Here is a 72089-nt window from a genome sequence, read left to right as displayed (position 1 = left end):
GAGCAATAGTCCCACAAACCTCCCCACCAATTGGAAAACGTTTTGTGCACTCTTTACCATGAGTGTGCGGCCACACACTCCCCTGGCCGCACACCCATCAATATGGCCGTACACTCCCATTTAGTGAATCACATGTGATTCCAACACTTGGGCAAAGTGTTTCCTAGTCCCATAAGGTGTTTCCTTGCATTTGGTTGCTTATAAACACTATATTTATGTCAATATATGCCAATATATGTCATTTAGGACTTATTGTGTCTCGGGACTTCATTCGTGGAACTTCTCATCCTTACGCGCGTATTCGTTTGAATCACCCACATCAGGTGAGTTCATACCCCGTAATGAATGTTTTAACAATTTTAAATGTTTTAAGGAGGGGAATACAAGTTGAACACAATGATAATTGTGTAAATGTTTGTTATAAACATCTTTCAAAATGTTACTTATGTCATTTATAAGTTGTCAAAACATTTCAAAAACTCTTTTAAAGTTATGTTACTTTTATAGTTATACAAAACTCTGTTTTTAAAGTACAAGCATAACTTAGTAGATAAACGAGTCTTTTCAATAACAGTCCAAGTAGAACATTAGTAAACTATAATAGGTATAGTTTAGGAGAATGCTATTCATTACTTCTAGTACAATGAAGCACACAAAGAGTCAGTTCATACATGAGTCAAACACACAGTGAAGAGAAACAAACAATACCATACATAACATATAGTGAAGAGAAACAAACAATACCATACAGAGAGAACACACAATTATGAGAAACAAACAGAACGTACAATATACAGTACAAAACAAACAAGTTAGGTTGCTATAGCATGAGAACACACACAGGATCTAATTATACCAATTGATCACTAACTCATTGTTTTAAACAAAAGGTGATAGTTATATTGTGTACACATGATCACATAACAAATGTGAATTACACGGCTTGCAAGAATTTGCAGAGGTCGCGTTTGGTTCCCTTAATCTCTAGACATGGAGAACGTATAGTATGGGTTCTAGCCTTCACATTATGACCATAATAAAACAAACATGTTTTTAGGTCATTAGTACATCCGCATGTCATTATAAACGACAACTGTGTACTTACATTTCCCATTTCTTTCATAAAGTGACAGTACCACTTGGAAGTCAAACTCAAACTATTTTCGAGTTAAGATAGTTATAAACTAGGGAAAACATACATTTTTACAAACGACAAACAGAACAGTCGAGTCTAGCACATATCGGTAGATGCCTTGGTAGAAGGCTACGTTTAACAGAAGATGCCTTGGTAGAAGGCTACGTTTAAAAGTAAGGACCATAATGCTAGTCTTATGATTCCTTAATGTATACATCACAGAATATATATATACCAATAGGGTCCGACAGGTAATAGGATGTGTGCTCTCCGCTTCATTTCCTGTTCCTTGTTTGGTTGTGGGCTTGGAACGAATTCACCCAATCTATTTTCTATTCGATTCTATATATATATATATATATATATATATATATATATATATATATATATATATATGCTAAGTATACATTAAGTCATCATTTGGGTACCAGGTATGGGTCAGGTTATAGGACACAGAGTCAAAGCACAGTTTTTCTAGTACAAAACATACTTTCCAAAATCAGTACTTTTGGTATACAAAACTAGAAACTTCCCAGTAAAGGGTTTAATCCATTTTATTAAACCAGTACAATTTAAAGGACCTTAGGTAAGTAACTCTATAATACCTTAGTTTATACACCATGTTTATATATAAAACTAATACCCAATAGGTAGTTGGATGTGTGCTTTCCGCCTTACTCCCTGTTCCTCATTTGGTTGTGGGCTTAGGGCAGATTCACTCAATTAACTTTCTCTCCGATATTAGATTATATATAGCAGTATAAACTAAGCTATTATAAAAGTAGTCACTGTGGTCACCATTTTACTATAAGAAATATAGGTTTTCTTAAAGAACTTTTCATTAGATATAAAGGAACCATTACAATTAACTCCATGAGTAACAAGTGACTACACCAGGGTTATATATGACGATGATCTAACAACCAATGAGATGTGTGCTATCCGCCTTAATTTTGTTCCTCGTTTGGTTGTGAGCTTGGGGCAGATGCGCACAATCGATTGTTTGTTTACTCTGAGTCTTATATAACTTGTACCCACTTAGTACCCATAGAAAGGGTTGTAGTGACATTTTACTTAAACTTCCATCAAAGTAGGAAATATAGGATTTTCTAGAGGAACAGGCGAACTTTTCAAAATAGAACTTACAACTTACAACATTTTACAACTACATGTTTCAACTACACTTTCAACACCATTTTACATCTACATGTTCAACAACACTTTACAACTTACTCACATCACTAAAATCTTATGAACTCACCAGCGTAATTGCTGATCAACTCTTTCAAATAACTTGTATTCTCAGGAGACTATTAGACAGGTGCTCGTTCTGGGAATTCAGAAGATGGAGCATTATAGCTTCAAGTCTTGTTTTGTTATTTGCTTATGAATTCTATGTTTTGTGAACACACACATTGTAAACACTTTCTTTCTAAATGAAATGGTTGTTCATTACTTGCTTACTATATACATATCTTGTGATACTAAACATGACGTCCTCCACCCCCGAACGTTTCCGTCGTTCCGGTTTTGGGGTGTGACAGATTGGTATCAGAGCATTGTTTATAGTGAACTAAGTATATCAACCGATAAAAGATATACAACTATAAATACAATGGGGCTTAAGTGCTTTGGATAATGATATATTTTTAGAGTATAACTACAAGTTATAAAAATATACTTACTTGCTTATTCATGTACATAATAGAACTAGTGTCACGAGGAGAACAGAACTAAAGTATTTAAAGGTTGGGAACTTTCGTCAACCCGAACAGTTGTGTAATCATAGCTAGGATCAATATAGCCTGGTCAACTATATTCATTCGAGATGTGACCGACATGTGTTTGGGAAGGATGTGGTGTTGCAACAGTGTTAAAACTTACCTGAACACCAGTCAAGAGAACGCCAGAACAAGTACATTTAGAGTTAGAATACTATAGGAGTATTCTATGATACGATAGCGCGATAACGAGTTTAGAACATACCAAGTAGATTACAATGAAATACTATAGGAGTATTTTAGTCCATATAAATAACTTATGTGAAACTTAAAAGACCCTTACGGATAGGTCTATAATCTTGCAATGTATATTCCTAAAGTTTTATGTATAATTAAGATCTTATGGACTTAGAATCTGTGGTCTACGCTTCGCTATCCATTCCTCTTAAGGGTATAGTTTTGGAGTAGGACCACTTATTCGAAGGTCTATTTAATCTTCAACTATATACAAACTTGTATACATTGTACAATTATAGGAGGACTCCGTAAGGATCACCCCATAAAGTTACCTTAAAGCTCATAGATTCTTTAGTCACTTTCATTCTCGCACGACAAACCCAGGTAAATGTAACCACTTCCTCATAGTAGACAACAGAAGAGTCCAGGAGGAACAAGAACAAGTTCATGAGAAGTTTTCAAAGAGGGATCAGCCGAAGTAACCAAAACGTCTTACACGTCACACTATTAAATAATAATCTTGTCAAATGAGCGAGTGGAAACACTGCTCACATTATATGTTAAGATTATTTTCTTACATGCAGCTGGTAACAGTTATTCAGGAAACATATATTCATTCGAGGATAGTTATTTCAAATTCATAGAGTTTATTAGGTATAGACTCTTTTATGAATTGTTTCTAGAACCCTGTGGAAGTCAGGACCCGATACATCCAGAACTAGGATAACCTTGTCTTGTTAGCTTTCGGCTTGTGTCCATTGCTTTAGACTTATTCCGTCTCATCTTTGTATTCTTTTAGCAAAGATGCCTCCTCACAGACCTATCAGACGCACTACTCCGATAACTTCAACGCCGCCTCCTACGCAAATCGATATGGCAGCTATAAACACTGCAGTGGTTGCGGCTGTGGCAACAGCCATGGCTCAATATCACTCCATCAATACCAGCAGAGGTGGAACGCCTACTGATTCTACTCAGGGTGAGGTCCCCGTGCGCTCGAGAGAGTTCTCCTACAAGGACTTCACCAAATGCCAGCCAGTGTCCTTTAATGGGACTGGCGGAGTCATCGCTCTGATGCGATGGTTCGAGAAAACAGAGTCGATCTTCGAAATCTGTTGTTAGGGTCGAAATGTTGTAATAGTCGAAGTTTGTATTTAGGGTCTTCGAACATTTTTGTAATGTATTTTACTAGGGCATAATATTCGAAGCTTCATGTTTAGTCCTTAGTATATTTTTTGTACACTTTTCTCTTCTATAAATAGGAGTGGTTACTAGTGTCTTAGTAACGAAGTCTTTACAGAATATTCATTGTACTCTGTAAAATTTGCAAAAGCGTAATAGAGCCAAACAGATCATATTTACATCGGTGTTCAAATCTTTCCATTATACTTTGAATTTACACTCTAATTCCTTCAATACTTGATTCATTGTCTCATCAATTGGTATCAGAGCAGGAATCATATCTCTGATCTGATTTTCACTTTGTTCAAAAGGTTTTTGAGTCAACTTTTTGATTCAAAAGTTTCCGCACTTTTTGAAAGTGAAAAATTGTTTAGATCTAAGTATGTGATTCGATTCTGCACTTAATTAATTGAATCGAGTGGTCTAAGAGTGATTGTGATTTGAATCATACAGTTTGTTGTCAAATTCTCAAAGTTTCTTCAAAAAATCTCAAGGATCTATTCCGTACAACAATGGCGTCATTCAATCTGAATTCCATGACTTCATTTTCTCATCTTCTAGGATCATCCACCAAAATTCCTATGCTCATCCCTGAGTATTACGATCAGTGGGCTGATCGTATGCAGGATTATCTCAATGGATTGGATGAAGAACTGTGGAATTGCATTTCTGGCAATCTCAATCCACCATCGAATGTTCAACCAATTGGTTCTTCCTCTGGAAACTCTGAAGTTGAAAATCAATTTGATCGTCTGAAAAAGCTGGAGAAAAGGTGTGTAAGAGAGCTAAGCGGAGCTTTGCCTCCAGTTGTTTACAACTACGTGAGGAGTTGTACAACTGCAAAGGAAATCTGGAACAATCTCAAGGAAAAATTTCAGGGAAGTGAGAAGACGAAAGTTAATTCTGTGAAGCAATGTTTAGTGGAGCTGAAGGACTTCAGACAGAAAGATGGTGAAACAATTGAAGTTTATTACGATCGTCTTAATGAATTGATATATCGATGCAATCGATATGGAATCACCAGATCAGCCATGGAATTTAATCTGATATTTGTTATGGGACTTCGAAAGGAATGGCATAGTGTGAGCATGATGGTGAAGAATCAACAGAGCTTTGATACGTCAACATTGAATGACTTGTACAACCAACTTAAGACTCATGAAAGCGAAGTGAACGAAATAGCTGAAGAATCGAAGGCTATGTTGGGAGGTCCACTAGCTTTGGTTTCGAAGATCTCTGAAAAAGATACTGAGAAAGATGCTTCGGATGAAGATGAAGGGTTCATCATGAACTCAGATGATGAGGCAGTTGCCTTTTATTCAAACAATCGTGTGAAAAGTTCTTCAAAAAGCCTTTCAATCCGAAGGCAAAGTCGTCTGAGACAAAAGGGAACTTTCTGAGTAAAAGTGCTGGGGAAGAGAAAAAGAAAGATGAGATGAAAGATTCGAAGGCTGTTGAGGGAAAGTCTGAGAAGAAGCTAAAGGGAGATGCTGGGATTGATTGTCATTATTGCAATGGTGCTAATCACCTTGCTAATGACTGTATGCTTCGAAAGAAGGATGAGAGAAAGAATAAGGTCAAGGATGAGGCGTACTATGCTGAAAAGTTGGAGAAGGTTCGTGCGAAAGCCAAGAATTTGTCTCTGGTTGCAAAGGGTGCGAATGAGGATGAAGATGGTACTTATCAAATCTGGTCATCTGGATCAGATGATGAGGAAATGCGAAATCCAACCCATGGAGCTATGTTTGCAAAAATGGAGGAAGAATCAGAGGAGGAAACATACGAAGTGCATGGAAGATGCTTCGTATCAAAAGCTGCTGAGAAATCACCAATGACCACAAAGGTACGAAACATTCTTGAATCTTTTAATATTCCAGTACATGCTTATAATTCTGAATTAGTATCTTTTGATGAAACTGTTACTTATTTTGATTCAATTGTGGTATCTGCTAGCAATGAGGCTAAGAACCTGTCAATGCAATTGCTAGAGACACAGAAGAAATTAGATTCGAAAATCACTAAGATAGATTGTCTAGAACTTCAAATAACGAATATCATGGTTGATAGGGACAATTTATCTAGTGATAATAAACTGTTGTTAGCACAAAGAAACATTTACTATAATGCCGCAAAAAGATTATATGGGAAAATAACTGAACTTCATCATTCATGCGAAATCAGTAAAGAACAACATAGAAAATTGCTGCCATTTTTAGCTTATGAAAGAGCTAAGGTAGATAACATTTCGTATGACTGTGAAAAAGAAATAGCTGATTTTGACAAAGTTCCGAATGATAAGTATAGATATGGAATTGTCAAAGTTGATGAATGTCTTGATTTGAATGATTTAGTTAACATTGTAAATGATACTTTGACTAAATCTGAACAAATTCACATTTTGAAAAAGACTGAGAATTCATCATCTGATTCTCAATCTAATTTTGCTGATATTGAAGATAATTCTGACAATATTAGTGAAATTAGTGAGCTTGAAGATGTTGATTGTTCTCAGTTGTCTATTGTTAATGTTGCTTCGAATTCTAAAGGGAAAGAAAAAGTTAAGGATTTGATAGTTGAGAAAGAAACTGATATTCCCTCAACTTCGAAAGTTAGTGAAATGAACTTTGGGGATCTCAAAGATTACCAAACTGATGATAGTGATGATGAAGATGTAGAGAAAGTTTCGAAAGAAAAGAAATCTTCAAAGAAAGAAGTAATTCCACGAATAGTTGTTGACCAAGTGTATGGTGATACACAAAAGTTCGAAAAAGTGATGAATGAAAAAGGTGAACATTATCTTGAAACAAACACGGTGGTTTTTCCAAATTTCAAATGCACAGATGATGTCATTTTCCCAAATCAAGTTTTCATAACTACCGGAAATGTTGAGAATATCAAACCAGAGTTCAAGAAGATGGTTGAGGAGGATAATTCAAAAACAACTGAGGAAGGTTTTTTCGCAAATCAAAACACAGTTGAAAACAACTTAACAAAGAATTCATATATTTTTCAACGACAAAAACCACAAAAACAATGGGTTGAAAAATCAAAAGTTGAAAAAGAGAAAGTAATTTGTGTTGAAAAGGAAAATGAAAAAGTTGTCAAATTAAACTCTAAGGAATTTAAAGATCAAATTGAAAAATTTTCGAAGGAAAACAACATTTCAAAAAGACAAGCACGAAAGAAAATATTTTGGCAAAATATTGAGTCTCAAAAGATGTCTGAATCACAATCCATCAAAAAGGTTTTCAACATTAAAAATGATTCTTTTTCAAAAACTCAACAATCATCTCAATCAAATCAAACAAGGTCTGAAGTACATAAGCAAACAAAGTTTTCGAAAGTTTCTGAAACTAACAAAACAAGAGATTTTTCAGAAAGATCCAATTCAAATCAAAAAGTTTTTCAACGTCAACATTTTAAATCAAAAATTGATACATCCTATGCTTACTCTTATGTTACCAAACCCAAAGTTGATTTTGTACCTCAAAAGCCAAATTTTCCTAATTACACAAAGAAAGAAACTATGAGGACGTCACGGGAAAAAGGAATGACTTCAAGGAAGAACATTGATCATTGGCTTGACGGAAGAGGAAAAATGTATCAGTCAAATAAATATTCAAAAGAGCAAATTCATGAAGCATACGAAAAGTATGTCAATACTTCTTCGAATGGCAGCTCATCATCTAAGGATTCGAATATCTCAGTCAAAACATGGAGACCTGTCACAAAAGCGAAGACTGTTCAATCACAAACTCAAGATGCAAAGGGAAAAGTCAGTGAACATTCGAAACTATCAAACACTTATGTTTCAGTTCCTTTAGATGATGAAGTGAACTTAATTGATAGTCTCAAAACCAAAGTTTGTGATTGGGTTAAAAGTTCTTCATTTCATTCGAAATTGAAATCTAATTTCCAAGGACCCAAAAAGCCTTGAGTACCTAAAATTTTTCATTGATTGCGGGTATTGTGTGACGAGCAATATGATAACAAATGGTACATTGATAGTGGTTGCTCTCGTCACATGACTGGAAAGAAGGAGAATTTAAGAGATTTTCGAAGTCTCAAAAATGCTGGAGTAGTAAAGTTTGGGAACAATCAAAAGTGTCAAGTCATGGGATATGGAAAAATCACAAATGTACAATTCACAGTGAATCGTGTTGCATATGTTGAAGGTCTTCAACATAACTTGATTAGTGTTTCTCAACTTGTTGTGGGCACTGGCAATCAAGTTCTTTTCAACGAAGAAGGAAGTGTTATTTCGAATGTTAACACAAACGAAATATTACTGAAATCTAAAAGGAAAGGTGACATGTTCACTTTGGACATCAATCCAATTGTAGGCAAACCAGCAGTATGTCTTCTTTCGAAAGCTACATCTGATTTAAGCTGGTTATGGCATCGAAGACTTTCACATCTCAACTTTCGAAACATAAATAAACTTGTGGTACAAGATCTGGTAAGAGGTTTACCTGTACTTAAATTTGACAATGATTCTTTATGTGCAGCTTGTGAAGTTGGCAAGCAACATAAACAAGGTCATCCAATCACAATTGATTCGAAAATTGTTGCACCTCTTGAGTTGATACATATTGATTTGTGTGGTCCTTCGACTGTTTCAACTCTCAACAATAAACGGTACATTTTAGTTATTGTTGACGATTTTTCCAGATTTACGTGGGTTTATTTTCTCAGGCTCAAATCCGAAGTTACACAAATTATGATTGACTTTATCAAAAAGATGGAAACCACGTTGAAGAAGACTGTTAGAAAAATCAAGAGTGATCATGGAACTGAATTTAAGAACAAAGTTCTTGATTCATTTTTGGTGGACAAAGGAATTTCGCATAATTTTTCATCTCCATATACACCACAACAAAATGGTGTTGTAGAACGAAGGAATCGCTCATTATGCGAAGCAGCAAGAACCATGTTGGCATATGCAAATTTACCTCAATATCTATGGGCTGAAGCTGTTTCAACTGCATGTTTTACTCAAAACAGATCGTTCATTCATCGTCGATTCAATATTACACCATACGAAATTCTGAATAATCGTAAACCTAATGTGAAGTTTTTTCATGTTTTCGGATGTAGGTGTTTTATTATGAATCTCAAGGATCATCTTTCGAAGTTTCAAGCAAAAGCTGATGAAGGAATTTTTCTTGGATATTCGCACAATTCAGTGGCATATCGAGTGTTAAATAAGCGAACACGAAAAGTGGAAGAAACGTTCAATATCACATTTGATGATTATTATGTTAAATCAAATGAGCATAGATTTACGAATCATCCAATTTTACAAGAAACACAAGTTGAAACTGAAACTATACAAATGGATGATACTGATTATGATTTGATTTTTGGAATTTCAGATCATGCAGTTGATGCTGAAGTTCATGCTCCTGATAATCACATACCAGAATTTTCAAAACTTACTGATGATTCACCATCGACTCCTCAAGAAGGCGAAACTATGAGTGATAGTCCACTGGAGGGGGAGCAATTGGATTCGAATACTTTAGATGATGAAGAGCATTCTTTCGAGGGGGAGAAAGAACAATTGAATGCTGAAATTGAGGGGGAGCATGTTGTTGAGGGGGAGCATAATGTTGATGATGCTTGTTCGAATGCAGGCTCAGAAAATGATGAAATATACGAAGATGCCCCTTTGGAATTTGATCCAGCATATCCACCCATGGAAAAATGGACAAGAGACCATCCGAAGGATCAAGTTATTGGAAATCCACAAGAGGGAGTTCTGACAAGAGCTCAAATTCGTGCAAAGAATGAGGTATTGAATACTCATCAAGAATTTTGCATGTTTAATGTTTTCATCTCTAAAATTGAACCAAAAACAATTAAGAATGCAATGGAACACTCAGATTGGGTTGTTGCAATGCAATCAGAGTTGTCTGAATTTGAACGAAACAAGGTTTGGAGATTAATTCCTAAACCTGAAAATGTTTCGATTGTCGGGTTAAAATGGATTTTTAAAAATAAAACCGACAAAGATGGAAACATTATTCGAAATAAAGCCAGACTTGTTGTAAAAGGATATTCACAACAAGAAGGAATCGACTATGAAGAAACTTTTACCCCTGTCGCAAGACTCGAGGCGGTTCGAATATTTTTGGCTTATGCAGCTCACAAAGATTTTGATGTTTATCAAATGGACGTGAAATGTGCATTTCTCAATGGAGAGCTTGAAGAAACAGTTTATGTGGAACAACCCCCAGGTTTTATTAACGAAGAATATCCTAATCATGTTTATATTTTAGATAAGGTAGTTTATGGTCTGAAACAAGCACCAAGAGCATGGTATGCAACACTTACATCATTTTTGAAACAATCTAAATTTAAACAAGGATCAGTTGATCCCACATTATTTCGAAAGAAAGTGGGGAATCATCTAATGCTTGTTCAAATTTATGTTGATGATATTATTTTTGGCTCGACTGACCCTGCTTTGTCTAGAGAATTCGAAGAATTGATGAAAAGCAAATTTGAAATGAGCATGATGGGAAAAATCAATAATTTCCTTGGATTGAATATTCGTCAAAACAGAGAAGGGATTTTCATTAATCAGGAAAAATATACGAAAAATCTGTTAGAAAAGTTTGGATTGACGAATAGCACAAAGCTTCGTGTACCAATGGCAACAGGCATAAAGCTAACACCATCATTGGACAAACCTGCTGTTGATATAACGTTGTATAGGAGCATGATTGGTTCATTACTTTATCTAACAGCAAGTAGACCTGATATCATGTTTTCTGTGTGTAATTGTGCTAGGTATCAGTCTAATCCACGCGAACCACATCTTACTGCAGTGAAGAATATTTTTCGTTACCTTAAAGGCACAATTTCGTTAGGATTGTGGTATCCTTCGAAAACTGGATTCTTCGTTCAAGCATACTCAGATGCAGACTTGGGTGGTTGTAATCTTGATCGAAAAAGCACAAGTGGAGGATGTCAATTTCTTGATGGCAAATTAGTCAGCTGGCAGTCGAAAAAGCAAACGTGTGTGTCAATTTCCACAGCTAAAGCAGAATATGTGGCTGCTGCTGCTTGCACTTCGCAAATAATATGGATCCAAAGTCAATTGCGTGATTATGCAATTAATATGAAAAAGATTCCATTATATTGTGATTCTCAAAGTGCAATAAGAATTTGTCATAATCCTGTGCAGCATTCGAAGACTAAACACATAGTTCTTCGTTATCATTTCATTAAAGATCACGTGGAGGATGGAAACATTGAAGTACATTTCGTGAAAACAACTGATCAGTTAGCTGATATATTCACGAAAGCTTTGGATGAAAAATCTCTAATGCGAATAATAGAAGGTCTTGGAATGATCGATGGCAATTCTGTTCCATGCGAAAAAGAAGAATGATAGGCGAAAAAGAATGAATCAGAGGCGCTGAATAAAAGATAACACAAATTCATTCAGCATTCAGAGGTTACTGTTCATGGTCAACGCTTCGACCGCTTCGAATTCGCATGATTGTCACTTATTTTCAACGTTGAGTTAATGGTTACTGTTCATAGTCAACGCTTCGAACGCTTCGAATTCGTACATTTGTCACTCTTCAAGGAATGCCAAATATTCGTCTGTTTGCAACAAATTCAAAAAGATTTTCTTTTGTTTTGTCTTTAAATTTTCGAAAAATCAAAAATTCAAAAAGATTTTCTTTTGTTTTGTCCTTAAATTTTCGAAAAATCAAAAATCCAAAAAGATTTTCGTTTGTTCGGTCTTTATTTTAGGAAAAAAATTCAAAACAACAAAAATATTTTTATTTTTAGACTTTTGTTGCAGATTATGATGATGATTCAGAGGGGACAATGCAGGCAGTTTTAGGGTCAGGTAAAATTTTTCGTATGAATTGATATGTTTTTCATTATTCGAATTAGTTAGGTTGTCCCTAGAAGCATGTTGCTGCATGTCGTCCAAAGCCTCCATGACTCAATGTGTGTGTACGAAAGCCTTAATGAAATGTTTCGTACAAAAATTTCTTCCCAATCAGGCTTATATTCACATTAGTCTCTGAGCTACCTTACTCTTCTCACAATGAGTTAAGAGTTTCCTGTTTGGTCCAAAACATAACAGAGGTACTTTTCGTGTCTTATACCAATCTTTTTCATCCAAAACATTCTTACACGATCACACACAAAGACGTATATCCGAGAGGTCTCTGATCAAACCCATCGAGACTTAGATATATAAAAACTCTGTGTTTATGATCTGACATCATGAGTCCGTGATGCAAGTGAAACCAAAAAAAAAACTTACAAATTAAGGAATTGACGGGGAACATTGTTCCAGATATATACGAAACTTTTGTTTCTGTACCAATGTTCGAAACTCCAAATCATATTCATTTCGAATGAGTGGTCTTGATCAAGCATTCGAAACCCACGATGTTTGTTACCCAACAAGATCCAGTATACAAATTTTTTATGAATATGATTTCCGTGTGAGTTTCATTCGAATGTCCTAGTCATGTTAAAAATTTTCAAAGCCGACTTGTCACTGACTACACTGGTCATACAAGTAATTTCTGTTACACTTTATCACCTTATGTTTAGGTTGACATGTAACGAAATTTTGAACCTACCCACGAAGCATTCTTAAAAGAAGTCCTTTGATACTTATCAAAAAGTATTCGATTGTAATTCACGGGAACATACACAAGCTGTTGATCATCTCTCTTGATGATTAACGAAGCAACCTTTGCCCGGGGTTTAACTGCCTTCGTGTCAAATTAAATTTTTGACATCACAAAATTCAAAAAAAAAAATAATAAAAAAAATTGTTGTTTCTTGTCTAAACTTTCTTTGGCACACTACACACACGAAATCCCTGAGGTTCTGAGTAATACCAACTCAGGCTGATGATTTCGAACATCTGGCAAATGACTTCGCTTTTTATCCCAAAAGTGAAAGAGCCTTGCCTCCATTCGAAGGGTTCTAACGGTTACAATTCTATTAAGGGGATAATGACAGGCTGTGTATACGTGACGTATGGTATTCTGCCCGGTTTTCTAGGTGATGTGACAGACACTTTTTGACGCATGGCTACCTTTCCGCTGTACAGGTCCGATTTTCAAGGTGCCACGTCGGATCTCATTAAATGCATCCCGCTTCAAATTCAAATCATTTAGGGTTACATATAAAAGGGGGTTCAAGAGTACTTTATACGTTTACGCGATCAAAACTCAAAACTTCCCAAATTCTCTGTTCTTCATATTTTTCAAACCCTAACAATGGCGACTACTGCTCATGTCGATCCTTCTACTAAAGATACTTCTTCTGCACCAGTTATGAAGATTCAATCTACCAATTATTATGTGGATGGTGAACTTTCTCAATGTCCAGAAGAATTCAAGATGCTTATTGTTTCTTTAAAACACTATGTTTTATCCAAAGCAATGTTCAATTCCTTTTCTGTTCCGGTATCCTGGCTTTCTCAAGCAGGATCTACTGCCACATACAACAAAGCCTCTGATTCGATTACTTTTCACCTAATCAATGACAAAAAGGTTAGGCTTTCCAAGAAACTGTTTTGTCAGATTCTTGACATTCCAAATACACCTCCTTTTGTTGAATTTCAATTCTCCCAAATAATTCATATGTTTAATGAAATGGGATATCAGCCCCCATTGTCAAAGATAAGTGACTTTAAGAAGTCTGGTCTTCCAAAAGTATGGAACTTTTTGTTTGGGATATTTTTGCGTTGTTTAACCGGAAGAACAGTTGGATTAGATAAAGGAAGGATGGAGGTTTATGCCATGGTGGCTGGTTTATACTATGATCTTCCAGCAGACTACTCTACACAGCTATGGAAGGAATTCCAAAAAGGAGTAGAACATACGAATGTTGTTCATGGCATTTCGTGTGCTAGGTACTGGAGTCTAATTCTGCAACATTTTTACAACAAGGAAGGCATCTTGGTTTCAAATGAAGAAGAGAAGGTTACTTTTCAATCTTATCACTTTCCGAAGGAAGTTGTTGACAATGCTGATGAATTTCCAAACGTTGCTCGGATTCCAGACGTGATGCTTAAAAGGGTGGATCCTACAAATCCTGTTTTGTTTGCATATCTGAAAACATTCGATTCTTCTATTCCTACGGGAATTTTGTTGCCACGCGACGAAAAGAAGACCAAAAAGTCGAAGAAAGCTGATCTTGCTTCACCTGAAAAGAAAACGAAGGGTTCAACATCCTCTAAATCTCCAAAGAAGAAGACAGAAAATGTTACAGTGACAGTTGAAGCAACACAAGTGATTGAGCCAATAGTGGAAGAGACTCAAGAGAACGTGATTATTCCTTCGAAAACAGGGATGTTTCGAAGAATCAAGATGAAATCCACTCACAAACGAAAGTCACCATCACAGAAGTTGATTCGCAAGCCTCAAATTACTCACCAAGGAGTTTTAATTCGTGAGGTACCTGTTCCTGTTTCTCCCGGATCCAAGAAAAGAGCAGCAGAAGATATGGCAAAACACTTGTCACAACCGAAAAAGAAGAAGACGAAGAAGACTCGAAAGATTGTTTTATCTACTGAGTCTACAGAAGATGATGAACGAATACCAGAAACTCCAGAGTTCACTTCTATCATTACAAGTTCCATTCCTGAGAAGACTGTTATCATACCACCCGAAGTTTCGATTGCCAAGTCAATTTTTGAGGAGGTTCGAACTTCAGGCATCCCTGCACACGTATCTGATACGGATGCAAATGTCAACATGGGTGAAGGTGGTTCGAAAGATGCAGATCAAGGTCCAATTATATCTACTCCTTTCGAATCATTGGTTTCTGTTACACCAACATCTACTATTCCTCTCACGTCAACCACTGTTTCACCAACCTTTGAACATATCATCAATCAACCAATTACTTCCATTTTTCCTCTCAATCCACTGATACACCAAACCATCTTCACCCACTGAAACTGATAATGAAGGGTTTGGTGGAACATTCGAAGACCTAGAGTTTCATGATGAAGAAGAAGAATTTCCTGATCATATGTTAATGACAATGAAGCAATACAAAATTCTTAATCAAAAGTTGAACTCCATCATTCAATCCCAAGCTGATCTTGGCGGAGGTTCATCTATTTCAAGTTTGGAGGTTGATTCTATGCTCAAGATGTTTGAATCAAGAGTAATCAACAAAGTTTCTGGAATGATGAAAGCCTCAGAGTCTGTTATTTTAGAAAAGGTTGATTACACAGATCAGAATTCTGAGCTTCGTGTTAAAACTCTCAGATCTGATTTTATGGGAGAAGTTAAGGATCTGCGAAGCATAACAAAAGAACGACATGTTCTTTTTGTTCAGGAAGTCAAGAAAGTGAGGGAGGATGTTAACTCCCAAATTCACGAACTTCGTGAAGACATGAAAAAGGAAATTCTATATGTTCAACATGATTATGCGTCCTTGAATCAGAAGGTCGATATCATTTGTGATGCTGTCACTCGATTTGTCAAGCTATACGAAGGTTTGAGTCCTCAAATAACTCAAATCTCCAAGTCTGTAAGTGAAAATTTTGAAGGTGTGATCAAGTTGTTAAAGGAGTTGAAGGAGATCTCAACGAAACCGGTTTCGTCACTGTTGATTACTCCAGAATTTTTATCCCAGAAGTTTGTGCAGTTCGAAGCCATACTTAACAAGCAACTTGCTCCACTATTTCGCATATCCAGTCTTTTTCCCACAACTACTGCCCCTCCTGTTTTCACAGGGGTGCAAGGGGGAGAAAGGAAGTCAACAGAAGAAGAAGCGAAAGTGGTGGGCAAGGTATTTCCGTCTAGCATCCCTTCAACAAAACCAGTAATTGTGTCGGCTCAACCAGTGACCTCAACAATCGTAACAACATTACCAATTACAAGAACAATTTCGAAAGGAATTGTAATTGGTAAACCTTTGGAATCTGGTGGAAGTGGTTCGAAGCTAAAAGACGTAACTGAAAAATCTTCTTCGAAAGACAAAGGAAAATCAATTCTGGTTGAAAAATCTAAAGAAGAAAAGAAGGCTGAAGCTGAAGCTGAACTCGAGAAAATGAGGCTTATTCAAAGCATCATGACTCAGAGGTCTGGTGATCCGAAGGTCATGAATAAAGGTGATCCAGCAAAACATTACAACTATGAAACAATCGAAGCCTTGGTTGCCTTTAATCACATGTACTCATTTGATAAGAAGCCAAAACAGAGTTATGTGGTTACAAACACTGATGCATGCCAATTGGATTTCCCTATAAATGAGATGATGTTCATCATGCCTCAGTTCAAAGCTGAAAGGAATTTCAAAGAAAAATATGAAGGGACTCATATGAAAATTCGTTTTCATGCAGTACTTGGCAAAGCCCCTGAGGATGTTTGGTCACTGATCAAGATCAAGAAGGTGATAAGCATGAAAAAGGATGTGGTCTTTGAAAACATTGTTCAAAATGTTAAATATGTTGTGGCCAGGGCAAATGGAAAAACATGCGAATTCACTATTGCAGATTTTCCTCTGATGAACTTGTATGACCTTATACAAGTGGCATTGCTTCTGAAAGACAAATCCTTTTCTTTTCTGCAAAACACAGATCCAGAGGAATTCAAACTTGGAGTTGCTCACATCAAAATCTTCATTGAGAATTATTATGAGTGCCTAGCACTGACTGATGTGGAGTTGGCTACTGCAAAGGGAATGGAAGTAAAAGTTCCAATGGCTCCTTCGTTGACTCAGACTAAGTTAAAGAAATATGCTGATGGAGAAATATGTTTAAAGCCATTTGGAATAGTTTTTGCTGGAAAGGATAAAGCTGGAAAAGCGAAGCGGTTTTTGTTCCAAGCTAGCGAAGTGGAGAGATATTCTACATCTCAATATACGAACTTGATTGTTCGTATGAACCACTGCAAAAAGAACAATGAAGGAGACAAGAAGGAATTGAAGAAAATTATTTCTTGGTATACTGAGGTTCGAAGAGTTTTGCTGTACTCCATTACTCTACTTACAAACTGAAGACTTCGACTTTGATTACAAAGGGGGAGATTGTTAGGGTCGAAATGTTGTAATAGTCGAAGTTTGTATTTAGGGTCTTCGAACATTTTTGTAATGTATTTTACTAGGGCATAATATTCGAAGCTTCATGTTTAGTCCTTAGTATATTTTTTGTACGCTTTTCTCTTCTATAAATAGGAGTGGTTACTAGTGTCTTAGTAACGAAGTCTTTACAGAATATTCATTGTACTCTGTAAAATTTGCAAAAGCGTAATAGAGCCAAACAGATCATATTTACATCGGTGTTCAAATCTTTCAATTATACTTTGAATTTACACTCTAATTCGTTCAATACTTGATTCATTGTCTCATCATCTGTTTATGCCCAGAAGAGAGCAAAGTGAAGTTTGTTGCCTGCACCTTCTCTGGCAAGGCCCTAACATGGTGGAACAGCCATGTTAAGTCACTAACCCTATCAGTGACTAACTCAATAGGTTGGGAAAACCTAAAAGAGTTAATACGGGAGGAATACTGCCCGTTAGGAGAAATTCAAAAGCTGACTGCTCCGACCCAAGGAAATGTGTTATCTTCCAACCCAGCCACGTTCGATAGTGCTAAACGCCTGGCTCAGCGACTCATCGACCACGGAGTCCGCCATGGTGTAAAAGTCCCTATTCCCGAGCCATCGAGGGAAGAGGACTATAATCAGAAGTCGAGGAACAAGAGGAAGAAGAAGCGAACAACACAGGACACCCCGCAAGAACAACAAGTGAGTACTATGTACGCCGCTACAACACCTGCTGCTCCAGCACCTGCCAGTCGATATGCTGGAACCCTCCCAAAGTGTGGAATGTGCAACTATCACCACACTGGGGTATGCCGGGAAATGCAGTGTCTGAACTGCCACAGAAAGGGACACACAGTCCGTTTCTGCAGGGCACCGGCTCAACCGATCTCCCAAGTCCCCGGAGCTAAGGAAAACCAAGCCTGTTATGGTTGTGGTAAGACTGGACATTATCAGAGGGACTGCCCGATAACAAAGAACTCAGGAGCGGATGGACGCATTCTGATGATCACCGCATGGGAATCTACCCCGGAGTCGTCGACGAGCAGCGGTACATTTTCGAAATAGTAATTACTTTGAAAATTAATTTATATTCATATAAGATTAAAACTTGGGGAAAACACTTAAACAGTAATTATAATAAATCACATATTGAAATAGGTCACAGTATTCAAGAGAACTAAAAGATCCGTTTAGAGAAGCTATTATGGCTTATCATATACATCAGGGTTGTGCACAACTAAGATGTTGCAGACTTAGAGTGAGTGACTCCGCTTAGGTCCCCATTCCTTAATTGGTTGAGAATTTGAGGCAGAGTTACTCATTCGACTGCCTGGTTCATCTTAAATATTCATAACTTGTATATGGCAGGCGATTGTAGTGGTACCAAGGAGGATCATGATATAAAGTATCCCCACCAGTTATTAGAGCACTTTCGTTTGTATGTATGCGCACATAACGATACAATACGTAGGATTGTTAACTTCAAGAGAAAACAGGAAACACGGGAACATTTACAAAGAGTACATTGTCGAACATACTAGGAGTACAGTATCGATCATACAAGGGATGCATCATCGTATATCAGACGTTTCTTTCATTTGACCAAAACTTTGTTCAGTAAAGAGTCCGTTACTATCTTTCGTCATGAGTTGGCGTGGTCCTCACCATACTGAGTTCATATGTTTCTATCGCCTCGATCGGCAAGTTCTCGAAACTTTCGTTATTCGTATCGAAAGTCCGACCTAAACCTCAATTTTATCTTTCGTATTCTAAACCCCCGAAGTACTCGTGCGAAGAGTACTTTGTCCTCCGAAGCCTTATCGTCAGATGTCCGCAGACCGTCACGAAATACCACTCGTCCAGCAGACCAAGTTCGAGCACAGAGGCTATGGACGAATACAGCCCACCTATCACTATTCAGTGTATACGCAAGGGTGGTATGTGATTATGATTACGCAGATTTAGTATGTGTGTTTCCGCCCTATCTCTTGTTCCTTGTTTGGTTGTGGACCTGGGGCAGAGTCGTACATCCGACCGTCTTACTAATCCTAATAATATACGACTTGTATACATGAGGTAATGATGGATGGACCGAGTATAAATCCTATCATGGACATTAGGGCAAAGTTGCCAGGTCTACGAGTGGGTATTCTGCAAATCAGAGGAGCGCAACCCCAGTAGTAAGGCTAAGAAAGCTAATTTCGGGACGAAATTCCATCTAAAGGGGGGATGATGTGACAACCCGAAAAAATTTAAATTTTTGCCTGGTAAAGCTCCGCCAGCCAACTCGACTGAGTGTCAAACTCATTTCTGCTATCATTTAGCCTTGTTTAGAGTCCATTTAAAGGTCCAAAGGTCAGTACATTCAAGCATTGAACATAGGAATGGATTGCGTACACTTCTAGCATCAAAACCGGGCCTTACACTCCAACACAAGGAGTGTACGGCCGCACACATGGGTGTGCGGCCGCACACCCCTCTCCTGGCAGCACACTCACATGTACAAAGGGTAGACTCAGCCTCCTTTCATCACTTTTCACCCTCCCAAGCTTAGAACTCGACTTTGCTCTCAACCACCATCCGATTTTAAGCTTAGATCTTCGAGTTGGTAAGTGTTCTTCTCCCGAATTGTTGTTAATCTTCATAAACTACTTACATCCCTTCATTTCATCCATTTGAAATCATGTTTTGTCTAGATCTTCAAGTTACACCAAGAACACACACTTGTTCTTGGTGATTTTGGACCTTCTCGAGCTTCCGAATCGTAAGTACCCTTTCCTTAATCTTAGATCTTGTTAAGAACACTTGTTTAAGTCCTTAGAAATGCCCAGAACTCATGATCCTATGGTGTGTGCGGCCGCACACCCAAGTGTGGTCGTACAACCCTTAAAAGGCCCAAAATGGCCCCCAAAATGTGTTTCTAGCTTCACCACTTGTTGAGCAATAGTCCCACAAACCTCCCCACCAATTGGAAAACGTTTTGTGCACTCTTTACCATGAGTGTGCGGCCGCACACTCCCCTGGCCGCACACCCATGGCCGCACACCCATCAATATGGCCGTACACTCCCATTTAGTGAATCACATGTGATTCCAACACTTGGGCAAAGTGTTTCCTAGTCCCATAAGGTGTTTCCTTGCATTTGGTTGCTTATAAACACCATATTTATGTCAATATATGCCAATATATGTCATTTAGGACTTATTGTGTCTCGGGACTTCATTCGTGGAACTTCTCATCCTTACGCGCGTATTCGTTTGAATCACCCACATCAGGTGAGTTCATACCCCGTAATGAATCTTTTAACAGTTTTAAATGTTTTAAGGAGGGGAATACAAGTTGAACACAATGATAATTGTGTAAATGTTTGTTATAAACATCTTTCAAAATGTTACTTATGTCATTTATAAGTTGTCAAAACATTTCAAAAACTCTTTTAAAGTTATGTTACTTTTATAGTTATACAAAACTCTGTTTTTAAAGTACAAGCATAACTTAGTAGATAAACGAGTCTTTTCAATAACAGTCCAAGTAGAACATTAGTAAACTATAATAGGTATAGTTTAGGAGAATGCTATTCATTACTTCTAGTACAATGAAGCACACAAAGAGTCAGTTCATACATGAGTCAAACACACAGTGAAGAGAAACAAACAATACCATACATAACATATAGAGAAGAGAAACAAACAATACCATACAGAGAGAACACACAATTATGAGAAACAAACAGAACGTACAATATACAGTACAAAACAAACAAGTTAGGTTGCTATAGCATGAGAACACACACAGGATCTAATTATACCAATTGATCACTAACTCATTGTTTTAAACAAAAGGTGATAGTTATATTGTGTATACATGATCACATAACAAATGTGAATTACACGGCTTGCAAGAATTTGCAGAGGTCGCGTTTGGTTCCCTTAATCTCTAGACATGGAGAACGTATAGTAGGGGTTCTAGCCTTCACATTATGACCATAATAAAACAAACATGTTTTTAGGTCATTAGTACATCTGCATGTCATTATAAACGACAACTGTGTACTTACATTTCCCATTTCTTTCATAAAGTGACAGTACCACTTGGAAGTCAAACTCAAACTATTTTCGAGTTAAGATAGTTATAAACTAGGGAAAACATACATTTTTACAAACGACAAACAGAACAGTCGAGTCTAGCACATATCGGTAGATGCCTTGGTAGAAGGCTACGTTTAACAGAAGATGTCTTGGTAGAAGGCTACGTTTAAAAGTAAGGACCATAATGCTAGTCTTATGATTCCTTAATGTATACATCACAGAATATATATATACCAATAGGGTCCGACAGGTAATAGGATGTGTGCTCTCCGCTTCATTTCCTGTTCCTTGTTTGGTTGTGGGCTTGGAACGAATTCACCCAATCTATTTTCTATCCGATTCTATATATATGTATGCTAAGTATACATTAAGTCATCATTTGGGTACCAGGTATGGGTCAGGTTATAGGACACAGAGTCCAAGCACAGTTTTTCTAGTACAAAACATACTTTCCAAAATCAGTACTTTTGGTATACAAAACTAGAAACTTCCCAGTAAAGGGTTTAATCCATTTTATTAAACCAGTACAATTTAAAGGACCTTAGGTGAGTAACTCTATAATACCTTAGTTTGTACACCATGTTTATAAATAAAACTAATACTCAATAGGTAGTTGGATGTGTGCTTTCCGCCTTACTCTCTGTTCCTCATTTGGTTGTGGGCTTAGGGCAGATTCACTCAATTAACTTTCTCTCCGATATTAGATTATATATAGCAGTATAAACTAAGCTATTATAAAAGTAGTCACTGTGGTCACCATTTTACTATAAGAAATATAGGTTTTCTTAAAGAACTTTTCATTAGATATAAAGGAACCATTACAATTAACTCCATGAGTAACAAGTGACTACACCAGGGTTATATATGACGATGATCTAACAACCAATGGGATGTGTGCTATCCGCCTTAATTTTGTTCCTCGTTTGGTTGTGAGCTTGGGGCAGATGCGCACAATCGATTGTTTGTTTACTCTGAGTCTTATATAACTTGTACCCACTTAGTACCCATAGAAAGGGTTGTAGTGACATTTTACTTAAACTTCCATCAAAGTAGGAAATATAGGATTTTCTAGAGGAACAGGCGAACTTTTCAAAATAGAACTTACAACTTACAACATTTTACAACTACATGTTTCAACTACACTTTCAACATCATTTTACATCTACATGTTCAACAACACTTTACAACTTACTCACATCACTAAAATCTTATGAACTCACCAGCGTAATTGCTGATCAACTCTTTCAAATAACTTGTATTCTCAGGAGACTATTAGACAGGTGCTCGTGTTGGGAATTCAGAAGATGGAGCATTATAGCTTCAAGTCTTGTTTTGTTATTTGCTTATGAATTCTATGTTTTGTGAACACACACATTGTAAACACTTTCTTTCTAAATGAAATGGTTGTTCATTACTTGCTTACTATATACATATCTTGTGATACTAAACATGATGTCCTCCACCCCCGAACGTTTCCGCCGTTCCGGTTTTGGGGTGTGACACGCCTGCCGAGTTCCGACACCCTTTCACCGATCTTCGGTCTTCAGCCTGTGACTTCACATCCCGGTAAGTAATGTACCCTTAATTTCCTTCTTTCGTTCTCTGATACAAATACAATTGAGACTTGAAATTTTGATTTATGGATTATTTGATACTTTGTAACACTGTAATGTACCTTAAATTTTCTTTTACCCTCGACTGTTGGCTCACAATATCTGCTTCTCACCTCCGATTTCTATGTAACACTGTAACTTATGGTTTGCTGAATTGTTGTTGTGTATCGTTTGTGACTTATGGTGCAATATGGAAATATAGATAAGTGATTTGAGTATTGAGATTTTGTATCATACATTCTTCTTTATCTTGGTCCATGTTAATTAATTTTATCATCATTTGATATATAAATTAAGTCGCACTAATCCACTGTTAAGCTTTCTGTTGTGTATTTTATGGTTTGGTGTTGTACTGTTGTGTTCTATTCTATATTTCTATATCTCAATTTTATCATACATCCACTGATATATAAATTTTATCATTACTTGTGGTGCAATCGATTTTTGTTGTTATTATGTTGGTTTTTATAAGAGAATTATATGTATGTATGGTTTGTCTCTTATCCACTAATCCACTGTTAAGCTTTCTTTTTCTAATATTGTTGATAGATTATGGGATCTTACTGTAATTGTTTACAGATTTTGCTATTTCTATGAAAACATAATGTTGATTAGTTAATTTGTGTGAATTTGTCGTATTTTCTCTTATCCACTAATCCACTGATCCACTCTCCCAAGGCCTTTTTAAGTTCCCCAACCTCTTCCATCTTCCTATCCAAACCCTACTAAAAACCCTCGCCCCACTCTCACACCGCCGTCTACGGTGGGGCAAACCTCCATACTAATTCCCTACTCTCCTAGTCGTACACCCAACACAATGGCGTCAGCCGCGGCGGCTTCTGATGTCACAGATGGACCAGTCCTGACTCTCATTAACAAGCGCATTCGTAACCTAAGGAAAAAACTCAACCGTATCGCTCAGCTTGAGGAATCAGTTTCTCAAGGGAAATCCGTCATCAAAAACAAAGAGCAAGAAGAACTTCTCAAATCAAAACCTGCGATCGTCGCCGCTGTCGAAGAGCTCGAGAAGTTTCGTCAGCCTTTATCCGTCGCCATTGATGAAGAGATCAATCTTGCTATCAAGCACCGTCAAGTCGAAGCATCCGAAAATAATGGTAAGGAAGTTGATGGTGATAATATAAGTAAAACCCTAGATAGTGAGGAAAATGTAGCGGCGCCGCATAGTGATTTGCTTGTTGAGGATCTATTGAGTTTGATTTACTTCGGCAGTATGTTTGATGTGAAATCTCAGAGTGATTTCAGTTCGATTATGCTGACAAAGACGCACGAGAGGAACTGTTGCTTGACGTACGATTATGTTACTGATGATGCCGCTGCTGTAATGCTAGGAGAGAGGGATTTGGATTTGATCTCAATGATGGGTTCTCTATTGATTTCGAGACCTAGAGATTCGAGTTTTTCGCACCAGAATGCATTACAAAGATGCATTGAACACGCAAAGCTTTGGCTTGCAAAGTCTGAACAACCTATTGATTCGAACTCTGATGTTACTTGTAAGATGAAATCTTATTTTACCTACTACATTGTTTATGTAAATGTGTTTATATTCATTGACACATGGTCTTTACTCTTTACAGATGCTGCTCTGAGAGAGAAGTTAGCAAAAATCATCGGGTCAGATTTCTTCAGAATAACACCAGCGATGAAAGTAACTGCTGATGTAGCTGCTGAAGCTGCTGGAAATTATGGGTTCCAAGTTCCAGTGCAGGTGGAAAACTCAGTTACTCAACATGATCAAAAGGTATAATCTTCAGGTTTCTTTCTAGTGCTGATTTTTAGTGAAATATGCATTTGATCATTCTAGATTTTGGCCTTAGCATTGTAGTTCCCATGAAGGTCTACTCTTTAATGTGGTGTTGATTTTATAAATCTTTTGCACTAATATATGTGAGTTTAAATAGACCAAATCAAAACCAATTGTTATTGAAAGTAGTGGAGAATGTTTTACGCCTATATTTACCCTTAGTCATTACTAACACTTGTGAACATCCATTAAATCATGAGTCTTTCAACTTATATTAACCATTCATCTAAATAATATGAATCTTATATACATACTACTGGTGATTACTCTTCAACAGTAAGAATTAAGAAAAATAACACATGGTTAACATTAACACTAAATGCTTATCAACATTCAACAATGGTGTGTATTCTGTATTCTTACAACCTTAAAGTTTCTCTGTAGCCTAACTATTAGAAGAATTAGTCCATAATAACACAAACTTTTTTTTTTTTTTGCAGGAAGACAATGTTACAAATTTCCAAAGAAATGAGAATGGTGAAGAAGAGCAGTCTATTCCAGTCAAAGATTCTCAGAAGGTTGAGGAAACAGCTGAAATATCCATTGAAACACATCCTGACAACAAGGAACAGTATGTACCTCGCCGGAGCTACCACAACCAAAGAGGTGGTGGTGGTGGTCGGAATGTTGGTAATGGTGGTCGTAGAGGTGGTTATGGAAATGGGCGTGGTGGTCGAAGTGGTGGGAGAGGTGGACCCTACCAGAACGGTGGACGGAACCAGTACAATGAGCAGTCAGGAAATTATTACCCAAGGAACTACAATGGTGGTGGTAGGGGAAGAGGAGGCGGCAGGGGTGGTGGTGGTGGTGGTCATTACTCCAATGGCGGCAACCATCATGTTCCTTCTGGTGCTGAAGTGGCAGAGTCTTGACTGACTTGTACTCTTGGGGATGGTTTGTGTAGGTTTGGTTGGTTATTATAGGGGTTTTAGGTTTTTACTAGTTAAATCTTGTTGGGTAAATCGTGAAAAAATGACCTAAAAATCATTCTCTCTACATATCAAACATGGAATCGGTTCTCCTGCCTGTTTTTCCACTAATACCCTTCCCTCTTTCTTTTTTGTTTTACCACAAATGAATGTTATTTTATTTTATTTCTTATTGTTATAGGAATGTCAAAAACCCCACCTTGTGGGGACGTGCTTTCATGTGGCTTTTTCTTGGACCATCCATTATACCCGCCACTATAGTGGTGGGATGTCACATCATCACTATAATACTCACCAATAACCATGCCATGGCATGGTTAACCTTATTTCATATTTTTAAACCCTCTTGCGTGTTAAACATTATACTAATTATTCAAATACAAAAGGTATGGGTCCTATGCTTCCAGCAATACGAGTCCAATATTATTTTTTCCATTTACCCGTATTTGTCTCAAGAATCATCACAGACAACCCAAAACAGACCCAAACCCGCATACACATAGACCCTATATATTCACTCTCCTAAGAGTGGCTACCATAGACCCTATACTCACCCTCCTAAGAGTGGCTACCAATTCTCATTCGACCCACCAAATCACACACTCATGAAACTTCCACTAATCCTGCAGCCGTTTGTGGTGCTAATCATACATAACTCTGGACCCCATAGACAGTCGAATACTTGACTCTATCATAAGCCCACAACCAAACAAGAAACATGAAATAAGGCTAAATTAAATATTCTCGGGCTATAAGATCTTACTTATGTATAATTATGATGCATACACTAAACAAGTACAATAATGATTTCAGTTTCATAAAGCAAACAAGAAGCTTCCCTAGGCTACCAGGCATCAATATCAGGCAAGATCCTTAGCCTAATCTATCATGTAATTCTAACACAATAACATAATCATACAATAGTGTGGGTAACTTGGGTACACTTCTTGCTCCGGCTGATCGTGCACACCTCTTCTTTCCTTGGTTATTTTTTGAAAAACAATTTATAAAAACATTTTGAAAACTTTTGCAGATCCTTAGTTTGAGTCTGGACTCACACAAATATTTGTCCAATTCGCTCAAACTAGGGTTCTGATACCAATTTGTAACATCCCAAAATCACAGTAAAATTTTTCATTTAAAAATATAGCCCAAAACATCATTGTTTACAAATCAAATCAAGGAAGATGTGCACGATCACGCCCTCGTAGTGCCCCGATCATATTGAGTACCCGAAACATAAACTAAAACCGTAAGCCCAACACTTAGTGAGATTCCCCAAGATACCACACACAACAGATAAATAAACATATATAATGCATGTTGGGCCCACAACCTCCAGGTTGGATTGGCACAACACTGGGTCCACAACCTCCCGGTTGGATTACCCTGACCCACAACCTCCCGGTTGGATTGCCCTGGTCAACAATCTCCCGATTTGATTGCCCCGGTCTGTCAGTCTACCGCACAAAGCAGTGACCTCAACCCAATGAACATATGTCGACATATATATACTGATAAACATCTAATACAATAAATCATACAGATCTAACATGTCACTATAGTATATCAATATCCTTCAAACTAGGATACCTAATCTATCGGGCCGACATTGGTGCGTTCGACCCACAAGTATAATGAAGAAGAACTCACCTCACAATCAGACGAGAACAGGAAAAATGCACAACACCGTGAACGACTTCAAAAACTGGCTCGATCACCTAACCAATGTCACATACATAATCTTAATTAATAGCTCAAAATACCCAAAATACCCCTAGGTTAAACTTGGTCAAAACTCTGGTCAAAGTTAACAAGTCAACTAAGCTGTGTACGCGGCGCGTACATGAACCTTGACTGGGATCGGGTCGTTGACCTCATACGCACGGTGTACACAGAACTACGCAGACATACGCACAGAAGTCCCTTTTTCCATAATAAGAGCTTAATGTATTAAGCTCTTACGTTCCAATTATAGATCCAAGGCCAAATTACCACTAAGAGTCATAAAGTTTCCAACTTTATGACTTTTCGTGTCCAGTAAGTGCTTAATACCAACAATCCTAACTTCTTAATCCCTAAAGACATTATAGAGCATGCATGGGGAAGAACTAAGCAACAAGATCTCATTTTTATGACTCAAGACCCCTCAATGGGTCTGAAAGGATGACTTTTTTTGTTAAGAGCATGTCATGCTCAAGAATCACCAAGGTTGGGACCAAAAATGAGATAAATGAAGGAATAACTAGATCTATAAGAAAAGATGATCAAGCTAGGAGCTTTTTACCTCCTGAAGGTATCTAGCAAGGTGAGAATCCCAGATCCAAACTTCTTCCAAGCTACAAAGTCCTTCCATCACCTTCTTATTCAAGAATACCACCAAAACACACAGATGAGCTCAAGGTGTACTCTCCACGATTAGGGTTAGCTAGAGGGACGATTTTTAGGTGGAGGCTGATGAGGGTGAAGGTCTTGGGGCCATAAAGGGGATTATATAGGGTGCAAACCCTCAAAATTAGGGTTTTAATCTGAACAATGTATGCACCGCGTACATGTTGAGTACGCCCTGCTACTTTCGCGAACTCGAGTTCCTCATGCATGAGTACGTCATGCGTACACCCCGAGTCCGCATGACGTACGGACCAAGAATGCAAACTTAAATAGTTAAGGGTTAGAAATGAACCTTCTCGGAACGGGTGTTACAATCCCACAATGGAATCTCAACCTTCCCTAAAAGCGATAAATGAGTCTGGTGGTATTGTTGAGCACGAAAATATTTAATTTCCTCTCACTTGTGTTTCTTTATTTTTATGTTGGAGATGTATCCCCAACAACGTATCTGTAACGTCCCAAAATTAAGACCAAAAATTTTTCGTTTTTAAGTTAATAAAACTATTATCCAAAACATCATCATAAAACCATGGTGGAACAAAGTGTACCAACTACATCATAAAACATTAGAGTAATCATAAAATGTGGAACGAGGTGGTGTGTACACTGCAATCATCTCGGCCTCTTCCCCTTCGAATCAGAAGTATCTGAAAACATAAGTTTAGTGAGTTCCCCAAAATATCACATACCACACATAATAAACACATAATGGGCCCCGCCTGACATCAACCCCCGCTCAATATACAGATCTGTCAGTCATCGGGCCCCGCCCGATATACATATAAAAATATAACAGATAAACACATAACACATACAATAATCACAAAAATAAATAGCATACAAAATGGTCACCGGGCCCCGCCCGGTAAGCATACAAGCACATAACACATGCAAGAGTCATGCATACATCTAACATCCTAGCATAACAACCATGGTCTGACATTGGTGCCTTCGACCCGCTAAACACAGTGAGGAAACTCACATCTAGCTGCTGAAACACTCAAATGAATCTCTGCCTGCTGGTTCGGAAAATCCCCGTGCTATCATCATCAAAATACATCCAGTTATTAATCGGATCTCGACCCATAACCAAGAATCTAAGCTACTTAGCCCATAAACAGGGTAAAAGACCATTTTACCCTTTCTCTTACTTGGCCCAAAATCCAAGGCCCAACCCAACTACTCAAAAGGCCGAAATCCTAAATGGCAACCCAAAGCCCAATTATGGCCCAATCTTCCAAATTGGGCCCAAAACCCATCATGGGCCTAAATGCAAGGAAGCCCAAAATACTAGTCAAAAGCCCAAATCAAAAGTCTAATGGACCTACAAGGCCCAAACTTAGAAAGTCCAAACTATGGCCCAAACCGAGAATGCCAAGCCCAAATGCCCATCTGCTAAGTGTGCGGGGCGTATTCAGCTCGTACGCCCATCGTACTCCCCTGACCACTAGTCCTCTTCATTAAGCACTTAAACAGTTAAGACCTTTTCCAAACTCTCAGATCTGGTTCCTAAGGGTGACTTATCACGTAAAGTTGGCAACTTTACACTCATGCATGGCTTAATGGGACTCAAAGCTCAAAAAGGAGCTTAATAAAGATCTTAATGATTGCATGGACTAATAGCCTCCATAAAGTTTGCATTTTTATGAACATGGGGCCTAAATGGAGCTAAGATCTAGCATCCATTGATTCTAGAGTAGATCAAAAGCTCAACTTTAACTCAAAAGACTAAAAATGCAATAATAACACCATAAACTAGATCTAGCACATATGACCATCAAGGTGAGAGCTTTTTACCTCAAAAGGCTTGCAAAGGTGAAGGTAATTCTGGATCTACAAGCTCAAGCTATCCCTCCAAGCAACCACCAAGAGTTCTTCTTTTTATTCTTTCATTAAAACACCACCAAAATCACACTTACAAGCTCAAACCTCACAAGAGGCACTTTGGTTTTCGTTTTCAGGGTAAGGGGAGATAGAGGCCGGTCAAACATGTCCAAGAGGTGCTATAATGATGTTTAAATAGGGTGCAAACCCTAAAAAATAGGGTTTACCCATGCACCACGTACGCCATGCATACTCTACGTAAGCCCTACGTACGTGGGTGAAACCCACGATCAGGAATGGGCTAGTACGCTAAGCGTACTCATAGAGTACGTCCCACGTACTAGCCAGAGACCAAAATGTTAACAAATTTGCATTAAGGGCTAAAAGGAAACTTACCAAAACTCAAATGTTACAGTATCTATATATAATGCTAAACTCCTCATTATCTAGAGTATTCATATTTGAACTTGAATGCTAGACCTTTAATCACCTTTACCTTTTTTGATTGAATGTTAAGATTTTCTACGGGCGACTCAACCAGTTTGGGGGCTCTAAGCAAACAATAAATTTGGGGCCCTTTGGCATTTACTATACTTAATGTTATAAACCCTCCTTCTTTATCCACACTTGGGACCCCTGATTCGTAGTTCCTCTTACACATGATTATTGATTATTTGATTAGTAATAAAAATCTCCAAGACAACTACAAATGAACAAACAATAAACTGGAAGCAATGGATTATGGATGAAAGGAAATGTATGTTGCTTACCTGCTTGACATAGTGAGTCAAATGGAAAACTCAAATCTGAAAATTCAAATTCGTTCCAAACACTTGAGCAGCCCCTCGATGACAAACATGAAAAAGTTGTAAGTCAGTGAAACATCTAGAAATCTATGAACAAATTCTCTAATTTCTAACCGGTGTTTTCTAATCTAATCTCAAATTCATCATCTTTTTTCTTTCTATATTATGATCTTCAACTCAATCGAAATACTATTTGTATCTATATTCATATTTGTATATAGATAACAGATTACAAAGATCTCAAAAATAATGTATTTTTCTCAGTTTCAACTTTTTGAATGGTGATATGTGGAAAAAAAATATAAGAAATATGCATATGAACAATTTTTATTAGTTTCAACAATTTGAATCATTGAATGGCGATACCAGGGTCGACCTTACCCTGCTTGATACAACAATCATCGATATATTCTATATTATACTCTTAAAGACAATGTATTTGAAACATAAAACTAAAAAGATAAAATATTTGTGTTCTTACAATCGTCAAATCTCAATCAAGAATCAGAGAATCTAAGAATGGACTGAGAAGGAAGAATAGAGAAGGCTATTGTTGTTGGCTGCGTTTTAGACTTTCACTGATTCAGTCTTTCATTTTTCAATGAAGAATCGAGATTAGAGGGACAGGAGGAGATCAGTAGAATCTGAGAAGGAAGAACCGAAGAACACTAGAACAAATGCTTTTTGTGGAAAGCTGGAAATCAAATCGTCGCTACTCGCTACTCGCTTGTGCCTCGTGGAATTGTTGAACTGTACTAGAATTACTAGAATGGGGACCCCTAAGCTCTTGCTTTGTTCCGCACAAGGTAATGCCAACCCTGGGATTTTCACATTTTCACAGGTAGAAAGTTAAATAAACCCTTCCAAAGAAGCGGCAAGGGTAATACCCAGGGTGGCCTAGAACAATCCATGTTTCTGAGTTGAAGTTGCAGAGTCTTGACCCTTTGGTAATGATTGTTTAGGTTTAGTTATATATCGTTTTAGTGTAGTAATTATCTTGTTGGGTAAATGGTGAAAATTAACAAAAAAATCATTTTCACATGAAACACAAAAGCAAATGGTTAACACTTTTACCCATGAACACAAATCTTTATTTCTGAGTTCAATTGATGTTGGATTCTTATCGAATTGTGGCATTTTCTTAAAACCATCTCCAACTATACGTTGGTTTTTTATATAGTTTTGACGTGAAAAAATGCAAATAATATTTCATCTCCAACCATATATAATTTTTTACATCACAAAATATACTCCTTATCAAATTCCTTTTTTAAACTTATAGAAATCATAAAAACACCTTTCAATTTATTAGCTTCTTTCTTATTTATTTACATCTTTTTTGTGTTAAAAAATTTATAAAATATATTATTACATAGTCATAACCAAATTATTTGTATATTCTTAATCTCAATTAGATGTTATTTTATTAAAGCTAGTAAAAACCCTCGTACTACGTTGCGGGTTTGAAACAGTTTAGTGTTCGAGAAATTGTAACATGCAAGTTTTAAGATCGATTATTCTATTCTTTTTCTACATACAATGAGGTCAAAAATAGAAAGAGGAGGATGACTCAGCCAGGAGGTCGGAAGTTATCAAATGTTGGGGCAAAAATGCAAAAAAGGAAAATTTAGTATTCATAATTGGTCTTAGGGACTAAAAGTGTCAAATTGGGCAAAGAATATATATATATATATATATATATATATATATATATATATATATATATATATATATATATATATATATAGGGTGAGGTTCAATAGAGAACCATAATTAACCAAGGAACCAATGAACCAATCTTTTTTTTCAACTTTTACAACTTATTTTTTATCAAAAAAAAAAAAACTAAAAATACAGAAATTCATAACTTTTTATCATTTTTCCAATGATATCAAATTCGATTTTTTTTACGTCAAATTCACAATGTGAATCTTTGAAAATTCACAACGTGAATCCGGATTCACACGGTGAATCCGAAAAATATTTTTCACATTCACAATGTTAATATATGAATTTAGATATTTTTTTACCACTTGCGTTGTAGTGACTTGGTAAGGCATGTGGAATATATGGTGGATAACCTATTGACCCATGTTCAAATCCTGGCACCACTCAGCCCTTGTGGCCATGGAGGTTCGTCTGCAATGACTCCAGGGCATGAGGCAAAGCCTCATGTTTGCAGCGGGGGATTAGTCGGTGCGCGAAAGGTGGCCCGAAAACCCTCGTTAGGGAAGTTCCCTTTCCAAAAAAAAAAATTAGATATTTTTAGATTTTTTTTCGATAAAGAATAAGCTCTAGAAATTGAAAAAAAGATTTGGTTCCTTGAAGAACAAATAATTATGGTTCTCTATTGAACTTTTCCGTATATATATATATATATATATATATATATATATATATATATATATATATATATATATATATATATATATATATATATATATATATAGGGAAGGGTTATTTGGAAAACAAAAAAACCCTAAAAAATCATAAAAATACATAAAAAAAATACTTAGAGATTACAAAACTTTTTTTTTAATTTTTTTATAAAAAATCGCAGGTTTTTTAATAAATTCGCTGAAAAAAAAATTTAAAAATCAAATTTTTTTTTTTTAAAAAATTTAAAAAAAAATCAACGAATTTATTTAAAAACATGCAATTTTTTAATAAAAAAAATTCAAAAAAAGTTTTGTGATCTCTAAGTATTTTTTTTATGCATTTTTATGATTTTTAGGGTTTTTTGTTTTCCATAGAACCTAAACCTATATATATATATATATATATATATATATATATATATATATATATATATATATATATATATATATATATATATATATAGGTTTAGGTTCTATGGAAAACAAAAAACCCTAAAAATCATAAAAATGCATAAAAAAAATACTTAATTAATGTCAATATAATATATATAACATAATAATTATCATATTACTTATTCGTGATATGCCTATTTATATATTATAAATATAAACATGAAAGACGAAGGACTAAAAGTGACACATAAAAATGTTATATCAGTTTGTCGTAAAGAAATAATATAACACCAACTTTGTTGTTATACTACAAAAAACGATGTAGGAGATGCCCTTAGCGGTGCAACTAGTTTACATCCAAGGATTGGTCTATATTTTAATCTCCTGAGATTTATGCACAAACAAGTCTTCGACTTTTCAAGTGGTCTTGAGATTATTGGACGTTTGAGATCTAAAAAAATATACTAAAATGATACATAAATTAAAAAAAAGAAAAAGCTTAGGAAGAATCCGATGTCTTGGGTCCCAAAACATTATAGTAAATATTCTAATAGTAGAATGTTACAAATAATCTTATGCCTTCGGTCCCCCAAGGGGAATCAGATTTCAGGAATGGAAAACGGTTAATGTCATAAAGGGTAATACACTATTTGTTTTTGTTTTTACAAAATATCATTGTTCTAAAAAATATCATAAATGGGTAACAAACTATTTGTTTTTGTTCATAAAATATCATTGAAATAATGATATTTTGTGAGGAGTAAGACATAAAGATAAATAAAAGTGAGCACTAAGACATAAAGATCAATCAAATGTAGCGAGTAAATCAAAGTGAGCAATAAGACATAAAGATAAATAAAAGAGCCTCAAAATCCGAGACTCTTCAAAAGAGATAGAGACAAATAATGGGGAGTAAGTAAAATGTGAACACTAAAACAAAAGCGAAACTCTACCTAGTTTGATTGATTACCTTAATGATGAATCATGGACTTGTACACGTGAAATTAACAACCAGAATCTTATTCTAGTCCATAAAAATAAGTTATCACATTAAGCATTTACCTTGAATAGATGTACACGAACAAATGGAGTGCAACTATAAAAGATCATACAACCTTTATGCTTCCAAGTACTTTTCATTAGTTTAAAAACTAACGGTTCAAATTCATTAGCAACTACAAATAGAAAAAAGAATCCTATACCATGTTATGATCTAAAACAGATCTCCCACTCCTGAATTCAGTTTGCAATCTGTATATATATACACACACATACATATATGTATACAAGAACTCAAATTATACTCAAGAAACAAGAACCATGGGAGCTCAGATTTCCTCACAACAAAGATCAGATGATGGAAAAGTAATTTCGGTTCATTCTTTAGATAACTGGAATACACAATTTCAAAGCTCTAGAACATCCAACAAACTGGTAAGAAACCTTAGTATGATTTCTGACTATGATTTATATGATATTTTGAGAAGATGATTGAATTTCTACATACCATGGAACCTGTAGATGGTGATTGATTTCTCAGCAGCCTGGTGTGGCCCTTGCAAGTTTATCGAACCTGCTGTTCATGATTTAGCAGTTGAGTTTTCAGACGTGGAGTTTATCAAGATCGATGTCGATGAGTTACCTGTAAGTTGTTCAATTCCTGATGATTATGATTGTTGAAATTAGGATTAGGGTTTTTGAATTTTTGAAGGATTTTGGAATGAACAGGATGTCGCTAAGGATTTTGAAGTACAGGCGATGCCTACGTTTGTATTGGTGAAGAAAGGGAAAGAACGTGAAAGGATTGTTGGGGTTAAGAAAGATGAACTTCAGAGGATGATTGAGAAACACAGGTTTTGAAATCGATACATGTGTTAATGATATACAACAAATCACGATTGCGCTATTTTAATGTTTGAATAAAGTTTTTAAGTGCTTTCATTCTATACAACATATATTGTGTGACTATTAATAAAAGTATTTGAGTGTTGATTAAAATGTGTATAAGATGATTTTTTGGTAATAAGAAACTAAATTTCAGATTGACGACTACTTCAAAAAGAGTAAGTCCATTTCCGATTTAATTGTTACTGTTGTTGTGTATGAATTATGGAGAAGACATTAATCAAGTATGATTACACCTTCTAGAATGAATTTTTTATCAACTAAAAGCACTTGGTTTACGTAACTTTATAATTGAAGATCTAAAGCTATAATAAAATCGGGATTAATACTAATACTATATGAAAAGGCCAACTTTATATAACAAGCTAGTTGATAAAGTAACAGAACTAATACACTTATAAAATTGACATAAAGATGTAAAGGAAATGAACATGTTATAGTATATATGGAAAATTTATGGAAAAACCCTTATAACTTATTAATAAAACATCTCAAATAACTTTTTAAAAGCTAGTTAAGTCATTTCAAATAGCTTTCTAAAAAGCTAATTTATAAACTTATGGTATCAAGTATCAACAAACACTACATTACAATAAATTAAAAAAATAAGATAGTTTATCAGCATTCACGACCAATCCAATCTAACTCAACATTCAACCATATATCATTTCATTGTAATGTTTTCCAATTAAAAAAAAAAAATCAAATATCTTACTAAAATGGAACAAAAGAACCTAATGCTTAAACCTCTTGGAACAATTTGATAATACAAGATAAAACTTTATTAGATACACAAACAACCAATAAAGTGCAAATCCTGTGACAAAAATACCCAAAACTGATCTAAAAAGAAATCCGTAAAGGGATTTTATAACTTGTGTTATTAATCTTCATAATAAATGCATTTCACATTTAATTATGGTAAAAAATTTTGTAATTAATACTCGTAGTAATAGAAATAGAAACAGAAGAAAAACATTGTTTTTTATTTCCACCAAATCAATAAAACCGTTATATACAACATGAGGCCAAGATTTCCATATTTTGCATAAAGAAGAACAATCAATAATGGTTTAGTAGGCAATAAATAACTAGTTAAACAAAGAACAGGGATAACTTGGAACACAAAATGTGTTCAATCCCCCCAAACTTAGAAATTCAATATACAGATAATAGAGATTATTAAGTTAGCTTAAGATCAAATAAGACTTGAAAGTATTTCTACTATGCACAATTATCTCTCTGATAATACCAACATTTATGTACATTTGATAGTGCTTCCATTGTCAACGGTTAGAGGTAAGGTACTCACAGTTTTCAGATCGGAAATTAGTCATCAACTCTGCTTCCTCCGCCACCTCCCAACACCCTTTTCAGATCTGATTTCTGGTCTCCGGTGAGCCTTGAAGGGAATTTGATATCGATCTTGATCCTCAGGTTCCCTTTCTTACCAGGTTCTTTAGAAATTGGCATTCCTTCGTTCTGAATCACTTCCTCATGGCCTGGTTTGATCACTTCAGTCAACGGAATCATGAGCTGTCTGCCGTCCAACGTCACCACCTTGATTGTTCTTCCGGTGAGAGCTTCCAAGAGTGTGATTCGTTTGGTGAAGACTAGATCGTTTCCATCTCGTTTGAAAACGTCATGAGGCTTCTCGTCTACAACGAAGATAAGATCTCCGGGAGCAGCTCCGGGTTCTTGGTTGCCCTTTTCCGGGAATGTTATCTTCGTTCCTTTTTTCCAGCCTGGTTTGATGTGTATCGGCAATATCTCTTCGAGAGTCCCTGGTTTGCTGCAATTGCAACTCCAATACTAATGTTTTAGAATTAAGAGATCTAATTCCGTTTCTGAAAACAGAAGAATTCAGCAATGCAGATGCAGTAGCAAAAAAACAATTTCAAGGGATTAGTTGATAAAAATGTTCATCAATGGAATCCTAAACTTAAATTTGATGCGAGTGGTGAAAAAGTATGTTGGATTAAAAGGCCATACCCGGAATCATCAAGAACAATTCTCGAAATCTGCATTTTACGTTTGGAACCTTTATAAAGCTCCTCCAAACTACAACTAAGTTTATTCTCTACCGTCTCCGCTTTCCTCACACTCTTTTGATTAGAATTCTTCAACACTCCAGCTGGATTCCCCTTCTTCTTCCCACCGCCGCCGCCGCCTCCGCCGCCAGCATCAGATCCGTAGAAAAATTCAGCGAAAATCTCATCTGCATCACGCGGATCAAACCTAAATCTCGACGTGGATTTCGTTGTGCCTCTATAAGTAGGAGACGATTCATCAAATTGGCCCGATTTGAGACCTTCCTCCCCGTATGAATCATAGATCTGACGCTTTTTGGGGTCGCTGAGGACATAATACGCCTCAGATATCTGCTTAAACTTGGATTCAGCGACTTTATCATCAGTGGAAGCAATGTTCTTGTCAGGATGCCATTTCATGGCCAATTTCTTGTACGCTTTCTTCAAATCTTCATCGCTAACTGTGCGATTGACTTTGAGTATGTTGTAGTAATCGACACCCATGATTTAATTTTGATTTCCCCCAAAAATTCTCGAACAAAATGAAGAATTTGGGTATGTATGTATATGTATATATGAATATGAACGGTGATATCTATATGATATGTGGATCACAATGTATAGGTGGCAACGATTAGACGGACAAATCACGGCGTGTCGGCCGGTCGTTAAATAATTAACGTGTTCTTGACAGTGAGGGTGGGCTATGTTAGAGTTACATGTACGCCTCAATTTCTATGATTTTACTAAATTTTATTCTATTAAATAAGAGAAATTAAATATCCTCCTGATACAACACTTTTTTTTTAGTTTAAAAATAAAATTTTTCTAAAATTAATTTTATGACAAGATCACTAGTGAGATGGAGGAAATTGTAAAGTCTCGATATTTTCAGGAGAGTTGTACTTTAGTTCCAAAAAAGACAAAATTTCAAAAATGGTCCTTGTGGTATGCATTTTTTTGGGGTTTTAGTCCAAATCTCGACTTTTTTGGATCGGTGGTCCTTATGAGCTGGTTTGTTTGTAGTTTTGGTCCCTCGGAAAACATAAAAGACTAATTACCCTTGAGGTATTTCTTTTTTCATTTTTCTTTCATTTTTTTTCTCTATTTTTATAATTAAAAAAGTTAAGAAATCTCTCTGTCCCATCTCAAGAAATCTTGAGAGAAACCCGTCATCATCATACTTTCAAAGAATAGATCTCACAAAACATAAACAAACCACGACCACTTTAACCTCCACATACTAGTCTTCCCTTAATCAAATGAAAAAAAACCAAGAATGCCTCGCCGGAATTAACCAAGGAGACAACCGGAGCCACCATAGCTATAGTTGATAAAATGGTTGGGAAGGATGGGTAGAAATCAGAAGTCTATAATCGAACTCCATGAACAGATTATATCTAAAACTGAAGATCTACACTCACACACTAATCCTCTGTTTTCATTATCTGTTTTTTTTTCCCTGGACTCAACACCCCGCTTTGAATTTCTTTTTCTCCTCCGGTGAATTGTTTTGTCCAACAGATGTTGACATCTTTTTGAGTATTCTTCTTTCTCAATATTTTTAACAATGAACACAAAATCAAAAACCTTATTACAAATAAAACAACTACAGGGAATCAATGTCAAAATTCAATCAAGCCCATCAAATCTACAACAGATCAATTCATATAAAAGGGGAGTGAAGTTCATCGTTTTTTACATCAAACCTTAAAATCGAGTTCAAAGGAAGGTCAAGGTTGCCACGTTCATCGCTATTACCTGGTGATCATTAAGAAGATGGGGCCAAAGCATCTTTTCAATATCGTTTACATGCTCTTTTATCCCAAAAAACAAGATACATTTCAGATTCTGTCTTGCAAAGAAATCAAAATCCCTACAAATAAAGGTCCAACAGTGGATGACACAAGTTGTGAAAAAAGGATTAATCCCAAACACAATCCCGATCTTCATAGAACTAAAACATCTCATTGAGAGCACAAACAACCCTCTTTTTAGGATCCCTAATGGAATGCCTTCGAATCCTTCTCAAAGACTACAAAAATGAGATCGATCAGATGCTCGTTGCCGATAAACAGCTCCAGAAAGAGCTAGTTTACGATATACAAAAATACGAGTCAATGAAGTCGAGATCCACGGCGGCTAAAGTTGTTGGGAAGGGCGTGAATGGAAATAACGTGATTGCGACCTCGAAAGTAACGTCGACAGTGGTTGGTGCATTGGCGGAGGTGACGACTAGGTCTGTGTTGAGGGGTGTGAACCAGGGTGTAGGGATGTCGTCGCTTAGTGCCATTAATGTGTCAAAGCTTAAGTCGACTACAGTGGGTGTAAGCAAGCTTAAAGGGAAGTAGGCGACGGTGCTTGAGTCTTTGAGGAGAAGACAATATTTTGAGAGAGAGAGAGAGAGAGAGAGAGAGAGAGAGAGATTTATTTAATAAAACATTAAATTAAATAAAAAAACATAAAAAAAATATATCAGAAGGGCATTAAAGTCATTTCACTATTCAGATGGACCAAAAACGCAACGAAACTAGCTCAAAAGGACCATCAATCCAAAAAAATCGTGGTTTGGACTAAAACCCCAAAAAAATACATACTACAGGGACCATTTTTGCAATTTTGTCAAAAAAAAAATTGAACATAAAAAGTCCCAATTATTTGTAAAAACACGATAATATGTCATTTTCTGTTAAAAGAAAAAAAAAATTCTGTAAACTTGAGCCAAAATAAAGTAATCGAGACTTTTATGTTAAAAAAAATCTTAAGACTAAAATGTAATTTTTCCGAAAATATTGAGACTTTTCTGACAATTTTCCATGGGATGGATTCTAAATACATACTATATTTTTTTTGAAACCAGATGTTAATTTGGGTCAATTTCATTTTCAAATGTTTCATATCAATTTATTATATATATTTAACAGATTAGTATTGTTTTTAAAGTTATTAGTAGGAAGTGATTTAATGATTTCAAAGTAAGTTAGGATGTCATATCATTATATATTTTTCGGCTGAAACGTTATTTCGGCTGAAATATTAGTGATGTAATGATTTTCGACTGCTTTTTTATTTATAAGCCAGTTTATGAGTTATCTTAAGATAATTTATGAACAATGATAAACTATTTTTATGATTACCAAAAATAAATTACAGTAAGTTAACTTATAAACTAATTTATTGGCCTTAGAATCTTAGTGTTATTTAGCAGAAATAAATATCAAAGAATTTACTTATTTTCAAATAAACTAGGAACTGTCCATTCCATGTTGTCCATAAAATACTTTTATAACATAACCTAAAAATGTGGCTTTTTTGGGCTAAAAACTTAAAAAGAGTATCTAAAATCCCTGTTTAATTGGCTTAAATTGCTCAAAGTTTTTCATCTCATTTACGTTTCCGTTTTCTTGGTATTCAATAATTTACTTTTTTGTCATTAAAAGCGACCAAAATAAGAAAAGTTATTAAACAGAATGAGTGCCTTGTAGTTTCATTGTTATATGGTTATCACGAATGCGTAAATAATTATGTTCTGATAAAAACTTTACCTAAAATGAAAAATGATTTATATTTTGAAACAATGGAAGATAGATATTGATGTATTTATTTGAAACACAATAACTTTATTTTCAAAAAATTAAGACACATTTAGTCGAATTTAATGTTAATGCTTTTATTTTGAAACCATGGAAGATAGAAATTGATGTGTATTTATTAACTCAATTGTTGAACTATTAAATAATTGATCAAGAGATGTGATCTGATCTTAAGAAAATCTTTGCAAGTCAATTCATAGTCTAATTTAATATCAATGGTGATGCACGAAATTCTCAAATAATTCTTCTTTTAACACACACACACACACACACAAAAACGATTTTGATTCTTATTTTATTGGCTTCAACGGTTTTAGGAATCAGGATCATGCCTCTAGTTTGAAAGGTAAATTTTGCGAAGTACAATCAAAAAACAAAATCAAATATTTCTCATTTAAGATCAATCAAATTTAGTTTGGTGTTTCTTAATTCGAGAAAAGCATTACTCGTGATAGTTAGAACTTCTCGCATCAATCACTTAAATATCGTATAATTGTTTATTATTGTTATTATTATTAACAAGACATTCTGGATTTAAAAGAAATAAGATTATTATTTTTTGTAATCAAATAAATATTACAACCAAATTCACATCTCCAAAAGTAACAAGATATTTTAACCTTTAATGCAACCAAAAAGTTTAACTAACAACATTGTTACGTCATGTTGTTCTTCATCAAACAACAATAAAATTTCAAATAAGGATTGGAAGTGTTTGTGTATCCCACATAAGCAAGACATGAGATAAGGGGAAAAACCGAGAAATTTATTTATCTGCTTCTAAAGAAGGAAAAAAAAAAGGAAAACATCTACACAAATAATAGCAGTTATTAAAATAAAATAGATTTTTTTAGAAAGTGAGAACTTTAATGAGATGAGGGCCTTCAAGATTCTATATTAAATATAAAATAAAATGGGGATAACTATGAATCATGAATATCTAACACATGCTCGAGGGTCCGACTTATGATTGTGATTTTAACGGTATCTCTAAGCAACACGTTGCCAATTAGTTCGATAGTAGTTAGGTAGGCGTACATGACCGGAAACTACAAGAAAAGACACTTCATGGCCAACCAGGTTGTTTTTTCGTTGTTGTTTCCAAATGAATTATTTGTCGTGTATGTGCTGATGTATTATAAATATTACATAGGATAGTAAACATATGGATAATTCCATTTATTTAATGAGTATATACGATCGATTACAAGAAAAAGATTGATGTTTGTAAATATACATATATGAGGCCTAATAAAAGTTTTGGGGATCGGAATTTATTTTAGAGAAAATGACAAAAATAGCCAAATATACTAATTACTTTGTAGAAAATAGCCAAAAAAAAAATAGAAATTGCAAATTTGGCCACATAAATCGCAGATGAGTATTTTTTATAATTTTTTTTGTATATATATAGGGGTTTACCAGGCTTAAATCGCAGATGGACAGAGTCCATCTGCGATTTCCTCTCTATTTCATCTGCGAATTTATGTTTTTTTTAATTTTTTTTTTTATTTTGACTATGAAATCAATTGGTTTGACTACGAAATAACCTTACTATATATAAACTTTTGTAGAAAATTATCAGTTTAGTTGTTATTTGTTTAGGAAATTTCTTTAAAATCTCTCTAAAAAAATGATTGAATATTTGGTTTGTCTTGTAACCGGTGGGAGATGACAAGTTATTGAAACAAATCTGGAATACGTATGTCCACAGGGAGGTATTTCTGAATTCGCTTTGATATTTTCTTAGTATATTAGTTATAGTGATTTTGTATCTTTGGTGAGAAGCAAAATTGGTTTGTTAGACAAATATAAAATTAGTCTTCGTTTCCATCATCCTGAATTGAATTATTATATAGCTATAGTTGAAGACATGAATGTTAGAATGTTGATAAATGTAATCAAATGTAGTGGAGGAAGGGCTGTGAAAGTGTTTGTGGTGGTTGATGAAGGAGATGAGGTTAATGAGGCTGGTCACAGTGGAAATCAGCCGGTTGGTAATTTATGCAGCTATAAAGGGAGCAACGATCTGATAGGTACTTTCAATACTCCTAGTGTAACTCAATTTCACAGTGTTGCTGAAAATGTTAATGTTAGTTATTCACCTATTCACTATGTGGATCCTGAGAACTACAAGTATGTTGGTGATGATGATGTTGGTACATATCTTAATGATGTGGGTGGTCGTTGTGTTGATGTTCCCGAACAAGAAGTTAAAGTTATGAATAGGCGTGTAGTAGATAAAAGTAAAAAGAAAAAAAATTGAGTCAAAAAGATGAAAAAAAAGCATGTTTATAGGGATTATGTTGATGTTGCTGATGTACGTTTAGATATAACCGACTTACAAAGCAATTCAGATAGAGATGAGTTGGGTGATGAAGTTAAAGCTAAGTTTCCCGATAACCTTTTTTACGGTATGCCCCCTGTACCAGCATGCCCAGTTGATATTAATGAAGATATCCCAACACAGATGGTAGACATCAATCTTCAAAAGATTGAATGTGAGAGTATATTTAAGAACAAAGAACTTTTAAAGCGGTGTATTGGTAAAAAAATGTCTTCGAGAAGGTTTTCAGACGAGGACAAGTAGATCCACCAAATCAAGGTATGAGGTTGTGTGTGTTTCGAAAAATTGTTCTTGGTTACTAAGAGCAAAAGCAATTAAAAATTTTGATGGACTTTTCCAAGTGAATAAATTTGTTGATGTACACACATGTTCTTCAACAATTTTGCAACCTAATCATCGACAAACAAACAAATATGTTTTGGGTGAATATCTTGCTGATGTTTTGGCTGAAGATTATAGTAGAGTTTATCGGGGAAAAGATATTATTAATGATATGAATGCTCAATTGAATATCAATATCTCATACCATCAGGCATGGCGTGCGAAGCAATATGCATTGTTGTTAAAGGGGTACGAAAGAGGATTCTTTTACCAAACTTCCGACTTATTTTCACAATTTGGTCAAACATAATCCGGGTACGGTGAAACATATTAAAACAGATGATGATGATCGCTTTGAGTTTTTGTACGTCGCACTTGGTTGCTCGGTTAGTATTTTAATATTTTATTATTTTTTCATTTTTATTTTGGTGTATTTGAATAGATATACAATGTATTGTAGGTACGCGCTTTTGTCAAATTTTGTAAACCGACCCTTGTAGTAGATGGAGCCCTCTAAAGGGCGAGTTCAAAGGTACCATGTTACTTGCAGTTACTAAGGACGGACAAAACCAAATATTACCGGTTGCATATGGTATATGCAAAAATGAGTGTACAGATTCTTGGACATGGTTTTTTCAAAAACTACGTGATTGCATAGGCAATATGCAGGAGCTTACAATTATATCTGATAGGTCTCCATCTATAGCAACATCCGTTGCCAACATTTTTCCTCACGCTCATCACGGAATATGTGGTGTCCATTTGTATTTCAACATAGTATCTAGATTCGGGAAGAGTAACACAATTAAAGGAATTTTTTTGGGAGGCTTGTAAGGCGTACACAGTTGATGCTTTTAACGCTATCATGGATGTTATGAAAAAGACAAAAGAACCAGTATGGGAGTACTTAAAAAGTATAAATCCAGAAACTTGGTCAATGACACATTTTAGAGGGAACCGATACAATCTTATGTCGTCCAACAATGCGGAGTCTATAAATGCATTATCTAGACACACACGTAAGGTGCCGATACTTATGTTGATCGATTTTTTTCGTGCAACAATGCAACAATGGTGGTTTCAAAGACGTAACTTTGCAGGTATTAAGTTAATTTTTAATATTAATGTTTTATTAATTTAATGTTGTTGATCTTAATTTCTTCATTTTGCCTGTTTTTTTAGCGGAAGCAACAACAACACTCACCCATTGGGTCGATGATATTGTAAAAGAAAACAAAAAAACTTTTAGTAAGTGGGATGTTCGCATGATCTCAAATACGAAATGCGAGGTCAAAAAGGGGGCACAAAACGTGATTGTTGACTTCCAACATATGACATGTACATGTAGGCATTGGCAACTTGATGGGATACCTTGTGGTCATGTCATAAGATGTTTAACAGTGAACAATTACCAAGACTGCTCGAGGTATGCATTAAATGCTTACTTTACCGAAACACTGAGGAAAACGTATGAGGAATCAATAAACCCTTTGTCAAAGCCATCCGAATGGGATATCCCCGATGATTTGATGATTATTAAGCCACCTATAATGGATAAACGTCAGCCAGGCAGACCAAGAAACACAGACCACATTCCATCCCAAGGCGATGGTCCAATTAGAAAAGAGTGTTCTACATGTGGTCAACAAGGACACACGAGAAACAATTGTACTGGAAGGGTGTCCGGTAGTGGAGCACGTCACACAATTTCTACTGCAGAAATGACATTTAATATTGGTGGTTCAGCGAGTTGCTCACAAACCTATGATGCTGATTTTGATATAAAACAACCTTGAAATGAAGAGTTGTTAACTTATTATGTATTGTAATTTTTGTATTAAATCTTACAAGACATTGTTATGCTTTCATATTTTAGTTTAGTTTGCAGATTATAACAATTAATGAAGCTTTTATATTATAATATTTAGTTTGCAGATTATAACAATTACAAGATGTTATTTAAAAAAAATAACAAACGATTCTTTTGCACCCTAAGGTGTATCATGATAATATTACAACATTTTTGTAACTAATTTTTAAACTCGGGGAACTGCAATGGGTACTTCTCTTTCTCGATTGTTATATAGTCATCCCTAATTCTCATTTTATCTTCCAAACGATCCTTTTGCACCATAATGTGTATCAACTGCTCGTCCTTCTCAACAATCCATTTTTCAGTCGTTTTGATTGCCTTCTTAGTCTTTTTTATCCATTCTTCATGCTCTTTGATTTTGTTTTTATTGAGGTCTATCCATTCTTGAGCTTGTTTGCATTCCGATGCAATATCATTACCACGTTGAGTGAGAAGTCGGGATGACTCTTTGTCCTCTTCTTGTTGTTCTTCAGCCTTCTTCAATTCTTCAAAATTTTCATCAAACATATATGGCCCGGCTGAAGAGGGTGTAAAAAAAGGGTCGACCGAATCACAGTAGTAACAATCTACTTCGTTGCATGAGCAAACTTCGAATTTGTGTGAGGAACTCATAATAAAGTCGACATTATAATAAACTGGTGCTATAAGTGGTATTTATACATACTAGTCCAAATGCTACCATTTCGTAGTCAGAGTTGTAATTCATAGTCCAACTTTGAAATGACTAGACATTAATGACAAGTCACTGTAGTAACCTGCAAATCGTAGTCAAACTCTGAAGTGACAAGACGTAAATGACTGTTTGACATGATAAGTCACTGCAGTAACCTGCAAATCGTAGTCAAACTCTGAAGTGACAAGACATAAATGACTGTTTGACATGATAAGTCACTGCAGTAACCTGCAAATCGTAGTCCAAATGCAACCATTTTGTAGTCAAAGTTGTAATTCATAGTCCTGTATTTATTAATATAAATAGATGTTTAAGATCTAAAAACCAAACACCCATATCACCTAAACGAAACCAACTCCCATATTTAGAAATGTCGTCGAATGCAGCAAGTTCTTCGAATGAAGTACCTGGTTCCAATTCCGAACAACCATGGACGAAAAACGAGGTGTTGGTTCTAACACGATGCTGGCTAAGTGTTAAGGATGGTGTATCATTACTTGCTGCCCCGCATTGCCTAGTAGGTGATGAATGGACCCGCATAACAGCTTTGTTCAACCATGAGATGGGAGAAGGACAACAACGACAACAATCAGATGTTGTTACTAAATGGATGGATGTAAAGGAAGAAGTCACATGGTTCAATCGAGCGTATAATTATGCGAAAAGTACCAAACTTCGTTGTCGGGACGAAGATAAGTTCTTGGAAGTTGTTACAGATTTTTACATTTGTGAGCGTGAAGGCAGACTTCGAATATGAGGAAGTTTGGAAGGTTGTTAAAAATAATCAGTATTTCATGTAGACCGCTCTATTTTCCGTTAATAATAACCCATGGACTTGTTTTTTATTTTAATGCTTTGTTTGTAGTAATGTTATAAGTTTAATGTTTCATGTAATTGTTGTTAGTTTAATAGTTTAAGTTTAATTCGTTGTTTTTAATAATGTTTGTAATGGTTCATGGAATTGTTGTTAGTAATGTATTGTGAAAACTAATGCAATGAGCATTTATTAATTAAAATTTAACAAGGAGATGCATCCAATACATACGTAATACATGAAAATAAATAATTCTGGATCACAACCTCACCGCCTGCTACGTAAGGTTGCAGGCACAACACGGAGAAGTCGTGAACAACAGCAAATGCTGGAGGAGGAACGGGGTTTGTTGATTTAATATCAACCTTCTTTTTTGGTCTTCTTTTTTGCTTCGGTGTCGTGTGCAACTAAAACAATATTCAAATGTTTAGATCTCTATCTTTCAAATAATTCACATAAAAATAAAATTCTATTATTACGATATAAGTTTTTAAATTAAACGAATACCTCGGTGTAAGGAGAGCACAAATACTTTGATGGATTTCGAGCCCTCGGTCTATCGGGTGTAACTTCTTTGCCATCAAAACCATAAGCATCATAATAATTTACATTTCCCGTAATTTTTATTTCATCTTACTCCCACATCTAAATTAATAAGAAAAAATCTCTGATTAAAAAATGTTTCAATCTACTAAAAAAAATTAAAATAAATGTAAGTATAACAACCTCTTTAGCTTCATTATAATCATTTACATCAAACACATCATCATCAAATTTGTTCCTACTACAACCCGCATTCTAATTCCTCTCCTCCAACTCCTACATTAAAATTAACACATTATAGTTATTAACGAAAGACACCTTAAAAATTAATTATTAAAATCATAACTGTAATATATATAATAACCTTGTCGTCTTCAATATCACCAAAAACATTTTCATTTGTATTATGTTTATTCATCACGTCATCTTCTACAACCTACATTTTCAAATATAAAATATGAACACAAATTTTCAAATATATTAATAAATTATAAAAAAAAATATAGCGTGTAACTAACCGGTTGATCAAAATTTGTTTGGAATACTGCAGGCTCCTCAAAACTGATGTTATTCCATAGATCTTCATTATTTACTTCTTCAACAAACACCTCTGTAGGTTCTCGGTTCATAAACACTTGTTGCTCCAGTGCATGTAGCCGTTTCAACACCTCCTCTAAGCTGAGCTTCCCACTGCGCCCACCTCTACCGTGAGAGCGACCACTAGACGACATACTACACGAAGATTCGTCTTGTCTCCTAAAATGGTCCAGTACTGAGGATGAAACTGATTTCCGTTCACCATATACATACTTTTGAAATGACATATAATAACAAGATGTCATCTCATCACCACTCGGTGACATTTTTTTTCTTGGTGGTTGTCCCTCCTAAATAATTTAACATATTAAAAATGCATATAAAAGTATAATAATGAATTTTATTAAAAATTAAAAAAAAATTATAAACCTGTGTCTTTGAAAAAAATCTTGTTCACATCAACCCATTTCAATTTTTTTGTGCCATTCCATCTTTTCATCCGAGGCATGTCTTTATTTTTTCTCAATACAAATCCACATGCACGAACAGCCGGAAGCATCTCATATATCCATATCTACCATTTTTACAATTATAGTCACTGGCGGACCGTAACAGGGGCTGGGGGAGGCCATGGCCCCCTCGGTTTTGTGCTTCCTAATACCCATATGTATAAATTATTTATAAAAAATTATCCAACACCCAATACATTGAGTCATTGAGTAATTAGGCCCCTCTCGCCCTCTGTTTCAATCGTTAAAACAATTTAAATATTAACAAAAATCTAAACCAATTAACAATGAAACATCCGAAAATCATTCCAAGAATTTAAAAGAGATATTGTTTGGAAAAAGAGTATTGGGAAACTAAAACGTAAAAGCGGTAAAACCCTATAACATTAATAAAAATTATACTCATAATACATAATTCTTATTTTATCTCAAAGAGTTTAAGAAAACCTAAAATTTACTCTGGCCGCTGGAAATAACGATGCCACACAACTGCATCTTCTCCGATCTCCACTGGTCTCCGGCCGTCAGAAATACGTCGCCAGACTGTTGATCCGTGATTTCCGTCGTGTTCTACCGATTAATGGCCTCCACCTCCCTCTTCGGTCTCCTTTCCACATGAGAGTAAACACGGTATTTTTTTTCTATCTCTTTTTCTAGTTCTCCTTTTTCTTCTCCCACCAAAACTATTGTAGAAATTATTATAGACATTGCAGGACTTTGTAAAGTGTGAACTATGAATACAACTATGGTGTAGTCAGAAGGCTAGAAGGCTAGGACAACTATTATCCATTAGTTGGAATTATTATTTATTTATTAATTGTTTGATTATAAATTATATATTGTTGTTACCGTAAAAAATGAAATAAAAACTAAAACATTCAAATTATCTATCTGTTTATTAGTATAAAGTAAAAGTAAAGAGTATTAAAATATAGAATATTTATTTATATGGTGATATGATTATTAAAATATAGAATATTTATTTATATGGTGATATGATTATAAAGTATGGTAGTCTAATAAAATAGAAGACGAATTTTTGAATAATTTGTGGTTTTGCATTGTGATTGAAAACTTAATCTAAAAGATTAGTTTAAAAACAATTTTCCAAGACTTAAAAAAAAGTGGATAGATTTCATTTTCATCAACAATATGACAATATTTTTTCTACTAGTTTTCTTGTTTATTGTCATAATTTTGAACAATTTTTTTTTCTTGTCTATATTATTACGTTTTGAAATTTTGATTCCGGCCCCCCTAATCATACTATTTGTGTTCCGCCCATGATTATAGTAATAAAAGTTAAAATTAAAATAACTAACATAACAATAAAACCATTTAAATATAAATAAATTTTTATACCCTAAATGGAGCCGTAAATCCTGAGACGGTGTATTTTAAAGTCTGACGACGCTCAGACAGTGATAAATATTTATATATATTGTTCCACGTATCCTCAAGGTCATCATAGGTAAAATCTCATAAATAGCTACCCCAAGCGAAACTAACAAAACAAAAAAATATTAGTTATAATATAAATGAACATTAATAATATGAAACTTTCAAAGTAAACAAAAAATACATGTTCCCGATATTTTAAAATAAAACTTTTCAGGTCACCGATTTTCACCGAACTATTTGTATAGTTCGGAAATAATCGTTCACGCAATAAATATCTTTTTTTTACTTCTAACTATTTTTTCTGACACTTTTTTCCCGATATTTTTTTGATACTCCCCAAAATTCAACCCGGTTATCAAACAAAACTCTTCCGGGCCATATACTATTTTCGTATCACCTACTCTAAAATATAACCGTTTTATTCCATCTGGAGATAAAACAGCGTCCGACCGTATCTGATGAAGAAACATCTTGTGGAACAGCAATCTATCCCCTTGTAAACGAGGGACGTCCAACAAGTAACCAAATATCGTATCTCTAAATATATCACGTCTGACACCATCTAACACATCAAATATTTCTCATATGTTACACCCCGATCCTTTTAAGTTGACAATAGCTTTAACATTGAAATTATTATAATCATGCTGCCCAAAAAACAACAACATATTAGAAAACTAAACAACTATTTCATTTTAAAATATCAGATTATTAAATGCAATAATAATCCGACATTCAATTTAAAAACATAAACAATAATAACAATGCAAATACAAACATTTAATCAATAATTTATATATTTACGCTGAAAAACAATAACATACTATAACAATTTTTCAACTTAAACGACAACTATATAAACAATTTTCCAAGTTATACGACAAGTATACAAACGATTTTGAACTTTCAAATTATATAAAATAACATTTTCTAACCATACAATAAAAATTTTTCTACTTAAACAACAAATATATATAAATTTTCAAGTTATACGACAAATATATAAACGACTATTGTACACATATTGTAAACATTATTTTAACAATTTTTCAAATTATAAAAACAATTATACGATAAGTATATATAATTTTTCAAGTTATACAACAACTATACAAACGACAAATAACATATTTTAACAATGCTATATCAATTTATCAACTTAAACCACTAACCAAACATATTGTAAACATTATGGTAACAATTTATTTAACTAAAAACTTAAAAAAATTAACATATTCTAACCATTTTACTAAATGTACAACTAACCAATGCACATTCTACGCAGTCTATACTTGTACATTCATACAACCACTAACAAAATAACATTTAAAACTTCAAGTTAATAATAAAAAATATTAAAACTATCAAATACAACAAAATTACCCAATCACAAACAATATACTTTCATTTTTTTTACACTAACTAATGCAATAAATAATAAAATAATAAAGACATATACTAAATAAATGTTCATTAAAACATAAAAAGAGTTAAAATCTAACCATATTTTCGGGATTGTTGAAAAAATCGTTCATTTTCTTCAAGAAATCGTCACAGGGAATCGCCGAGAGAGAGAGCTTTTCTATATTGAATTGTGAAAAATGAAGAAAAAAACGGTTTTATACAATTTGTCACGGGAAATCGCAGTTGAAATACCAAAATCATAGATGGAAGGGCAAAATCGCAGATGGGTCATTTCCATCTGCGATTTTCGTGGTTATTTTTGCAATTTTTATTTTTTTTAGCTAAATTTGTAAGGTAGTTAGTGTATTTGGCTAATTTTGTAATTTTCTCTTTATTTTGTGGTTACTATTATTTTGGAGTAAATTGCACGAATGGTCCCTATTGTTTGGGGTAACTTGCATGCTTGGTCCCTAACTTATTTTTTTAACTCGGGAGGTCCCTACTATTTGTTTTTGTTACGCGCTTGGTCCCTACTGTTTGTTTTTGTTACGCGTTTGGTCCCTGTCTTACCTAAAAAGACTATTATTAAAATAAGGAAAAATGGTGGGATAGGTAAGGTAAGGTGAGGGGGTGGGGTTGGGGTTGTGTTTATTTAAATAAATTAAAAAATATGGCAAAATAGTATTTTTAGGTAAGATAGGGACCAAACGCGTAACAACAACAAACAGTAGGGACCTTCCGAGTTAAAAGAATAAGTTAGGGACCAAACATGCAAATTATCCTAAACCATAGGGACCATTTGTGTAATTTACTCATTATTTTGTGGTTGCTATTATGTAGGTTTTATGTTAGGGGATAGTAAACATATGGATAATTCCATTTATTTATTTTGTGGTTACTATTATGTAGTTTTTATGCACATTTTGAATTACGTTTAAAGATGACTATTAACAATATATTATTAAAACTTTCTATACTTGTGATCATGTTATATGGAGAGACCACATAGAATTTATGTCGTTTGGATGGAATTAGTTTATACGGTATAGATTTCTCAAGTTTGGGTTTGGAAAATGGATTGTTATTGGCTATGAATGTATCGATGCGGGTGTTGACCGTACACATGACACAAATGTAGTCCTAAATACAATTACATTAACTTATTTATACTATACTAACATTATAATACTACGTATTAGTTTTTGTGTTCAATTACTGCTAATGAGGTAAATGAGCCCTTGGAGACTGCCAACAAGAAGTATATCGTTCTTATCGACCACAGAGATGTAATATTTGGTTTAGTTTACTCATTTTCACACTTATCTATAACTATATTCACTTTTTTCTACGTTTGGCATACTACCGAGACCGTCAAGAAGCCTTTGAATACACTTACTTATAGGGCTGTAAACGAACCGAACGAACATGAACGGGACTTGTTCATGTTCGTTCGTTTAAGTTAGCCGAACAAATAAACGAACACGAACGGATAAACGAACGAGTTTCCTTGTTCATGTTCGTTCGTTTAACAAATTACATTGTTCATGTTCGTTCGTTTATGTTCGTGAACATGCTAAACGAACATAAACAAACGAACATAAATGAACAAAGATAAAAAAAAACATAATTGAAGATATATATGAACATAAATGAACATATAATACACTAATGAAATCAAACACAATTAAGCATATGTGAACATAAAATGAAATTATATGAACAAATGTAAACGAAAAACATAAACGAACGTTCACGAACATAATTGAACGAACGAGACCATTGTTCATGTTCGTTCGTTTAACTAAACGAACGATAATTTGTGTTCATGTTCGTTCGTTTATTAAATAAACGAACATAAACGAATTTCTTGCCGAACGGTTCACGAACGTTCAGTTCGTTTACAGCCCTACTTACTTAGCCAACCAGTTATCCTAAGTGGACTACCCACCCCTTTGTCTTTCTCCAATCATCGACCATGCAATACGTATTATAGTGTGTGTATGTGTAGATTAAATTCTTTTTTTTATTTCTTTTAATAAAAGTATTGTTAAATAAAGGTACCAACTACATAACCTCTGACGCGACTATAACACTCCATTTTTGCCTTATACTATAAACGATCAGTCACATAAATAGACATCTTCGATAGAAGACTACTTAGGATAAATATTCTTGATGAAATTCGTAGTAATCACAAAACCGAGAGTGTGCATATAGAGAACGTCCAAATCCGACTTCATAAGTGGAAGTTATGATATTTAGGAGTTGCAGCGTAGCAGTGCGCGACACAGAAACTTAAATTTGAGTCGGTCGATTGTTAGGAAAAGCAATCTAAACGAGAGTTGAAGTTCTCATCGATCTAAAGACAGTCGAAAACAGAATTCATATGAGAGAGTTATGATTTTTATACGACTTTAACAATTTAAATCTATTAAAAATATAGTTTTAAAAATAAAATAAGAATTAGCCGACAGAGTCTAAATGAAAGTTGTAGATCTCATAGATAGCTATGCGTGGATATAAGACTCATCGAAAACGGAACTTGTACGAAGAAGATATGTAATTTTTAAGAAATCAGAAATATTCGCTCGCAGCCACTCGCATAGACCAGATGAGCGGCGTACACTGACACACCGCCCAGAGTTGAAGTTCTCATCGATATAAAGACAGTCGAAAACGGAATTCATATGAGAGAGTTATGATTTTTATACGGCTTTAACAGTCTAAGTCTATTAAAAATATAGCTTTAAAAATAAAATGAGAATTAGCCGACGAAGTCTAAATGAAAGTTGTAGATCTCATAGATAGCTACGCGTGGATATAAGACCCATCAAAAACGGAACTTGTACGAAGAAGATGTGTAATTTTTAAGAAATCAGAAATCTTTGCTCGCAGCCACACGTATAGACCAGATGAGCGGCGTGCACTGACACACCACCCAGATTTCGCCATGTGTCACTTTCTGCATGGAGCCATGTCATAACCCCCGACCAATTGCGCGTTGCGCACCCCAAAATCAGCTATAAATATGCAACGATTTCATTCATTTCCTTCATCCCTTTCTTCCAGAACCTCTCTGGAATTCCTTCGTGTCTCTTGGCCTTTTTCTCTCTAAATTCCCGACTACATTAGCGAAGCTTTGAGGCAGTGATGCGGGCAGATAGAAGTGCTCAGTATCAAGGTTCTTTCAGTGCAATCTTCCGGTTTCATTAGAAACTCTCTGTAAGTTAGGCTATATTTATTATGCTTTAAGTGTAACTTATATTTATATTCATAGTCGTTATTATGAATATATAGATAAGATTCATCAGTAATTCCAGTTATAATGCTGATTGATCTACCTATGGGAGAAGTGTCTCAAATGGTCACGTTGGCTTGGTTGTTGGATTTCAGAAAGGCTAAATGTCGAAATGATCATGTCTCCCGACTGTCCGGCCTGACTGATCCTTATTTGATAGAACTTTCGGTGTTCATTGAAATTAGTGAAAGATTTAGCTTACGTTACCAGATCATCATAAAAAATTAGTAAGTTAAAGTATTATAGGTTAATACTTGTTTGGTGCGTTATCCGCCAGTTGAATCGCCAGTAGAATCGCCCAGATAACTGTCAATCTTCTGAGTAAATTATCCAGGTGAGTTTTATCACTATTTTATTGTAACACTCGAATCCTGGTATGTTTCATTATTTCCCCTTGTGTATTGATAAGTAGCATTTTGGTCCTTGTGTAGTACGCGTGGCGTACCACATGGTACGCTTGGCGTACAAGCTGCGAAGCCAGTACGCGGGGCATACCACATGGTACGCTTAGCGTACTCATGCGAGGTCTAGACGGGATTTCGGACACGTACGCGGGGCGTACGTTTGATTTAATGAAAACCTTAATTTCGGGGTTGGACACTATATAAACACATTTATGGCTCATAAAACCCTCATTTCTCAGCCTCTATTGTCCTTATAGCCTCATACACGAAACCCTAGACCTCTCATTTGTGTTTTGAGCTCATTGTGTCCATTTTGGTGTGTTCTGGTCCATAATCAAGAAGTAGAAGCTTGGTGCAAGGTGGTGGATCAAGGAAGAGCTTGTGGATCTGTATTATCTTCTTTATTTCCAGCTTGTTTGAGGTAAAGTGCTATGAACCTCATTAGAAGTTTAGATCTAGTTTATATGAGTTTTGGACCCTTTTTGGTCCCATGGATGAGATCTAGTGGTTTGATACCACTCCAGGAGCTATGAGTTGCTACTCTTGGTGTTTCTGAGGTCCAAGGTCCATAAAGTTGGCACCTTTAGGGTTTAGAATCACCCATACATGAGATTGTGTTCATTTAGTGAAAGTAGAGTGTTATATCTTGAATTTGGATCCTTATAGGGCATGCAAAGTCACCAAGTCAGTGACTTTATGGTTCTAGACACTTCGTGGGATTCAAATATGTGGTTTGAACTTCTGGACTTAAGCATTAAGTGCTTAAAATGGATTATGGCTTAATGGGTGAGTACGCTGGGCGTACAAGTCTGTACGCGTGGCGTACAAGCCTTCTAGCGGGTACGCTTAGCGTACAATGAGTACGCCCCGCGTACTCAGTCAGATGGGTTTTTGCATTTTGGGCTTCGAGATTGGGCTTTCTTTTGGGCTTGGGTGTTCGAGTTCTTATTAGGCCATCTGAGAACAAGTGTTTTGGACTAGGAAAATTAGTGGGCTTTAGGGTAAGGCCCATGTGAGGGTTTGGGCCCAATTCGTAAAATTGGGCCAGAAATGAGCAATGGATGATTATTTGGTTTGGGCCTTTTTATTGTGAGTTTGGGCCTTAGTCTTGGACCAAACTATGTGAGGGGTAAAATGGTCTTTTTACCCCAAGTATGGATTGTTGGATTTGGATTGGGACCCAAATGTTAAATTGGGTGTTATTTCGTATTGATAGCTCGGGGATTCGTCAGGACAGCAGTCATGGATTTTCAGTGAGATTCAGCAATCGAGGTGAGTTTCTTCACTGGGTTTAGCGGGTCTAAGGCCCCAATGTCGACCCTTTGTTATTTATGTTAGGATGCTAGGAGTCTGTGTAACCCTTGCATGTGATATATGTGTTGCTATGTATACCGAGCAGAGCTCGATGCCGGGCAAGGCCTGATGACTGTATCGTATGCTATTGTTATGATCATTGCATGTGTTAGTATGATAATGTGATATATGTCTATGTTTATAGTGGGCGGGGCCCGATGTCAGGTGGTTCCTAAGAATAACAGATATGTATACCGAGCGGGGCTTGAAGTCGGGGGGCCCGAAGCTGAGTGGGACTCGATACCAGGCGGGGCCCGATGGAGGGTGGGGGCCTAGTATGTGGATTATTATGTATGGTATTGGGTAGTTTGGGGAACTCACCAAGATTTGTGCTTACGATTTTCAGTTTATGTTTCAGGTTCTTCTGGTTCCAATGGGAAAATCTCGGGATGACTGCATTGCACACACCATATAGTTCCGCTTTTGTGATTACTCTGATTTTAGAGGATGCTTGATACACTTATTTGATTTGGATTGTATTGATGATGTCTTTGGTATACTGTTTTTATTAAATTAAAAATGAAATTTTTGGGTCATATTTTAGGACGTTACAAGTTGGTATCAGAGCCTTAGTTCGAGGGATTCAGACATACTCTCAGGTGTGTTTGAACTCAAACTGAGGATTTGGCAAAGTTTTCAAAAAGAAATATATTTTTAAGAAAAGAGTTTTTTCTAATACAAGAAAGGGTGTGGTGCATGCAATCAGTCGAGCTTAAGTAAGTTCTCCCAAAATACCCATGCATGTTATCTAATATGATTTGATCTGTGAATCTGTGAATCGCATGCTAGTTAGTGTGACAACCCGAAATTTCTATTTGTACAGTCTTTCAAATTCAATAACGGTCAGACTCGTTTCTGCTATCTTTTAGCATTGTTCAGGGTCTGTTTGAGGGTTCTAAGCCTAGTACATTCAAGGTTTGGATTTAGGGATGAGTTAACTTAAGTTCATCGTATTGCATTCGGGCCAAACACTCCACTTTAGAGGAGTACATTCAAGGTTTGAATGAAGTGACCATAAACCCCTTTAATGCAATCACATATGATTGTAACACTTCAATTCAAGTGTTTCCTAGTCCCTAAAGTGGTTTCCTATCATAATTAGTTGTTATATACACTAATTATATCCATATATGTATCATTATATGCTTAATAGGATCCGTTTGTGTTCAAGACTTCACTTGACACTTATCATCCTACCTCGACCTTTCACTTGAATCACTCACTACAGGTGAGTTCATACCCCCGTATTTTCATAGTTTTTACTGTTTTAAGGGGGGGGGGGGGGAATACAAGTCTAACACAAATATTTTGTGTTATAAACAAATGGTTTCAAATATCTTATCAAAATGAATTTCATTTATCATCAAATCAAATGGTTTTCAATGATTGTATCAAAATGACATCAAGTCACCAAAATGAGTTTTAAAATATCAAACTTCTTTTAAATGTTTTATAAACCTATATTTCTCCCAAAAATCATACTACTATATATATATATATATAAATAAGATTTAAAAGGCTTAGGACTGATAACCCACTTTGGTTCCTTTTCCTTATTTGGATGTGGGATTATAAGCATTAGTTATTTGTCCGAGTGTCATTTAAATTTTACTTATATATATTTGTATATGTATACAAGTATAAAAGTTAGTTCATTAAGTCTCAATTACCCTTTGTAACATGTTGAGCAAGGGGTTGCATTCATGAATACTCGTTATCAAATTAGAAAGTACATATAAATTATAATAGGTATAATTTATGATTCACAGAACATTAATTCACGATTCAAGTATACTAAAGTACATTGTTTTACAAGAAAAAAGGTTTAATTCAAAACTATTCAAGGGTATACATATTTCAGATACATGTTAAGAATACTAATTCAAGAACATACTATCAATCATTTATTTCAAAATGATTGGGTTTTCATAACTATTATACATGTATCGTTTATATGCTTTTTATGAGTCAATTGATACAGGTTGTTTAATTCATTTAAACAATATAGTAAAGTCCTGACATTATAACCAGAATCTCCAGTCGGGGATCGAAACGATGTGTGTATAGATCTATATTGGGATTGACAACCCCGCACTCGGACTGCTAGCTACAGTCAGGCATACACGCCTGTGAGTGACAATTGTTATCAACAGTTTTCAGCGCATTCATAGCTTTGGGTCAGGCCATCTAGTCAGTATGGTTATAATAACTCATATAAAAGATATTAACAATACGTTAGTGTATAATTAACTAAACTTAAGTACATTTTCAAAGTACTAGTTTACAAGATACAGTTTACAGTATTACATTACAGTTTACAATAACAGTTGATGAAATCAGGCACACTCTCAGATACAAGTTTACAAAAAGGATTATAAATACAGAACATTGGTTTACAAATAGAACAGTTTTATGTAACTAAGACTACTTTTCATATACAACAGAAAATATAGGATTTTCTAGAACAGTTTACATATTCAAGAAACAGAAAAACATTCTTTCAAACATAAATACTTATGCACTCACTCAACTTTATGTTGATACTCTCTTTTAAAATTACTTGTATTAGCAGGGAACCAGTAGACAAGTACTCCCCGAGCTTTTGAGAAGATGGATCTATTTATGTCTTGTCTTCTTCTTTTGTATAACTATTTGGTTTCAGTATACTATGATGAAACACATGTAAATACTTATACTTTTTAAATACAGTGGTTGTTTGTACTCTGATTACTATAATGCATGTGTTGTGATACTACAAATGAAGTCCTCCACCCCCGAACGTTTCCGCCGTCTGGTTTGGGGGTGTGACAGTTAGGGCTAAGGATCTGCTCAATTTTTGCATGATAGAATGCTAGGAGAGATGCATTTGTATGCCTATTGTATGAGCTTGTAGACTTGCATGCTAGTACTGATTAGTCAGTGATAGGATGGCATGATTAGGTGATGCTTGGTTCTGATTGCTTGATGCACGAATGTTGCTTGCTTTTTGCTTTCTAGGAGTTCTAATTAACTTCGGCTAACTTGTAAGAGAATATCCTAAGTTACATATTATGGGAACTAAATAATTTTAGAAGGTTAGGTTTTAACTCTATTGCGCAGCTCTAGTATGAATCCAACCGTTGTAGTGTGAGACCTCTCAATCGAAGAATTATTTGGTTTTAGTAATATGTAATTGTATCCGTGAGCTAGTTAGAGGGAGTTAGTGGGAGTTCCTTCTGCAGCTGATAGCAGATAGTGGTGTGGAGTTCGCCCTAGGAAACCCTAGGATGAGATCTAGTGTTGGGAGCCTTATATGTGAGGGGAATTTGTATGGATATGAATGACTTGGTGGATTCAAGGCAATCTTTGAGGAAAGTACGAATAAATGTGGAAGGTAGTATGGGTCCGTACTACTGGAAGCAGAGGATCCGTACTCGATTCAAGGAGAGTTGTGATGAAACCAGGGAGCTTATGGAGTTGTGATTCCCTGATATATATTTTGATGCGTATTCTGATGGTTCATATGGTCTATTTTCAGTATGGTGGAATTGCGAGGCAGACCTACTGGCAGTTCTGGTGCTGGAGAGGGCTCGAGCTCAGGTTCTGGAGCCGGGCAGCTCGATGAGCAGACTAGGGAGTTCATTTTGTCTGAGATTACTCGTTGCATTCTTGATCAGACTCATGTGATCTTTGGAACGATCTTCGGACCCCTAGTGGGGGGAGTTAGTGGTTCATGGGGAGAGATCTCAGCATGGGCCGGTTTGGTGTTATGCAGCGAGGGCCAAACGCTTTTTTCAGCATGGCTGCTCCGGTTATGTCGCCTATGTTATGGATACCCAGGATAAGGGTAAGGCAACCGTGGATGATGTGCCGATTATGCGAGATTACACAGATGTATTCCCGGAGGATTTTCCTGGGGTGCCTCCAGAGAGGCAGGTTGAAATTTAGGATCGATCTGGTTCCGGGTGTGGCTCCGATAGCCAAAGCATCGTATCGGTTGGCTCCTCGAGAGATGCAAGAGTTGTCTACACAACTGCAGGAGTTGTTAGACAAGGTATTTATTCGACCGAGCAGTTTGCCTTGGGGAGCACTGATTACCGTTTGTAAAGAAGAAGGATGGGTCTCATCGTATGTGTATCGACTACCGGGAGCTGAATAAGGTAAGGGTGAAGAACCGTTATCCACTCCCGAGGATTGATGATCTTTTTGACCAGCTTCAGGGTGCATCTTGGTTCTCCAAGATTGATTTGCGATCGGGTTATCATCATATGTAGGTTAGGGATGTGGATGTACAGAAGACCACTTTTCGGACTCATTATGGCCATTACGAGTTCGTGGTGATACCTTTTGGGCTCACCAATGCTCCAGCCGCGTTCATGGATCTCATGAATCGCGCGTGTAGACCGATGCTGGATCGGTCTGTAATAGTATCATTGATGATATCTTGGTTTATTCCAAGACTCAGGAGCAGCATGAGGAGCACTTGAGGGAAGTGTTGGAGACATTGAGGAGGGAGAGACTTTTCACAAAGTTCTCCATGTGTGAGTTCTTGTTGCGCGAGGTGCAGTTTCTGGGGCACCTTGTCAACCAGAATGGTATTCTGGTCGATCCGGCCAAAGTTGAGGTTGTGATGCAGTGGGAGGTTCCGAGGTCTCCATCTAAGATTTGGAGTTTTCTTGGGCTGGCGGGTTATTATCGGAGATTCATCCAAGATTTCTCCAGATTGCAGTTCCTTTGACCCGACTGACAAAGAAGACAGTTACTTTTTGCTGGGGGCCTGAGCAGCAGGCAACTTTTGAGACTTTGAGACAACGGTTATGTGAGGCGCCGATTATGACCCTGTCAGAGGGTGTTGATGATTTTTTAGTTTATTGTGATGCTTCGATCACAGGATTAGGGGCAGTGTTGATGTAGAGTGGTCGCGTGATCGCTTACGCTTCGAGGCAGCTGAAGCCTCATGAGGCGAATTATCCGATGCATGATTTCAAGTTGGGGGCCGTGGTTTTCACCCTCAAGATTTGGTGGCATTACCTCTATGAGCTATGTTGTACTATTTACACTGATCACAAAAGCTTGAGGTACTTGATGGAACATCCGAATTTGAATATGAGGCAGCGTCGATGGTTGGATGTGGTGAAGGATTATGATTGCGAGATCCTTTATCTCCTGGGGAAGGCCAATGTGGTGGCCAATGCTCTTATCCGCAAGGCGGTCGCGGCACCGATCAGAGATATATGTTTGAGGATGATCGTGGTTACTCCATTGTTGGAGCGAATTCGTGAGGCACATGTCGAGGCTATGAAGGAAGAGCACCGAAAGAGTGAGCGTATTGTGGGTCAGGTGGCTTCCTTCGACTATGATCACGTGGATTGTTGACTCTGCATCAACGAGTTTGGGTCTGTATTAGGGCGGTGTACGTCAGATTCTAATGGAGGAGGCTCACAAGTCTAGGTTCTCCATTCATCCCAAGGCGACAAAGATGTATAGAGATCTTCGTCCTGATTATTGGTGGCCCTGCATGAATCGGGATGTGGCATGGTATGTGGAGCGGTGCTTGACCTGCAGGAAGGTCAAGGTCGAACATCAGCGTCCTCATGGCAAGATGCAGCCGTTGGAGATTCCCATATGGAAATGGGAGGATATCACCATGGATTTTATCACAAAGCTTCCCAGGACTGTGCGCGGAGTGGATTCGATTTGGGTCATTGTGGATCGGTGGACCAAGAGCGCGCATTTCATTCCGGTTCAGGGGAGTATTTTTGCAGAGAAGTTGGCCAAAGTTTATATCAGGGAGGTTGTGGCACGTCGTGGGGTGCCGGTATCAGTGGTTTCTGACAGAGATGTTCAGTTTACTTCCAGGTTTTGGAAGAAGTTTCATGACGAGTTGGGCACTCGTCTCCATTTCAGCACAACATTCCATCCGTAGACCGATGGTCAGAGTGAACGGACGATTCAGACCCTTGAGGATATGTTACGGGAGTGTGTTCTAGATTTCGGTGGGAGTTGGGATATGTATCTTCCGTTAGCGGAATTTTCATATAACAATAGCTATCATGCCAGCATTGATCGGCCTCCTTTTGAGATGCTCTACGGGAGGAAATGCAGAACCCCGATTTGCTTGGGTGACGTCGGTCAGCGGGTTATGGGGAGTACTGAGGTGGTACTTAAGACCATTGAGCTGATCCAGCAGGTTCAGAGCAGACTCCAGACACCTTAGAGTCGGCAGAAGAGTTATGCCGACAGGAGCCGGTCAGAATTAGAGTTCCAGGTGGGAGATATGGTTCTCCTGAAAGTGTCACCTTGGAAGGTGTCATTCGGTTCAGGAAGTGGTGCAAGTTGGGCCCCATGTATATTGGTCCTTTCAGGGTTTTGGCTCGTGTGGGTCGGGTTGCTTATCGCTTGGATCTTCCTGATGAGCTCAGTTAGATCCATAGAACGTTCCATGTCTCTCAGCTGTGGAAGTGCTTAGTGGACGATTCTGATGGGTTTTGAGCATTTTAACACTCCTATGGTGTACATGCAACCCTAGAAACCTTGGATCTATGTTTGACTAAGATACATGCAAATAATTATTTTTCCAAGGTTCTTATCCTAACTAGCATGGCATGGGGTACTTGAATCAAATAAAACTAGTAGAATTACTTACCTTGTAGTAGTAGTTGATTGCTTGGAGTTTGAGAGCCTAGCACCAATAATGTGGATGCCTCAAATGGAAGTCACAAATCACCACAAACTTGGAAACTTGAGAGAATAGTCACAAACTTCTTGAAATCGGCCCTCTTAGTTTACACACATCAACTAGTCTTATTTCAAGAACCAAAGCCTCCTTTATATAGTGTGGTGGATTAGGGTTACATCCATGTAAACCCTAATACCCATGTCTTTTCATTTCCATGAGATCCATGGGTTAAAGCTCCATGGAGTATCCATGGACTTTCCATGCAAGCCTAGCCCATTCCAAATAAGCATTAGCCCACACTATATAAATACAAGAGCCCATATTTAATTAGTCATACTTTTGATCTCTAAATTAATTCTAAATTAATTATAGATCAACACTAATTAAATAATATGATTTTATATTAATATATTAGAACTTATAATATATTAATAAATCATAACTTATACTATTCTCAAAAGATTATCCGTAAATTGTTCGGGTGAAGTGCAACCCAAATGGACCATGCCGGGTCGGGTCAAGTACATACCAAATATAGTTATGGACTTAGACACTATCTCCAACAGATTCCTTAGTGGTACCTTTGGAGGATACTCGGGTGGATGACCGTTTGAATTATATTGAGAGACCGGTTGCGATTCTGGATCGAAAGACGAAAACCTTGAGGAATAAGGTTGTTGAGCTGGTGAAGGTGCAATGGCAGCACCACAAGGGTTCGGAGTGGACGTGGGAGCCCGATGATGAGATGAAGGAGCACTATCCAGAGTTGTTTGGGGCAGCGGAGTTCGAGGACAAAGTTTGATTCAGGTGAGGGAGAATTGTAACACTTGAATCATGGTGTGTTTCATTATTGCCCCTTGTGTATTGATAAGTTGCGTTTTGGTCCTTGTGTAGTATGTGGGGCGTACCACATGGTACGCTTGGCGTACAAGCTGCAAAGCGAGTACGCAGGGCGTACCACATGGTACGCTTAGAGTACTCATGCGAGGTTTGGACGGGATTTCAGACACGTACGTAGGGCGTCCATGTACACGTGGCGTACGTATGATTTAATGAAAACCCTAATTTTGGGGTTGTACCCTATATAAACACATTTATGGCTCATGAAACCCTCATTTCCCAACCTCCACTGTCCTTATAGCTTCATACACGAAACCCTAGACCTCTCAGTTGTGTTTTGAGCTCATTGTGTCGATTTTGGTGTGTTTTGGTCCATAGTCAAGAAGTAGAAGCTTGGTGCAAGGTGGTGGATCAAGGAAGAGCTTGTGGATCTTGATTATCTTCTTCAAAAGATTATCCGTAAATTATTCGGGTGAAGTGCAATCCAATTGGACCATGCCGGGTCGGGTCAAGTACATACCAAATATAGTTATGGACTTAGACACTATCTCCAACAGTCTCCCACTTGGATAAGTCTAATAACTATAGTTGCAAGTATGACTTCAGGAACCGATCAGCAATCGTAGCTCTTAAAACTCTGTTGAACTATGAAGCGCCATTTTAGATAAGTGATCATATAATCCTCTGTTCTAGATATCAGCCGGACAAATACATGGAACATGGTCTTGCTTATTGTCCAACATTTGTTTCCCGATTTCCGATTTGTTTGACATAGAACTTAACTGAACACATCAATTTAGTTCTGACCGGGCTCGGTACATAGGTCAAAACAAAATCATTGAGGGGCCCAGATATCGCTTCTAATTCTAGAAGGAACAGATAAACTTCGACTCATATGTTTGCTCTACTACTTGTTGAACTACACACAAAGGCACGGTTTATAACATCGAGTTACCAATGCGTTTTCGTGCAATCAATGCATAACCAACTCATAGGCAACAAATCATATCTCTAGGTTTGAAGACTTATATGATATTACCGTCTCACGATCACTCGAGATAAATTCCATGAAGTGATACAAGTGAGCGTGTGTTGAATCCAATACTCAGAACTTATGAGCACTCATGAGTGCTGTAGCCCCGCTTTGTCTAACATCTTAGACCTCTACAAGCCAACCCATGACAGTCTTGATTCATATCTACTTCCAACATATGACCGACTGTGGAGAGTTTGAATAATATGATATAAACCATAACATAATTATTCTGGAAGTCAAAACATGCAAAAAGAAATAATAGTAAACGATTGACAAGAGATAGCAACACTTTACTCATAAATAACAGCTTTTATTTATCATCAAATGTCAATTACATTTTACAAATTTCAAGATTATCTAACTACTAAAACTAATATCATCCTCCAGCGCTATGCTCCGAGCATGCTGGAGATGCTTAGCCCGAGTCAGTCCCTTTGTGAGGGGATCTGCTGGGTTCTCATCCGATGATACCCTCTTTGCCACGAGGATTCCTTCTTCTATTCGATGTCTGATGAAGTGATATTTTCTGTCAATGTGTCTGGATCTCCCATGATCTCTTGGTTCCTTGGCTAAGGCAACCGCACTATAGCTGTCACAGAAAATCTCCATTGGCTCCTTTATAGCTGGTACAACTCCAAGGTCTCCGATGAAGTTCTTTAGCCATATAGCCTCCTTTGCTGCCTCGCTTGCTGCTATATACTCTTATTCACAAGTGGAATCAGCCATTGTCTCCTGCTTGGAACTTTTCCAAGTAATTGCCCCTCCGTTTAGAGTAAAGACCCAGCCCGACTGAGAGCGGAAATTATCCCTGTCAGTCTGAAACCTAGCATCACTGTACCCTACAACTCTCAAGTCCTCACTGCCACCGAGGGTAAGGACCCAGTCCTTAGTCCTCCGTAGGTACTTGAGGATATTCTTTACCGCAGTCCAGTGTGCCTTGCCAGGGTTCCCCTGATACCTGCTAACCATGCTCAAAGCAAAGGCTACATCAGGTCGAGTACACGTCATAGCATACATGATCGATCCTACAGCTGAAGCATAAGGTATTCGACTCATTTCTGCTATCTCAGCCTCAGTACTAGGGCTTTGTGTCTTACTCAATCTGGCGTTACTCTGGATGGGTAACTCTCCTTTCTTGGAGTTATGCATGTTGAACCTTTTCAACACTTTGTCCACATAGGTGCTTTGACTAAGTCCAATTAGTCTTTTACTCCTGTTTCTCAAAATCCTTATCCCTAGGATATAGGCAGCTTCTCCAAGGTCCTTCATAGCGAAACACTTCCCAAGCCAGGACTTTACTTCCTGCAGGGTTGGGATGTCATTTCCTATGAGTAGTATGTCATCCACATACAGAACCAAAAAGCTGACTATACTCCCACTAGCCTTGATATAAACACAAGATTCATCTTCATTCCTTGAAAAGCCAAATTCTTTGACTTTCTCATCAAAGCAAAGATTCCATCTGCGAGGTGCCTGTTTTAATCCATAAATGGATTTCTCGAGCTTACACACTCTACTGGGGTACTCTGTACTGACAAAACCCTCTGGCTGAACCATGTAAACATCTTCAGCCAACTTTCCATTAAGGAAAGCGGTTTTGACATCCATTTGCCATATTTCATAATCATGAAATGCAGCAATGGCTAACAGAACCCTAATAGACTTAATCTTGGCCACTGGTGAAAAGGTCTCATCATAATCAACTCCCGGAGTTTGAGAATAACCCTTTGCAACCAGTCGTGCCTTATAAGTGTGTACATTACCATCCATGTCGGTCTTCTTCTTGAAGATCCATTTGCACCCAACTATCTTACGATCAGGTACATTGTCAACCAATTTCCAAACTTGATTGTCATACATGGACTGTATCTAGCTATCCATAGCCTCTTTCCATTTAGCAGCCTCAGGGCCTGCCATGGCTTCCGTGTAGCTGTTAGGCTCATCCAGATTTACCAGTGTGTTATCACTGATAAGTGTCTCACCTTCTACAGTAATATGAAAACCATAATAATGCTCAGGTGCATTCCTAACTCTGGTGGAACGCCTTAGAGGTATAGATTCTTCAGTCGGCTCAACAGGAGTTTTCTCCTCAGGTTGAGGGCTAGGGTTTGAGGTTCCTTCACCACTTGACTCTTGAATTTCCTCAAGGTCAATTTGCCTCCCACTGTCTCCTTGGCTCATGAATTCTCTCTCTCGAAAGAATCCTCTTCTTGCTACAAAGACCACATTATCACTGGGTCTGTAGAAGATGTAACCAAAGGATTTCTGTGGGTAGCCGATGAAAATACACCTTTCGCTTCGGGGTTCGAGCTTATCGTGAGTCTCGCATCTCACGAAAGCCTCGCAACCCCAAATCTTGATGTGGTCTAGATTGGGAACTTTTCCAGTCCACACCTCGTGAGGTGTTTTGGCAACCTTCTTTTTAGGGACTAGATTAAGGATATGGGCGGCAGTCTCTAATGCATACCCCCAAAATGAGATTGGTAGCGAAGCTCGACTCATCATGGAACGAACCATGTCCAACAAGGTCCGATTGCGCCTCTCAGCTACACCATTCAACTGTGGTGTCCTAGGAGGTGTCAATTGTGAGACAATCCCACATTCCTTAAGATAGTCAAAGAACTCAGTACTAAGATACTCACCACCACGATCGGATCGAAGCATCTTAATGTTCCTGCCCAACTGATTCTCCACTTCTTGCTTAAACTCTTTGAATTTCTCAAAGGTTTCTGACTTATGCTTGATTAGGTAGACATATCCATATCTACTAAAATCATCAGTAAAAGTCACATAGAACCGATTAGCATCTCTTGTGGCGGTTCTGAAGGGTCCACACACATCCGTGTGTATGAGGTCCAACAAACCTTCACCCCTAGCACAAGTGCCAGTAAAAGGTGACTTTGTCATTTTACCAAGCAAACAAGATTCACAACTATCATCTGACTTTAGGTCAAATGACTCCAAGACTCCATCCTTTTGGAGTTGGCCTATGCGTTTCTTGCTTACATGTCCAAGACGACAATGCCATAAGGATGCTTTATCTAAGCTAGTGGAAGAGTTAATACACAATACATTATTTCCTAGATTATCTACAACAGATACAGTTTCATACACGCCATCACAAGGTAATGCTTTAAAATAAAGAACATTATTAAAGAAAGCATCAATACTACCATTATTATTATCAAAATAAAAGGTAAAACCTTGTTTATACAATGCATGAAAGGAAATAACATTTCTTGCCATTTCTGGCGAATAATAACATTTATTCAAATCTAATGTAAACCCACTATTTAGCACTAAGGAATAAACTCCTATCTTGGTGACAGGTGAAGCTTTCCTGTTTCCCATGATCAAGTTTATCTTTCCCTGCTCCACATTCTCACTTCTTTTTAGTCCCTGCAAATCACAACATATGTGAATACCACAACCTGTATCAAGGACCCAAGACTTAGAATGAGATGAGTTATTAGACAATATAGTGTATATACCTGCATGGTTGGGTTTTAATTTCCCATCCTTCAAATCTTGCTGGTACTTTGGGCACTTTCGCTTCCAGTGCGACTTTTCATGGCAATAAAAGCATTCAGCCTCATTAGGGTTAGGAGAAGGAGTGACAAAACCTTTCTTGGTTTTGCTTGAAGAGGAGCCTTCAAGGGTCTTACCCTTGGTACCCTTAGAAGGGTTCTTTCTCTTCTTCCCTTTGCCATTCCCGATTGCCAAGACATTGGCCGCAGTTGGAGTAGGAGTAGGAGTAGTAACAACCGACTTACCCTTTAGACCACTTTCGGCGGTCTTCAAGAGTCCTTGAAGTTTGCTGAGGGTGACTTCTTCCTTGTTCATGTGATATGTCATGCGGAATTGATCATAACACGATGGCAAGGAGTGCAAAATGATGTCTATTGCTAACTCCTCAGGGAAGTTCACATTCAGCTTCAGTAAACGGTCCACATACCTTTGCATTTTCTGCATGTGGCCCGTGATGTGTTCACCATCCTTCATTCGGGTTGTTATCATGGAGGAGATTATTTCATATCGCTCTTGACGAACACTTTGATGGTAGCGGTCCATCAAGTCCTGATGCATCTCAAAAGGATAATAGTCCTCATAGGACTTTTGGAGCTCGGCTGTCATGGTGGCCATCATGATGCATACCACTTTTGTAGCATCTCTTTCATGTACCTCATATTCAGCAAGCTCTTCAGGAGTAGCAGTTGGCTCGGGTACCTTCAGCTCCTTGTCGAGAACATATTCTTTGTTCTCATACCGAGTGATCATCCTGATGTTTCTGATCCAATCTGTAAAGTTGGACCCATCAAAGATGACTCTCCTACAAAGATTAATGAGAGAGAAGGAGCTAGTAGGGTTTGAGCCAGAAGCATTGTTATTGGAAGACATCTGAAAAGAAGAGGGAATAGATTAGATTAGATATAGAGATAATCCTTAGCAAAACACCCAAATATAATATTAAGGCTAGGACCCAACACAATATTTTATAACTTAGAAGAGGGATGCCGTAATCTAAGCTATAAGATATTTGAAGGTAGGTGAATGACGATTCACCAATTTCCACCAAGAAAAACGAAATATTTAATTAGGTTTTAATTGGTTTAGAAACTCCTAGATTCTTTGAGATTCATTGAACTTTCTTCAATGGCATGTTTCAATCTCGAGTGTGCCCTTCAAGTTTTGTGACTGGGATGTCGAGGATCACAAAACAAGGTGTGAAGTAACCATGCAAATTACTTGGTACCCTTAATGTATTACCCCTCAATCGATGTGCCGGTTAACCACACACGCTCCATCGATACTATGATAAACATTAAGTCACCCTTTACCTACCTTGTTAAGTTCAAGTTAGTGTGCCGGTTAACCACACACACTCCACTAACGACTTAAACAAAGTGTAAAGTGTAATTTCATGGATTAGCACCTTATTCACATTTTCCTAAAATAACTAAGATTAGGAATTCAATAAAGTTTAGTTACTTTAGTATTATCATTATACTTTTAATGAGAATTTATAAGTCATTGTCCTACCCGTTCGGCTAACGACCCTCCACCGATCAAGGAAGCGGTGGGTGAGAGTGGACACCCATTAAGTTGCCATTTTATAGGCAACAACCTTATACCCCCCTTATAGATCGGCTTCGTGAATGAGGCGTACTAGCGGTAAGACGACTTGATCTTATACATATATAAATATTATTAAACTTATAATATTATAAAGTATAAGGGTTGAATTTTAACTTTTAAAATTCTAGGGGTTTGAACTAAAGTTTTTAATATGACTTTGCATGTTCCAAAACTTGAGGGCAAGTTTTGTAAACTTTCAAAACTTTTCATTTCTCATAACTTATGAGTTAATGGTTATTAAAAATGAAGACTCTTCATTTTTTGTAACCTATGTGTTCTTTTAATGGTTATTTATAAATGTGACTTTTGGTTATCCATAACTTAAGAACTAGTTATGGACTCCATTAACACACATAAAGATCAATAATTAATCTAATCAATTATTAGCACATAATTTCTATGATCTTCTAAACTCATATGTTTATGAATGTTCATATCAAAAATTTCAAGAATCGTAAGTACATATACAAAACTTGAAATTTTGATACGAGCTTTTGAACAAAACTTCGATTTTCAAGTTTTTTTTTTTTTTTTTTTTTTTTTTTTTTTTGCATCAAGTATCAAATAAACAAACCTGGCTCTGATACCACTGATGGGTTTTGAGCATTCTAACACTCCTATGGTATACATGCAACCCTAGAAACCTTGGATCTATGTTTGACTAAGATACATGCAAATAATTATTTTTCCAAGGTTCTTATCCTAACTAGCATGGCATGGGGTACTTGAATCAAATAAAACTAGTAGAATTACTTACCTTGTAGTAGTAGTTGATTGCTTGGAGTTTGAGAGCCTAGCACCAATAATGTGGATGCCTCAAATGGAAGTCACAAATCACCACAAACTTGGAAACTTGAGAGAATAGTCACAAACTTCTTGAAATCGGCCCTCTTAGTTTACACACATCAACTAGTCTTATTTCAAGAACCAAAGCCTCCTTTATATAGTGTGGTGGATTAGGGTTACATCCATGTAAACCCTAATACCCATGTCTTTTCATTTCCATGAGATCCATGGGTTAAAGCTCCATGGAGTATCCATGGACTTTCCATGCAAGCCTAGCCCATTCCAAATAAGCATTAGCCCACACTATATAAATACAAGAGCCCATATTTAATTAGTCATACTTTTGATCTCTAAATTAATTCTAAATTAATTATAGATCAACACTAATTAAATAATATGATTTTATATTAATATATTAGAACTTATAATATATTAATAAATCATAACTTATACTATTCTCAAAAGATTATCCGTAAATTGTTCGGGTGAAGTGCAACCCAAATGGACCATGCCGGGTCGGGTCAAGTACATACCAAATATAGTTATGGACTTAGACACTACCTCCAACAGATTCCGTAGTGGTACCTTTGGAGGATACTCGGGTGGATGACCGCTTGAATTATATTGAGAGACCGGTTGCGATTCTGGATCGGAAGACGAAAACCTTGAGGAATAAGGTTGTTGAGCTGGTGAAGGTGCAATGGCAGCACCACAAGGGTTCGGAGTGGACGTGGGAGCCCGATGATGAGATGAAGGAGCACTATCCAGAGTTGTTTGGGGCAGCGGAGTTCGAGGACAAAGTTTGATTCAGGTGAGGGAGAATTGTAACACTTGAATCATGGTGTGTTTCATTATTGCCCCTTGTGTATTGATAAGTTGCGTTTTGGTCCTTATGTAGTATGAGGGGCGTACCACATGGTACGCTTGGCGTACAAGTTGCGAAGCGAGTACGCAGGGCGTACCACATGGTACGCTTAGAGTACTCATGCGATGTCTGGACGAGATTTCGGACACGTACGTAGGGTGTACATCCATGTACACGTGGCGTACGT

General features: G+C 36.5%; 4 protein-coding genes across 4 annotated transcripts; 3 read left to right on the top strand and 1 right to left on the bottom strand.

Annotated features, from left to right (window-relative positions):
* The first annotated feature begins 23686 nt into the window (after nt 1–23686).
* LOC145169424 (uncharacterized) lies at nt 23687–25962 on the top strand. Its single transcript, XM_079087978.1, has 3 exons — nt 23687–24544; nt 24629–24792; nt 25296–25962. The coding sequence occupies exons 1-3, from the start codon at nt 23848–23850 to the stop codon at nt 25725–25727; spliced, it is 1293 nt and encodes a 430-aa protein (XP_078944104.1). The 5' UTR covers nt 23687–23847; the 3' UTR covers nt 25728–25962.
* Nucleotides 25963–34828: 8866 nt separating this feature from the next.
* Nucleotides 34829–35574, top strand: LOC145169421 (thioredoxin H2-like). Its single transcript, XM_079087977.1, has 3 exons — nt 34829–35010; nt 35098–35220; nt 35305–35574. The coding sequence occupies exons 1-3, from the start codon at nt 34897–34899 to the stop codon at nt 35434–35436; spliced, it is 369 nt and encodes a 122-aa protein (XP_078944103.1). The 5' UTR covers nt 34829–34896; the 3' UTR covers nt 35437–35574.
* Nucleotides 35575–36576: 1002 nt separating this feature from the next.
* LOC145169420 (uncharacterized) lies at nt 36577–38119 on the bottom strand. Its single transcript, XM_079087975.1, has 2 exons — nt 37474–38119; nt 36577–37273 (listed from the first exon to the last, which is right to left on the bottom strand). Exons 1-2 carry the CDS (start codon nt 38013–38015, stop codon nt 36811–36813), a joined length of 1005 nt encoding a protein of 334 aa, XP_078944101.1. The 5' UTR covers nt 38016–38119; the 3' UTR covers nt 36577–36810.
* Nucleotides 38120–44637: 6518 nt separating this feature from the next.
* On the top strand, nt 44638–45568 carry LOC145104148 (uncharacterized). Its single transcript, XM_079041430.1, has 2 exons — nt 44638–44872; nt 44955–45568. The coding sequence occupies exons 1-2, from the start codon at nt 44638–44640 to the stop codon at nt 45566–45568; spliced, it is 849 nt and encodes a 282-aa protein (XP_078897556.1).
* The last annotated feature ends 26521 nt before the right edge of the window (nt 45569–72089 follow it).

The sequence above is a fragment of the Lactuca virosa genome, chromosome 4 (assembly GCF_052849685.1).
Source record: "Lactuca virosa cultivar CGN04683 chromosome 4, Lactuca_virosa_CGN04683_v6, whole genome shotgun sequence".
Taxonomy (NCBI): Eukaryota; Viridiplantae; Streptophyta; class Magnoliopsida; order Asterales; family Asteraceae; genus Lactuca; species Lactuca virosa.
The sequence above is the reverse complement of the archived record's forward strand: the minus strand, read 5'-3'. Positions and strand labels throughout refer to the sequence as shown.

Excerpts from the sequence above, each read along its gene's own strand:
- LOC145169420 (XM_079087975.1), bottom strand. The coding sequence starts at position 38,015 with ATGGGTGTCGATTACTACAACATACTCAAAGTCAATCGCACAGTTAGC. Across the intron at positions 37,274-37,473 it reads ATTGTTCTTGATGATTCCGG|CAAACCAGGGACTCTCGAAG; the intron begins GTATGGCCTTTT and ends TTGCAATTGCAG.
- LOC145104148 (XM_079041430.1), top strand. The coding sequence starts at position 44,638 with ATGGATGTTATGAAAAAGACAAAAGAACCAGTATGGGAGTACTTAAAA. Across the intron at positions 44,873-44,954 it reads TCAAAGACGTAACTTTGCAG|CGGAAGCAACAACAACACTC; the intron begins GTATTAAGTTAA and ends CTGTTTTTTTAG.
- LOC145169424 (XM_079087978.1), top strand. The coding sequence starts at position 23,848 with ATGGCGTCAGCCGCGGCGGCTTCTGATGTCACAGATGGACCAGTCCTG. Across the intron at positions 24,545-24,628 it reads TTCGAACTCTGATGTTACTT|ATGCTGCTCTGAGAGAGAAG; the intron begins GTAAGATGAAAT and ends TACTCTTTACAG. Across the intron at positions 24,793-25,295 it reads TTACTCAACATGATCAAAAG|GAAGACAATGTTACAAATTT; the intron begins GTATAATCTTCA and ends TTTTTTTTGCAG.
- LOC145169421 (XM_079087977.1), top strand. The coding sequence starts at position 34,897 with ATGGGAGCTCAGATTTCCTCACAACAAAGATCAGATGATGGAAAAGTA. Across the intron at positions 35,011-35,097 it reads CTAGAACATCCAACAAACTG|ATGGTGATTGATTTCTCAGC; the intron begins GTAAGAAACCTT and ends TGGAACCTGTAG. Across the intron at positions 35,221-35,304 it reads TCGATGTCGATGAGTTACCT|GATGTCGCTAAGGATTTTGA; the intron begins GTAAGTTGTTCA and ends TGGAATGAACAG.